At 44.5% G+C, this 72089-nt stretch overlaps 1 protein-coding gene across 1 annotated transcript; it reads left to right on the top strand.

Annotated features, from left to right (window-relative positions):
• Window positions 1-39845: 39845 nt before the first annotated feature.
• On the top strand, window positions 39846-66567 carry TNFSF15 (TNF superfamily member 15). Its single transcript, XM_044992147.1, has 4 exons — window positions 39846-40103; window positions 52853-52904; window positions 56668-56709; window positions 62335-66567. Exons 1-4 carry the CDS (start codon window positions 39906-39908, stop codon window positions 62760-62762), a joined length of 720 nt encoding a protein of 239 aa, XP_044848082.1. The 5' UTR covers window positions 39846-39905; the 3' UTR covers window positions 62763-66567.
• Window positions 66568-72089: the final 5522 nt, after the last annotated feature.

Raw genomic sequence — 72089 nt, 5'->3', positions numbered from 1 at the left:
AAGTTGATGCGATGAACAGGTCTATAAATAATTGCCGGACATATCTGAAATATGGCATCAAACATCGATCCAAAGCTCTGAAAAAGAAGCGCCAGCTCCCCACAGTTTGTGATCGCTGAATTTCAACTGGCCATTGGGATTTCATTTGGATCTTCAGATTCTGATGTAGTAGGAAAGGAGTGTGAATGTGGAGTAGGGTTTATATTGTTATGAATAACAATATTTATAACAATATTTAGAATATTATATAGCAACTCTGTGTCCGGTATCTGCCTGCTCCCCCATCCCATAGGGAGGCCTCTATCAGAGCCTAACATTTGGTGGAGAATGCGGGCAGTTACCAGCTACAGTGGAGAATTGCGAGGGATTTGTGAGATGAAAAGTATACATGGGGAGGTACTGCATGGAGTTTTGGGAATGTGCTACGTTAAGTATGAGTGAGTGAGACTGTGCAGGGAGATACCGCACGGGGTTATTGAGATAATATTTTAAAAGTGTAACGGGGTAGAGGAGGCACCCCAATGGACTAAAGTTAAAGCCCCTTCTATGTTAGAGAAGGAGATGATTGTATTGGGGACCTGCCTTGGATGGAAGATGCAGTAGAACCTGATGTGATAATTGACACATTAGAAAACACGTTTGAGAAGCATGGACAGCTATACAAGGCTAATGTCAGCGAGAAGCAGGCAGCTGTGATATGGCAGGCTACATAAAAGGTAATTGAATACCGGGGCGGGGCGGGCATGTGCAGGGCTACAGACCCTGCAAGAAAGTTTTAAAATCTGCCAGGAAAGTTTAGTGAAGAAAGTAAGGCAAGTACAAGTCATGCAGACTCAGTTGGAACAGCTGGAAAAACAAAACAGAGAACTGGAAAAGAGAATGATGGAATGGGGACACAGGCTAGGCCCTGCAGCATCAGAGCTGGGAATGGAATACTGGGGAACAGACTCTGCCTGCATGCAGAGCTATGGATGTGTTTGCTTGGAATTAACCCCAATAAACATTGCATGGCCTGCACTTCAGACTTCTGGTCTTCTGCTTTCTGTCTGTGTGACTTGAACCAGGGGAGAGGGTGAAGGAAAGGGGGCACTTAAGTCCAGTTGTAAGAAGTTTAGAGTAAAGGCAGCATTATAGGAGACTGCCAGTAATTTTTTTAAAGTTTGGTGCTACTGCAGTAAAGGCAACGGGAGGATTGTAAATTAAAGTTAGGGGTGGTTAAAGATAACTTGGCACAGCAGGGTTTGGAGTCAGAAGCAAAGTTAATAGACCACCATAAGAGACAGAAGCTGCGACTTGGTTGGAGTCAAGAAAAGAAAAAAATGGTTTTGAAGTGAAAAAGGGAGAGTGAATGGGTTAACCCAGGAAGTTGCTCAGAAATAATTAACTGCAACAGAGAATAGTACTTTTGCAATTCACCTGAGGTGCAAACAAAAGCGCAAAAAAAAAAAAAGCCACAGGGTAAGGAAGCTGTATTGCACCTTAAAGAATTGTATGCTGAAGTACGTGATTTAAAATAGGTGAAGAGTTATGAGTAGCTTTTGCAAAAATTAATCCTACAGAGTTTGTAAGGAAGTAAACACTTAGGAGTTGTGAAAGTGTTAAAAAGTAACAGCTGTGGTGTTATAAAAATGGAATTCTTGGTTTAATAATAAAATCCAGTTATGTAAATATAAATATATGTGCAATGCCGTACAGTTACACTGAGTGGAACCATGGTAGTTAAACAAATTATACAAGGGGGTCAGGTAGATTGGCTACTGATACCACGATGTGTTATCCCCAGAAGTCTTTACAACTATTCTGAGGGGAAATGGGCCCTTTCTCCCCCAATAATAGTATGTAATAAAAATCACTAGATATGTGTATGGATATATGTGTATCAAAATGGGAATGTAAAAAAAATAATTAGAGCAGTGCAAGGGATATTAGGCAAAAAAAAAAAAGAATGTGTGCAAAAATATTTTTGTGTAATTATGTAAGGTTTTAAGGACCTAAACCAACACTCGTGGTCTGTAAAATCCTGTTTGTAGGTTTAAGATAAATTAGGTTTGGTTTGGTTTGGTTTTAAATAAAAAATTAATGCCACTAAAATGCCATTTGAATCTCACATCCAAAGTTGCAACATTGACAGACCCTTTTCCCAGACATGGGCAGCTCGTATGATGTGGCTTTGGTATTTAGCATTTAACCCTTTGGGTACTTGCATGTGTTTATAAAGTTTAATATTTTTTTTTAAATGAGGACCAAAGAATGTGACCATGGCAGGGGCAGTCACAACAGGGAACATGGAGAGAGGTTCTAGATCCTAGTGATTAACCTTGTAACAATGTAGAATGTGTGTAATTTTGTGGGGGGAGGGGGAATTTTAAGCATGCTAAAAATGGCAATTGAAAATAAATCTCATGTTCAAAGATCTTGTGAATAAACTTAAAGCTTAGCACTGCAGACAAGCCATTACAAACCTCGTCTGCTGCATAAAAAGGGAAACTGAGGTACTCCACCTCATGAATTTCATAAATGAACAGTGGGATAATTCACCCTTTTCTTTAAGTGTAGAAGCCACTGAAATCTTGCCTGTCTATAGAACAAATCACAGGAAAGTATAGAGGTAATTCCTCTGTTTTTCTTGCAATCAGCAAGGACATTTGTAAAAGAGAGATATTTTTAAGCAATTATCTGTCCCCACGAGGGGTGGGAGGGGCTAGGAAAAGTTTATTTTGTTTTTCAGACACTCTACAGGTAAGCTGGTGCCAGCAGAATAATATAGAACACCATGGGTCTACTGTCGTGACGAAAATTATGTTGTCTGTTTTGTGTTGTTTGTCTTGTCATTACCATTATTTTGATGGATATTGTACACGAGGGTTAACATATATAGCAGCAAAAGTCAATGCATGGGATGATCTGCCTAGAGAGCATGGTCTACTCAAGGTGGGAGCTTAAGCAATATACCAAATTCCAGAACACCATCTAGTCCCAGACTGCTGCTATTGGGAAGAGAGAATGAAGGATGGGAATAGGTTCATTGTACGCAGTGAACAAAAAGACAGGAGCGGTAACAACATGGGTACCCGGAAAAAAAATGCAAAGGGAAGAAATTAATGTCTGCCACTCCATGGCACATCAAGGAATAGAGAATATGCTTTTTAAGGTCAACCAAATTGGAGTTTGGCCAAGAATAATGGGAAGATGTGAGTGCCCAACATTCAGAGCGTACGCCTTATGCCTTGCCTCTATTACTAGCATGGCAACAACAATGGGTAGATGGAGGTAAGACGGGTATAGGAGAATTTATTGTGGGTGGCCTTGGTGTTGAGGTTGGGGTGTTGAAGTTGATATTGAGACGTTGGGAGGGAAAATGTCTCGGGTGAGGTTTTGGGAGCCATGCAGACACATGTAATACAACATTTTGGCACAGTATTCAAGCAAGGAATAAGGACTGTAATGTTCCAGGTTAAAACAAATACAAGCTTTGGAAACATCCTTAAATGCAAGTTTGTGGAGTGTGTCAGAAATGAATAACAAGACTGTGTTATAAATGATGCAAGTTTATGGGATACAGTATATAGAAAGGATAATCAATATACTGAGTAATGGGTAATAGCCCTTTTAATGGGTCAAAGACTCCCATATATGGAAAGAACGAATTATAGGATGGATGAAATACCTTGGGTTTAACTGGAATCAATCCACGCCCAAAGGGGATTGGAAGGGCAGGATGCTATCACATAACACTGGAAAAAAGAAAAGAGCAGCAATGGCCTGGGTGCTGCTGAAGATTATTAACGGAGAATTATGGCAAATAGAAATAAGTGGAACACATTTGATCTGGGAAGAGAGGAACTGATAAAACATTGTGAGGAATGGGGGCAAAAGAAATGGGTGTGCCCACAGCTAACTTGGTCTTTAGAGGGATGTCATCTAAACCATTCAAGTGGACAATGCATAACACAGTATTTTGCCCCTAATGGCACAAGAGTGTTTGATTTAGGCAATAGGTGCATTTGTGTCGTGACCCTTGAAAAATATATATTTTGGGGATTGGTCCTGCTTTGAGCAGGGGATTGGACTAGATGACCTCCTGAGGTCCCTTCCACCCTGATATTCTATGATTCTATAACAGAAAAGGTCCAATTGGGTCATGCAAAAGTAATGTAACAGAGGTTATTATTGAAGGAATTGTTTATCTGGCACGCCGAGGAACAGCTGATCGCGGTGGGCAGGAGGTACTGGGAGGGAGGGGGTGGAGTTGATTGACAGGGCCTCTGGTGGATGGGAGGCACTAGGTGGGAGGCGGGAGCTGGCTGCCGGTGAACGCTAAGCACCCACAAAAGAGTCAGTGCCTATGGTAGAGAGTTTTTGTCCCCTTGATGAACCTATCTGTTATCACAGTGTAGCGATAAGGCAATTGATTCTTGTTTGCACATGCATACTTTAACTCAGTTCAACAAGGGCCTGATTTAAGCCCTTCCAAGTGAAAGGGAGACTGGCCTTTGACTTCAGCTAAGACATCTTATTGACCCAAGACAAGCTTTACAAGTGGTGTCCTAGTTTTCCATTAGTCAGGCATCTCAGCTACCCCTGAAAGACATGTTTAAACTTGCCCATAATAAGGACTTACAAGATGCTTGTGATTTTTTTCCCCTTCCTGTGCACCTGACACCATTATCCATCCCTGATTACTCAGACATGCTTCTCCCTTTCTTTCCTGTCCAGATAACCAACAGGAAGTTTATTTTAAACATTCCTCGGTTCTCTTGTTAACTTCAAACCTGACATAGTTTGTAACACCCACCTCATTCCTGGCTAGTTCTATCACTTTGGAGGTATACACCAGTTTTTCCATGTAAACACAGTGGGCTAATCTCACTTCTCTTCCCAGGCATTTTATAGTTGGCTTAGCACGAAAGCCTGTGTGGGAGTGTGTGTGTGGAGTGGGGAGGCGGGGGAAGTCGTAAGGGAGAGGCTATGGAACTTCCATTTCCTTGTAACAGGACATGAGACAAGCTCTGGAAATTCAATCTTTGTAAAGTCCATATAAATCTGTGTCTCTTTTTCCCCCTGCAATATTGTACTCATAACCCACACAATAAAATAGAGCTTGTCAACATTTCTGAATGAGCATTTTTATCAGCAAGAATTGGAACTTTTTGAAAGAATATCATGAATATCATGATATTATTTTTGTTGTTGTTGTTGTTGTTGTTTTTTGCAAAATCAAACAATTGTCTTGTTTCTTTTGCTTTTTAGATTTTTAGCTGATTATTATTTTCTTTCCTTGTCCCCTTCTGTATTAGTGGCAATGTGGAGGGAAGAGGAGAGAAAGTTGGGGGGGAGGGAGGGTGAAAACTGAAAATAAGTTTCAAAAAGAAATTTTAAGAGTTTATTTTTGTTTTGTTTTCCTTTTCTTCACCTCCCCAACCCTCCCACCTTTTCAAGTTTGTTTTTAAAAATGTAGGGGAAAAATTAAAAATTGTTCCTTTTCGAAACCTACAGATCAGTGCAATGAAAATAACTGCATTCCCCACCACCACTCAACCAGCAATACTACAATAGCCAAACAAGGAACTTGCGTTCATCAGAAATCAGTGGCTGACCGACGCTGTGGTGTATTGTACTAGCCAGCTTTATCCCACCACTCTCAGGCATGCTGCCAACTGGAAAGGTACTTCACTAGTCTAGCAAGTGGTCTCCACTAAAAGGTTAATATTTGCCAACAGTATATGTGATGCTATGGTTTCTGCTTACCATGGGAACAAACTGATCTCAGTTATTAGCTGGTGGTTCTTGACAAATATTTTTTTTAACTGGTGACCACTGTATATATCTTTAAGGTGAGCTCTGTTACTGATATCAAGTAAAACAGGGAATTCCCACACCTGATTGGAAAACGGGGATAGAGTGCAAAAATATTTCTGAAACGTTTCCATTTTTATAGAAATTATTAGTCTAGAGCAGGCCAGAAAAGCTCAGCGATTGGTACACCTGTCCCAGCGTGACTGAGAGCCAGATTCGGTTCAATAATCATCATCATTTACATTCACAGAATGCCTTCCAATTCACAGCTCTGGGGAGAAGAATGACAAGTTATGCAAACACCGCATTGGACAAAATATCCCTTTCATCGTTGTGCAAAGATACTAAAGCAAATCCTATTGGAGGGGAGCTATGCGACGTTTAACACCACATACACACACAGCATAAGCTGTATGGAACTCAATTTATCCACCTGGTTCCCGCAGCTCCCATTGGCCAGGAACGGCAAACGGAGGCCACTGTGAGATGCAGGGGGCCGTGCCTGCGGACAGTCAATGAAAACAAAATGTCTCGCGGCCCGCCAGCGGGTTACCCTGATGGGACACATGCTGAAGGTTGCTGACTCCTGGTCTACACTATAAGGTTATGCCAGCATAGCTATGTCCAGAAGTACTCTCTTTCTCTCTCCATTTATATATATATATATATATATATATATATATATATATATATATATATGTGTGAATATTTTGTGCTATATAGGTGAATATATTGGGCCTAATTCTCCTTTCAGTTACCTTCGTATAAATTTGGAGTCACTGATTCAGTGAAATTGCTCCTAAGTTTACACTGGTGTATATGAGATTTTGAATTCATAAATTACCTTGGGAAAAGCAAAGCAGCAGCCTAAACAAAGCTAGCATGCAAAGACTGAGACGATGATTTCACAAAGGAACGCTAACTGCACGCCAATCACAGCAGTTCTTGCATAGAAAGGCTTGAACTTTTGTTTCTAATTTTAAGATGTTCCCTTTTCCATGAGTACAAACTTCAGCTATTACGTCGGAGAACATTGCAGCAGCAGTCTCTGTGCCAGCAGAATTGGGGCATATGGAACATATGTGTAGATCTGCTTGTGCAATACAATTTGTATTCCAAAAAACCCCACCCTCATTTACCCCTTGGAAAGTGTGATTGTTAAAGACACCCTCCAAGTTCCTGCTTTCTCTTTGCTAGACCTGATCAAAACTAACAATGTCCATTCTTCGAGAAAAATGTCAACATTCTGAGGTTTCTTTTCATCCTGAATTGGAACGGAAAGTCATGGTTAAAAAAATTGCTGCAAAACAAAAATCCTGAAAAAAAATTGTTTTGGAAGTGTCCAATCTTATCAAATTGTGTACACACTCACACAATGTACTACACTTAGGAAGAGAAAAGAAATGCATAACTACAAAATGAAATATAACTGGATAAGTGGTAGTACCTCTGAAAAAATCTGGGGCGGGGGGGTATAGTGTCTGACAAGTTGAACACGAGTCAATGTGACGCAATTGCAAAACCCACTAATATTCTGGCATGTAGTAACAGGAGTGTCATACAGACACAGGAGCTAATGGTTCTGCTCTTCTTGGTACTGGTGAGGACTCAGCTGGAATATTGTGCCCAATTCTGGGTACCACACTTTAGGAAAGAGGTGGACAAATTGGAGATAGTCTAGCGGAGAGCAACTAAAGAGTCTAGCAGAGTCCTGACTTATGAGGAAAGGCTAAAAAACTGGGCATGTTTAGTCATGATAGAAGACCTGATAGTCTTCAAAATACATGAGGGACTGTTCTAAAGAGGATGGAGAACAAGTGTTCTCCATGTCCACCGAAGGCAGGACAAGAAGTAATGAGTTTAATCTGCAGCAAGGGAGATTTAGATTAGATATTAAGAAAACCTTTCTAACTTTATGGGTAGGTAAGCTCTGGAACAGGCTTCCAAGGGAGGTTGTGGAATCCCCATCATGGGCGGTTTTAAAGAACAGGGTGGATCAACACCTGTCAGGGATGGTCTAGGTTTACTTGGTCCTGCTTCAGCACAAGGAGCTGGACTTGACTTCAAGGTCTCTTCCAGCCTTACATTTCTATCATTATATTAAAATAATACAAGTGGAAACAATACATATAAAACAAAATTTCACCTTTATTAAAATGAAATTGATATTTGTTGAAAATTTAGACCCCCAAAAAAAATCACAGTCCTATAAAACATTTCAGTTTAGCTGAATCAACATTTTATGGGGGAAAACTGCAACAAATAGAGTTAGTTGAAATTGTTCAACCAATGGAACAATCAGATCACGCGAACTCTGGTATGTCAAACTATGGGGCTGGAGTGCTGGTCGATTATGGACAGCAGACAAAGGGACATACTTAGCATGCACAACTTGTATGCAATCTGTTATCAGTAGTGCAGGTAGAACAAGCTGGAGGGAGTTAGAAAGATACAACATGAAATATTTAGGACCCGATTCTCATGTTTGTAATTCCACTGCAGTCACTCCTGGTTTACACCATTCTAAGAAGGAAATTAGACACTGGGTCACATTCCTTTCTCAGTTACACTGTTCAACCATTTTTTGTTTTAAATAAAGAAACTAGCTGAGACGTGGGGTGGGGTTGACTCTCTTTCTGGCTAAACTCAGATTCTAAGGCCAGATGGAACCATTGTGATCATCTAATCTGACTTCCTGCCAATCAAAAGCCATGGATCTAACTGCCCCATATGAGATGAGCAATAAAGTATCTTTTAAAAATATTAGCTCTTACTTAGCACTTCTTGGCCATAGACCTCAAAGCACTTTTATAAGCCAACTGGGCATCGTTACTAGCCTCATTTTACAGATAGGGAAATTGAGGGATAAGACGGTGATATAACTTGCTCCAGGTCACCCAGCAGCCGAACTGGGAATAGAACCAAGTTTTCCTGACCCTCACAGAGGCAGGGGCGGCTCTAGCCATTTTGCCACCCCAAGCATGGCGGCACGCCGGTGGGGGTGCTTTGCCGGTCGCCGGTCCCGCGGCTCCGGTGGAGCATCTGCAGGCACGCCTGCGGGAGGTCCACTGGAGCCGCGGGACCAGTGGATCCTCTGCAGGTACGTCTGCGGGAGGTCCACCGGAGCCGCCTGCCGCCCTCCCGGCGACCGGCAGAGCACCCCCCGCCCCAAGCATGCGCTTGGCGTGCTGGGGCCTGGAGCCGCCCCTGCACAGAGGTGCTACAGCGACTTGATCTCACGGCCTCCTGTACAGTTTTTTAAGGAGACATGTGCTATAACCCCATGTAATTTTTTCTGTGGTCAATTACCCTCACTGTTAAAAGTTCCTGCCTGATTTCTAGTCTGAATTTGTCTAGCTTCGACTTTCCCCCATTGGCTCTTGTTATGCTTTTGTCTGCTGGCTTTGCCAGTTCTTAGTAAAACAAGTTGAAAACACTTAAGCAGCATAGAGTGATGACCGAATGCAATGTGGGAGAGATTCTTGGAGCAGATTAAGGTCCCAGACTTCTTGGCTGGGCTGAGCTTTCTGAAAAATGAGCCAGAGAACATTAAGGGCTAATCAAAACATTTGCATCTGTTTTTTTAAACTACAGAAAGTGGACTTTCAAGGAAATGAGAAATTTTGCCTCCCTCCCAACAAAACAAAATAATGCAGGTAAAGAGAGATAAGGTGTGTGAGGTAAATATCTTTTATTGGACTACTTATGTTGATGAAAGACACAAGTTTTTCTACACAGAGCTCTTCTTTAGGTCTGGGAAAGGTCATAGACATAGGTGCCGACTCTGCGGGTGCTCTGGGGAGGAGGGGAATAAGGGAAGAAGTGGAATGGGGGCAGGGCCTGGGGCAGAGCAGGGGTCAAGCACCCCTTGGTACATTAGATTCGGTGCCTCTGGTCACAGTTAAATACAAAGTGGAACCGATTGTGTAGCGTTAGTAATTAATACATTCTAAGAGACCATTCAAGTTGGTGGCCTGTTAATACCTTTTCAGTCATAGGACAAAAAGAGGGGGAGAGTGCGGTTAATAGGTTACAGCACCGGCGACCGGCAGAGCGCCCCCCGCGGCGTGCCGCCCTGCTTGGGGCGGCGCAAATCCTAGAGCCACCCCTGGTTACAGCGTGTTGTAATAAGCCTTTATTAAGACCATGTTTTTTAGTGTAAAAATTAAAAATGACAAAAGTGAATTTGCTTGTGTAAAAAATTTTCACGGAAAAAAAATTCCTAACCAGTTCTAATTTATTTTAAAAAAAAATTATGATAGAGCTATGCCAATTCACAGCAGCTGAAGAAAACAAAATCACCCACAGTGTTCTGTGGTCCCATTTAGACTCCCATTTACAAAATAAAGATCACTCCTAAGAATTTACAGATCAGACGAGAACAGTTTCTTCTGGCAGCTGTTTAAAACAAAGCCCGCATCACTAAACGTAATTAGAGTCCTATTCGCGTAATAAACTTAGAAACAGCTCAGGAATGGGCAAAATACCATGACCTAGAACCTTGGGACAAAGCTAATAAATGTAAATCAGAAAAGGCATCGCTATAGCTGGCTGCTAAAGCTGCAAAGTTTGCTTTAATTTGCACTTTTATTGTTAGTTTGGATTTGGCTCAGGCTGCCAGTGATTACTGCAGTTTATGGTGATGTGGGCAATTGCGAAGCCAAGACTTTGATTAACTCCAGTGGTGAGGATTCCACCACTCCCCAAAGAAAATGACCCCATAGTTTAATTTGCCTTCAATTATCAGGAAGTTTCTCCTTGGTATGCTGACCTCAATTCATGGCATCCTTCTAGGATAGCCATTCTTCCCTCTGCTTAATACTGACACCCTTAATTCTTCTTTGGATTTCAATAGCACCAGCTAAGACTGAAGTCCCTTTCTGCTCGGCTCTGCATAAATATAGTAAGCCAATCCCTGACCTAATAGTCTTGCAATCTAAACAGCAAGAGAGGTAAAGGATGTATTGTTAGCTGCAATTTAGATGATAGGAAACTGAGGCACAGAGAAATTGTGGGACAGATTTGTAAAGGTATTTAGGCACCTAAAGATACACCCAGTAACGTTGAAAATCCCACTAAGGCCCTGAGGCTTATTCTCACATCAGTACCTTTATCCTAGTATAAGTACATCCACGCCCACGGGCTGTGCCACTAACGATATCGGTTTGTAAAAAGAAATATTTATGTAGGTGTACAAACACTGTGTAAACCAACCCTTAGAAACTTAACACTGATTAAGCTAAATGACTGATGTTGTAGATGGAAAGACTCAGTTAGCATCTAGTAAGAACCTGATATAGCAACTGCCTACCTGCTGCACCTTTGTTATTAATAACAAACACCACCACCACCACCTTGTATGCACTTGTCAAAGCACTTTACAAAAGAGGTCTGTCATTATCCCCATGTTACAGATGGAGAAACCGAGGCACAAAGAGGGAAAGTGACTTGCCCCCCAGGTTACCCTGCAGGCCAATGGTAGAGCTTATAATGGAATCTATATTTACCCAGTCTCAGGCCAGTGTGCTCTATCCACTGGGCACCACCGCCTCTTCTTCAAGACTATCCTTCCAAGAGTTGTAACCAGTTATCAAAAAAGGCCTTAATTGTCTTTTAGCCAAGGAGCAAATTTCATTCATTCTCTCCAAGCCTTCATTGCTTTGTGTTGCATATTTCTGGATCTTTTCCCAAATTTCTCTTTCTTGGAGGTGTCCAAAAGAAACTACTGCACTGGATTGTGCTGTTTTATTTTGTACAGCAACTTTCACATTGAGTGGATGGTAAAATACTTTGAGATCACTAACAGAGCATTGACCAGCCCTGAACCATAGCCAGATGAGTAGAAGCACTGAAGCCCTTTGGGGAAAGGAGGAGACCATCCTGCTGATCTGGGTCGGTTGATGGATGGAAAAGAGCAAACTACGTTTTAAGGCTGCCAGCATGCTCCAGTCGTTAGGAGTTGAGGGAACTGTGCTCGATTCCTGGCTCTGCTACGTGACCTTTCCCTGCCTATGTTTTTTCCAGCTGTAAAATGGGGATAATGATATGTATTTCTCTTTGTGAAGCACTGTGTATGGAAACTGTTGCATAAGTCGTGTTATTTACCAGGAACCCACAGCCTCTTTATCCTATTTGTCTCTTTTCCCCATGATTAATTATCAGTTATCCCGCTTTAATCAATTGCATACAGAAACTACCTGGTTGCTCTGTGCCTGCACGATCAAACATGTGCTCCTCCTTGTATGTTACTATGCCTGAATGCACCTCTGTATTCTCATCCTATGCACTCTCGTTATAATCTTTGTACAAAATATGCCGCAAGGTATCATTTGAAAACTAAATAACTCTCTGGTCAATAATATCATGGTGAAATGTAGGTAGCGACATTGTGTGTAAAGTTATGGACTCCCCCTGTTAAAAGCACATGTTCAAACTCATGTGGAACTGGTCAAGCAAGCATGTGTGTTTACCTCCGTTTGCATATAAACTCAGACAGCAAGAGAACAAAGAAAGAAACATCTGCATTTCAGCCTGCACAGGTGAAAAGAAATAGCATAACACCTCGTCCTCATCAAACTCCATGTCTTCTTGCTCTCCGCTGGAAAGAACTTTACCTAAGGGTCACTCTCTGGAAAATGCATTTCAAAGGATAACTGAACTATAAATGGTGACAGGTTTCAGAGTGGTAGCCGTGTTAGTCTATCCTCATTGTTTTTGCTGAACTATAAATGCAAGGGACAAAACCACCCCAAGTTCTCTCTCCCTATGCATCGGAGAGAGTCCAGCGGAGGGCAACTAAAATGATCAGGGGGCTGGGGCACATGACTTATGAGGAGAGGCTGAGGGAACTGGGCTTACTTAGTCTGCAGAAGAGAAGAGTGAGGGAGGATTTGATAGCAGCCTTTAACTACCTGAAGGGGGGTTCCAGAGAGCTCGGCTGTTCTCAGTGGGGGGAGATGACAGAACAAGGAGCAATGGTCTCAAGTTGCAATGCGGGAGGTCTAGGTTGGATATTAGGAAACACTATGTCACTAGGAGAGTGGTGAAGCACTGGAATGGGTTACCTAGGGAGGTGATGGAATCTCCTTCCTTAGAGGTTTTTACGGCCCGGCTTGACAAAGCCCTGGCTGGGATGATTTAGTTGGGGTTGGTCCTGCTTTGAGCAGGGGGTTGGACTAGATGACCTCCTGAGGTCTCTTCCAACCCTAACCTTCTATGATTCTCTCTCTTTTCCAACTAAGACAACAAAAGAAACAGCCTATGGACTTTGGGGCAGATCCTGACCTGAAACTTGGTCAGCAACAATACTTGGAACCTGTGGCAAGAACTTCACCTTCAACCAAGTCCAGTCTGTTACGTTTAGTATTAGGAAGCATTTTGTCTTTATTTTTCTTGTAACCATTTTTTATTTTAATACTTGTATTCACTTAATCTATTTAACTACAAAGAAATACTTTTTTGAAAATTAATCCAGTGTTTTGAACTTTATGGGTAACTACTTAAGATGGCAAGTTACTGTCTATTGTTGCCTTACAGGGACACCAGGCCTAAAAGTATCTGAACTGTCCAGGAGAGATGTGTTTTTGGGGGGGGCAGGGGGGAGGAATTCAGGACTGGGAGTGTATTGTTGCCACCCTGTACGTAATAACCAAGGCTGGTGGGAGCCAGAACGTGGCTGGGGTATTCTGACAGGCTGCTGGGCTGAGAGTTGCTGACCCAGAACCGTGGCCATCCAGAGATGCTCAAGGAGTGACCTGCATGCTGGCAGGATGTTTGTAAGCAGCTCAAGTGGGAGATACAGCAGCAAGGCATTGTAAGGCATCTAAGACTACAGGGAAGGATTCCCCTCCCCCCACACCCCCCAAATGTCAGTTACACAGAAAAGAGGGAGAGCCAAGCAAGGATGGAACATAGTAGTGGGTGAGGCTGAATGAATCAGGGACTGAAAGGGATGATCTAGCAGGGACAAAAAGTAGAATAGATAAAGGAGAGAAGAACTAAGCAGAGATAGTGGCAGGAACAGGAGAAATACACAGAGAGAGGACAGAAAGACTTCGTTTCTGCGCTGACTTGTACCCTCGCGTCTTATTCTCTTGCCACAGGATTCCCATTCCAATGAAAGATAATGGGAGTTACTTGTATTTTACAGTGGACAATAAGACCCTACTTCCTCTATTGTCAACTGTGAGGAGAGAATCAGGCCCTTGGAAACAGACTGAGGGAAAACAGTGTTGAGGACAAGCAATGAAAACCCATAGGGCCCATTGCTGCCATCCTTGCACGTCCGTATTCCCTATTGATTGCAATGGGAGTTTGGAACGTGGAAGGAGGCGACAAATACTAAAGATAGTTAAAAAGGATTAGAATGATTCAGAGCACATTTGGGATGGGCATGGAGAGAAGGGAAGAGAACAGAGCAAGAGGCAGGTGTTTTTTTAATAAATCCGTAAGCTTAGGGGTGCTACTCTATGACCGGAGAATTCCTAATATAGTACCTACTTTTAAGAAAGGGGGGAAAGTGATCTCGGAAATTACAGGCCCGTTAGTTTGACCTCAAGATCCTGGAACAAAGTTTTGAAAGAGAAAGTATTTAAGGATATAAAGATCAAGAGAAACTGGGGTAAAACACACGGTTTTACAAATGGTAGATCATGCTGGACCAAGCTAATCTCTTTGAGAAGATAATTGTCTTTTCTTTTTTTTTTAGAAAAATGCAATAGATCAGATCTGCCTGGATTTCAGTAAGGTATTTGATACAGTTCCACATGAGAAATTAGTTAAATTGGAGAAGATGGGAATTAATATGAGATCTGAAAGGTGGATAAGTAAATTGGTTGAAGGGGAACTACAATAGGCCATAATGAAAGGTGAACTGTCAGGCTGGAAGGAAGTTACAAATGGAGTTCCTCAAGGCAAGTCTTGTTTGACATTTTCATTCATGACTTTGGCACAATAAGTGGGAATGTGCTAATAAAATTTGCAGATGACACACAGTTGGAAAGTATTGCCAAAATGGAGGAGGACTGGAATATTATATAAGAAAATCTGGAAGACCTTGAAAACTGGAGTAATAGAAATAGAAATTTAATAGTCCTAAGAGAGAGAGATCTTAGAGTATTTGTGGATAGTTCTCTGAAAAACCCCACTCAATGTGCAGTGGCAGTCAAAAAAGTGAACAGAATGTTGGGAATCATTAAGAAAGGGATAGATAAGATTAAAAAAAGCATTATGCCTCTATATAAAATCCATGATATTTCCACATCTTGAACACTGCACGCAGATGTGGTCACTCCACCTCAAAAAAAGATATATTGGAATTGGAAAAGGTTCTGAAAAGGGCAAGAAAAAGGATTAGGGTTATGGAACAGCTTCCATATGAGGAGAGATTAATAAGATTGGGACTTTTCAGCTTGGAAAAGAGATGACTAAGGGGGAGGGATATGACAGAAGTCTACAAAATAATGACTGGTGTGGAGAAAGTACATAAAGAAGTGTTATTTATTAAAGTATATAAGGAAGTGTTACTCATAACACAAGAAGTAGTTGTCACCAAATAAAATCATGAGATAGTAGGTTTAAAACAAACAAATGGAAGTATTTCTTCACACAACGCATAGTCACCCTGTGGAATTCTTTGCCAGAGGATGTTGTGAAGGTCAAAACTATGACAGAGATAAAAAAAGAACTAGATAATTTCATGGAGGACAGGTCCATGAATGGCTAGTAGCCAGGATGAGCAGGGATGGTGTCCCTAGCCTCTGTTTGCCAGAAGCTGGGAATGGGGGACAGGGGATGAATCACTTGATTACCTGTTCTGTTCCTTCCTTTTGGTGCACTGGCATTGGCCACTGTTGGAAGACAGGTTACAGGGCTAGATGGACCTTTGATCTGACCCAGTATGGCCGTTCTTATGTTCTTAAGAGCAATGTCAAGGATTTTTGTTATAAGCTGGGGATGTATCAGTTGCAAGCAGCAGAGGAGGAGAGAGACCTGAGTGTATTGGCTGATCACAGGATGACTATGAACCACCAATGTGATGCAGCCATGTAAGAGACTAATGTGATTCTAGGATGCAGCAGGCAAGGTATTTCCAGTAGACACAGAGAAGTGTCATTGCCATTATACAAGGTACCTGGTGATATCTCATCTGGAATATTGTGTGAAATTCTGGTCTCCCATGTTTAAGAAGGATGAATTCAAACTGGAACAGGTTCAGAGACGGGCTACTAGGATGATCTGAGGAATGGAAAACCTGTCTTATGGAAGAAAACTCAAAGAGCTTGGCTTGTTTAGCCTAACCAAAGTCTGAGGGAAAGATATGATTGTTTTCTATAAATAGAGCACAGAGATAAATACCAGGAAGGAAGAAGATAGATTTAAGTTAAGTGCCAATCTTGAAACAAGAACAAATGGATATAAACTGGCCATCGATAAGTTTGGACTTGAAATCAGAGAAAGGTTTCTAACCATCAGAGGAATGAGGTTCCAGAACAGCTTTCCAAGGGGAATAGTGGGGACAAAAACGTAACTGGCTTCAAGACTGAGCTTGATAAGTTTATGGAGGGGATGGTATGATGAGATCGCCTACAATGGCATGTGGCCCATCTGTGATTGCTAATACCAAAAATCCCCAATGCTGGAGATGGGGTGGACTCCGAGTTACTACAGAGAATTTTTCCCCAGGTGTCTGGCTGGTAGGTCTTGCTGACATGCTCAGGGTCTAACTGATTGCCATATTTGGGGTCACTAAGAAATATTTTCCCAGGTCAGATTGGCAGAGACCCTGAGTGGGGCGGGGTTCGCCTTCCTCTTCAGCATGGGTCATTTGCTGGTTTAAACTAAAGTAAATGGTGGATTCCTTGTAACATGAAGTCTTTAAATCATTAGAGGATTTCAGTAACCCAGCCAGAGGTTCTAGGTCTATTCCAGGAGTAGGTGGGTGAGGTTCTGTGACCTGCAGTGTGCAGGGGTCAGACTATTTGATGATGATGGTCGCTTCTGACCTGAGTCTATGAGGTGTGTCACGGGCAAAGTCTAGAGAAAGAAGAATGTAGCAGAGAAACAAGAGGCTTTTAAAAAAGATGGCAAAGGCTGAATGTGAAGTGCAATGGAACAGGTCCGTAGCTTGGGCAAAGGGTCATGAACAACTTCAGGAGATTGTGATCAACCTTTCTTCATGGGTAGCTGGCAAGGAAGCTCAAAACGTATTTCTGTTGTATGGAATCATTGGAATAGAATAGAGGAAGTGCAAACATTGCTGCTTTTACATTTAGCACTGAGCAAGAAGGAAACAACAATTTTCTTTCTAGCAAAGTTTCTGCTTCCTTCACAACAAGACAGAGTCCCAGGATAGCCCTCTTGTTTCATTGCAGCTAAATTAAATTCCATCCACTCCTCTTCTCAGTTGACAGTACAGGATGGGCAGGGATGCAAAACCATGCTCTGAAGTATCCCTAGCCTCTGTTTGCCAGAAGCTGGGCGTGGGCAACAGGAACTGGATCACTGGATGATTTCCTGTTCTGTTCATTCCCTCTGAAGCACTCCCATTGGCCACTGTTGGAAGACGGGATACTGGGCTAGATGGACCTTTGGTCTGACTCAGTATAGCCGTTCTTATGTTCTTAATTAGGTATAGTCAACAAATAGACAGGAAGTTTATACTAGTTAATCTGTTACCAAAAGGTGAGGAGTGTGGAGGAAACATTGGGCCCATCTGAACAAGCTCTGCCAGTCTGAACCCGGCCACTATTAGACAGCGCAGACCTGCCGCTGGAAGAAAACAGCCTAACCTCACTGTGGCCAATAGGGCTGCATGGATTTACACTCACTGAGGAGCTGGCAACATGAGGTCAGGCTCAGCAGACCCAACTCTGTGGGTTGTGATGGGATGACAAATGCATCAAACCGTCATTTATCATGACCCAGACAAGGAACCACCGCACTTCCACTCCAGGGTGATATTTAGCCCCCAGAAGCACATCTGTAGAGTGTGGCAAGGAGAGAGTTGCCAGTTCCCCAAATAGACCAGTTCCCTTGTTGACCCTCACTCCATCCCCAGAACATGGGTTCTGTGGGGAGGGTGTTGCAATGTGATTTGTTTTACATCCCAATGATGTTGCCAGACACCAAGTTACGTTGCAGAATGGAGGTGGGATTTAAAAAAAAAATTATGCTTGAAGTGGAAGCTATTTGGAATTACTCACCCCACTATCAGTTGCATACCAAGGGGGTTTAGTTTTGAACTATTGCCATAAATAAAAGATATCAAACCTTGGCTATACAAGCAGCATGCTGGTTTGAAGAGGACTAGAACACAGGACAAGATGTTTTAAACTGGCTAGTAATTTTGGGTGTCCAACCTGAGACACCTAAAAGGGTGTGAGTTTCAGAGGGTGGATCCTCAGTACTTGCTAAATATCAGGTCCCTTTCAAGGTGACTTAGGTTGGTCCCCCTAAAACTGAGTCACATGACCATTTGTCACTTTTGAAAATCATGGCTCAATGTTCTGGACCTGGGGATGGCTGGTTTATTTGAAGTGAGTAAATTAGCCAGCACATTTAGCCATTTGACCATTATGTGAACTGCTGGAGAAGGAATCTTGGTCTTTGCAGAGACATTAGTTATTCCTAAATCTTTACCGCATAGCTCACTCAAACTGAGTTCAGCCTATGCCTTACTTGGCAATCAGGAAACTCACTGGAGGGGCAAAGGGCAGGGGGATCAATGTGAGGTCCATGACACTTATCCCATTTGGGTAAGGGTGCCTTCTGCTCCTTAAAATGCTTCCCTTTGTCAGAAAAATGGCTGGGTGCTTAGCATTTTTCTAAGGCTATCATTTAAAGCAACAAACTCCCTGTAGGGATGGGTGAAATGGTTCAGGTAATCCCTATGTCCCAAGATGCTGTCAGGCCCGGTGAGTTCCTATTTACAAAGCACGTTGAGATCCTCCAATGGAAGGAACCATATAAGCCCCAAAGGTGACAGCTTCATGGAATTTACCATGTTCTGTAATGATAGTATAAAGGTGTTACTCTCCGTGAGTAGCGCTTTCCAGCTCTGAATGCCTCCTCGGTCCCACATGTGAATCTGCTCTGAGAACAAGTTCAGAGCGTTAAATTCAGACGTTAAAACCAGATCATTTTAAATGAGTGAAGAAAGCTTACTCATTCTACAAATGACCAGTACCCGCACTGAAGCACTTGTTTCACTTCTGCATTTGGAACCACGACAACCTAGTTTGTGCGCCATGGCAATAATTTCTTCTCCGCTTTATTTTTAATTCTTCCCCCACCCTCACACATACCCCCCCACACACACCTCCAGTCATGGTATGAGTTGTCCTTTTCTTGGTCAGCCATCTGTATTATTTGTTAGTAAACTATGGTGGGTCATGGGACCTCAGGGCCTGAAATGCACAACCTCCCAAGCCTTGTTGGATTTGCATGCCCTGTGATCTGGACTGAAACTTTCATATGCCATTTCAACAAAGCTACTTATGTGTTGCAATTTCTAGAGTCAACAACTTCAATAGAATACATTTCCACATCTCTTTAGAGCTCCAGATGAGTGCAAAGCTCCCTGTCTACACCAACCACGAGTTGCAATTTAGCATCATCTGCCACCTGACACACACCCACTCGTAGTGTCTGAATGCCTACAGGTACCCGATCCTGGGAGACAGTTACAATCCACTGCAGGCAACAAGACCCGAAGGTCTTCACTTCACCCTGAAGCCAATTCCTTGAAAGCAAAAAGAGAGAGCTGGAAAGATGCAAAAACAAAACAAAGTCATTGTGCTTTTGGGGTGCATAGACAGAGACAGCAGGTCACAAAGCAATGAGGAGACACTCCTCTATCCTAGAGCTACACTGAGACTTGCATCTGAAGAAGTGGGTATTCACCCACGAAAGCTCATGCTGCAAAACATCTGTTAGTCTATAAGGTGCCACAGGATTCTTTGCTGCTTTTACTGAGACTTTGTCATCACTGACCAAAAGAGGTGCATTTTGCTGGAAGGATAACTAACGTTTATTAGCTGTCTGGCTCTAAAAACAGTGGGGACAAGGCACTTTAGTTTTACTGTGATGTAAATAAAATGAGGTCAAACTCAGCTGTGGGGGAGTGGGGGTAGAAGAGTGTATTTTCCCAAGGCATGCCCCCATGTGGCTGGGTGTGACATAGCCGCTCTGTTTTCCCTGGCACCCCCTGTTGATGGTCACTCCAGTCCTGTGGTGGTCCACCTCTTCTTGTGCCTTAGCCCTCTGGCCAGGACATAATTTGGTTCCACACCCCTCTGGGGTATTCCAGGCCCAAGTCCACATAAAATAATAGCCAGAGTTCAGTCCCTTCAGCATAGGTGCTGGAACTAGGGGTGCTGCCGCACCCCCTGGCTTGAAGTGGTTTCCATTACATACAGGGTTTACAGCTTGGTTCAATGGCTCTCAGCACCCCTACTATACAAATTGTTCCAGTGCCCGTCCTTCAACCCCTCTTCCTGGCAGTCACTAAGACCTATGGGTCCCCACCGAAGATCTTCAACACAGACCAGTGGTTCTCAACCTTTCCAGATGACTGTACCCCTTTCAGGAGTCTGATTTGTCTTGCGTACCCCAAGTTTCACCTCACTTAAAAACTACTTGCTTACAAAATCAGACAAAGATACAAAAGTGTCACAGCTGACAGTTACTGAAAAATTGCTGATGTTCTCATTTTTACCATATCATTGTAAATTAAAGTGGTTGGAATATAAATATTGTACTTACATTTCAGTGTGATACTTGAGCCTGTTTTTCACTCCTGTGCCTTATCTGAAGCCCGAGTCCCAGATGGCCGGGCTGAAGCATGTAACTTAGTTGTGCAAAGTCCCCTGTGGCATAGGATCCCAGGCAATTGCCCTGCTTGCCACTCTTAATGCCATCCCTGTACTTGTAACCTCCCTAAACCCATCCTGCAACCCCCTCACCCAGGCTGAGAAAGACTGATGTAGATGACTTGAGTACCTCTAGAAGACCTCTGTATACCCCCAGGGTGAGAACCACTGACATAGACCACGCAAAGATATCCCTCTCGTGTATTTATAGTCCCACTCAATTCCCAGCCTCTCTGGGGCTCACCACCAGGAGAACCCCTCAGCTCCTGCCATCTTGGTACTTCCTCAGTCTCCATTGCACACCAGACTCTCTTTCCTGCCTGCTGTAGTGAAACTCACCATCTCCTGTAGTCTTCACCGTTTAACTCTCCATACACAGGGTTTTCCCTGCCTCTAGCAGCCTTCACTGATTCCCACAGCTTCCCATGCCGTTCCTCCCAGGTCCCCCACCCTCCTTCTTCAGGGCTTCTTGCTGGGGCTCAGCCTAATGTCAGCAAGTGTCTTTCTTGCTTTTATTTCAGGCTTCTGCCTGGCTCAGTCCCTGCTAATTAGCTGCAAAGTTCAGGCTTCTTTCTGCCTTTAGTCCAGGAGAAGAAACTCCCAGCTACCTCTCATCTGGGTCTCCTCCATGGCCTCCCCTTACTTCCCTGTGTTCCTTCCCTCAGAAGGCTGCTCCTCTCCAGTTGGGTTTGATCATCAATTATGCCTAATCCCCTCCAGGTGCCACCTAGTGGCCTAATTGGGCTCAGGCTCCGCTTACCCCATGGTTAGCCAGTGTGGCATTTAAACAGGCTATCACAAGGGGGGATAAGGCTGACCTCGCCACTGCACAGTAAATGCTGTGGGTGTCTTATCACCACCTAGGATTTTAGAAGATAGCTATCGCACGTGTTTCTCTCACCATCAAAGGAACATTTTTGCATCAGCGAAGACACAGCGATAGAATACACTGTCCAGGGGGACAGAAACCTAAGGGAATTAAGATAAACTTTATTGAATTACATTGAATTGAATTAGGATTAACATCTTTGGCGTACTTTGTCTTAAAAATGCAGTTGTGTATGTGTTGTTGTGGCATCATATGTACTTTCTCTTGTAGGGCGAGGGGATGCTAATTTACTTCCTCCATCATCAGTCTTTGAAACCACCTCCGGGGGAGATGTGTGTCACGGAGTGTGGGGGAGTCAGGGCCCTGCACCCCTTTTCCTGGGATTCTCCGTGACTCTCAGCCAGCCAGTAAAACGGAAGGTTTATTGGACAATAGGAACACAGTCTAAAACAGAGCTTGTAGGTATAACCAGGACCCCTCAGTCAAGACCTTCTAGGGGGCAGGGAGCTTAGACCCCAGCCTTGGGGTTCCCTGTGTTCCACCACCCAGCATCAAACTGAAACCAAAAACTCCTCCAGCAGCTCTCTCTCCCCTCCCCCAGCTCCTCTTCTCCTTTGTCCAGTCTCAGGGCCAGAAGGTGTCACTTCTCCCAACCCCTCTCCTGACTCAGGTTACAGCTCAGGGATCTTCCTTCAAGGGAAGTCCCCCATCCCCAATGTAACTCCCCCGCAACATTCCCAGGTCAAATCCGCCCCGCTCCCTGTTGCGTTGTCACAATATGCATATACTAATTCAACCTGGATTCTCCAGAGATCAAAAGCCAAAGACTTTTGGATAAAAAGCCTGAGTTTTAAACTGACTTAGGGCCCTCTTCCTGAGCCAGCAAATGGACGGGACTTCTGGTCCAGGGAGGCTCCCAATCCTTAGGGGGATTGGAAGGATTTCGCTTACTGAGGCCTTACAAGACTCGATGCTTGTTCTGAACTGAAGCTCTGATGAACGTGTAACCTACAGTTACCATATTTCGAGTTCCCAAAGAGAGGACACTGCCTGGGCAGGGAGAGCTGAAGGGGGAAACAGGCAGCTGCTGCTCTCCGGCCACTCAGCTCTGAAGGCAGCATTGCAGAAGGGTGCCGATACCACACCATGTCACCCTTACTTCTGCCTTGTTACTGGTGGCGGCGCTGCCTTCAGAGCTGGGCTCCCACCCAACAGCTGCCACTCTCCAGTGTCCAGCTCTGTAAGCAGCACTGCCAACAGCAGCGCAGAAGTAAGAGTGGAAATACCATCCTTCCTGGACATTTGTTCAAAATCCACCCAGACAGAGATTGAAGGACCAAAAAAGAGGTCATCTCTGGGAAAACCCAGATGTAGGAAACCCTAGTATAACAAAGAAATTCCGATGATTGGGTGATGCCTGGAAAGCTTAATAGTATGTATATAGGTTCTTTTATTATTTTAATATGTTTTCTTTGGAATGGTTTAAGCCTTGAGAAAGAATAAAGTAGGCGCGCTTAGAAAGAGGCGTGTGGTAACTTGTATCTGTAACAGCCACTCTGTTATCAGTCTCTGAAAAGAAAGCAGACGTCTGTTTAGGCAGACGGTCTTGCTAGGAAATACACAGTGAAGGCAGAGCACTGTGTAGCCTGGGAGTACCCCAGTCAGAAGGGAGAGAGACCAGGGCCGGTGCAACCTCTTAGGTGACCTAGGCGGTTGCCTAGGGTGCTAGGATTTGGGGGGCGGCATTTTCTTCGGCAGCGACCACGGCGGCCGGATCTTCGGCCGCCACCGGCATTTAGGCGGAGGGAGCTGGAGAAGGGGGGCGCGGGGAGGGCTGCCTGCAGCAAGTAAGTGGGGGGGGAAGGCACACAGGGGAACTCCCCACCCCAGCTCACCCCTGCTCCGCCTCCTCCCTGAGCACACCATCGCTGCTTCACTTCTCCCACCTCCCAGGTTTGTGGCGCCAATCAGCTTAGGCGCCGCAGGCCTGGGAGGCGGGAGAAGCGAAGCCGCGACGGCGTGCTCAAGGAGGAGGCGGAGCAGGGGTGAGCTGGGGAGGGGAGCTGCCACGGGGGGGTGCCTCAGGGAGGAGGGGGGGTGGAGCTGCCGCAGGGGAGGTGCCTCAGGGCGGAGGGGGGGTGGGGAGCTGCCGCAGGGCTCGGGGAGGGGGTAGAGCAGAGGTGAGCTGGGATGGGGAGCTGCCGCATGGCTCCCTGGGGAGGGGGAGCTGCCGCGAGGGGGGCCTCAGGGCGGGGGGGGGCAGGGAGTTGCCGCAGGGCTCGGGGAGGGGGGAGGGCGCAAGGTGGAAGTTTCGCCTAGGGCGCGAAACATCCTTGCACCGGCCCTGAGAGAGACAAGGGTCTCCACCCACAAAGGCAACAGTGGGGGAGCTGGAAGCCAAGAGTGGGTGGCCTTGATGGACCTGTGAGGGGAAATACAGAGGCAGTTGCCCTCAACTGAGACATCCAGAACCTCAATGTAAGGGGTTGGAAAATAAACATCTGCTAAATAAAGAACCACTCCCCAGAATCCATGCCCATTTCTAACCCTCCAAAAACTTATCTCAGATTTTTTTAATGTGTGATTTGCAGCATGGATCAAAGCTGGAAATGCCAAAATGCTGTCAGAAGGAGTTTTCTGCAGTCTGCACCAGTTCATGGCTTACAGCTAACAGAGTTTACAGCTTTTCTGAGAATCTGATTGTTTTGCAGAAACCAGAGTAATATTTTAGGTGTGCCTCCCAGATGTTGAACTTTCTGAGGTTCACTCACCACCATTCTCAGCTGCCTGTGTCCTTATACTTATCCAGCTGTATTTACTCATTTCTTAACCCCTGGCTATCACATGGTACAACGGTAGGTATCGTAGGGGCAAGTGCATTCATTATAACTGCAGCCAACAGTTGCCTAAAGGGTGTGCTGGTGGAAGGAAAACAGAGATTCAAACTGGGAGTTTCCCACCCTAGCAGGTGCATTGCCAGCAACCCACATGCTGACTCTACAGGACTATTATTCAAACATCCCAGTGCCTGAGTGGATTGCAAAGGCTACAACTCGAGCTCAACCCAGTAAAAATGTAGGAGATATTGGTAAGAAGAGGGAAGCATCAGGATTTCGGATCTCTGCCCACTCTGAGAGCATCTGGCCTCTGCTGGTCACAGCAGTGCAGAGTGTCTGTCTTCTTCTGGATTCATCTCTGACCCTCACACAGCAGCTTTTCCCACTCTTTGCCACATAGGAGATTGCTCCCCATTCTTTCAGAAGCAGGATTAGCCACGATGGCCCCTGCCTTTGTCACCTCCAAGCCGGCCTGTACACTCTAATTGGGTTTGTCTATGAAGGCCATGAGGAATCTCCCATTGATCTAACATACATCAACCCAGTTATTGGGCAGCCTAGACTGACATACATTGCTGCCTCATTCACTGCCTGGCTTCCCATCTAATTCCAGGCCATGTTCAAGGTCTTGGTACAAATCTTTAAAGCCCTCAATGTTCTTGAGTCATGCCAGAAAACACAACTGGTACCTCTAGTCCAATATCTTACCATTTGCTGCCTCTATAATAATAGGAGATAAACCAATCGCCCAGAACTGGAAGAGACCTTGAAAGGTCATTGAGTCCAGCCTGCTGCCTTCACTAGCAGGACCAAGTACTGATTTTTGCCCCAGATTCCTAAGTGGCCCCCTCAAGGATTGAATTTACAACTCTGCAGTTAGCAAGGCCAATACACAAACCACTGAGCTATCTCTCCCACCCCTATTCAGTGATCTATGATGGAAACTTAAGAGGAGAACATTAAATTCTCAGCCAACATCCACTTATGCAATATTAAGTAATAGGGTGATACTTCCTCCTGATCTCAGCTAATGATTTCCTTGTGCCCTGAATCATGAGGATTAAGAGTCCTTCCTAATTTCATCCTGTTTAGTGTAACTGCAGATACTCTTCCCATTCCTATGTCTCTTTGGGATTACTCACTGAACTACGTGATCTCCTCTGCTCCCCTCCCAAGTCCCTTCTCTCATGTCTCAACCACCTCCTTTCTGTTGCAAGATGCTTGATGCAAGAACTTTCTCCTCTGCAAGTGGGTTGTTCAGGACTTGAGAGGCACCTGAACATAAACCAGGAATCCAGATGTGATCAGACTGTGGAAAAAGTTTGAATCTGGTAGCCGACACTGCAGCTCCACTGTGTCTAGTGCGATTTTCCTATTTCTTCTTGCCCCTCCATCTTTCTTTTTTCAAGCCTAAAATAACGGCAGATCTTTTGCCCCTGGCCTCTATTCCTAATGTCCCTTTGTCACTCCGCATGACTGAACTTTCTGCGTTTGGGGAGGACGTACTTGATATGACATACTGGGCATTTTGAGGCCACTGCAAAACTGCACTGCCCAAAGGGAGCTGGGGAGGGCTGGTCTCCCAAGAAGCTCCATGCAGTGAGCAGGCTGCAATATCTCTTAAGGATGTTGCATCAGCTCCCCCCTTTTCAGAGGCCTGTTAGCCCCAGGGGCCAGTGCAAAGAGAGGTAGCTTGTCCCTGCCCTTTTCCACCTCTTTTGGGACAAATTGCTCCCCAAAGGGCAGGGGATTTCAACTGCAGCAGATGGCTACTTGCTCCTCCCCACGCAGCTGTGCGTGAAACAGGAACCATCTGGTCCCTTCTGTGATGCCTAAAATCGCTTTCTGGATCCTCTTGTTCTGTTTTGTTTCTTTCTCCCCTGGACTGAAAAAAATAAGCATAACTAATGTCACTTTGTGTATCTTTGGCAGCCTCTTGATGTGCCTGCAATAAACACTAGCTCTGCTCCGTGCAGTAATTAAAAACAAGACACATGGGGCAGGCAGGCCAACGCGGACGCAGCGCAGCAGATTGTTTAGCTCTCGGCTCTTCCATGGAGGAACATTTAATACAGACTCTGGGCAGCAGAGGGTGGAAGAAAACGGGATCAAAACTGCACTATGTCCATTCCTGACCCACTCACACAAGATGGGACATAGGGGCCAGGCACCTCATGGGGGTCACAACTGTGCCTCCAGAAAGTAGATCCAGATCCTGGTGTAAATTGCTATAGCTCTGTTGAAGTCAGTGCAGCTCTGCCAATGCACCTAAGCAAAGGATCTGGCCCATAAATCACCTTCTCAAAACTTCATTGGACACAAAGTGATGGCCTGCTTCACAGCCAGGCTGGGCTGGGAAGGGGCTGTTACAGAAGCAATGTCTGGCCAATCCCTCTGACCAGTAGGGCACCATTTTTCTCTGGGTCAAAAGCACAAATTTTCCCCGTGATCCCTGACTTTTCTGAGCTCAGATGAGAATTGTTCTCAACACCGCTGACCAAAGTAGGTTAAAATAGAATGGGTGGAAGACAGTAACTATTGTTTCTTTGCTTTCTTATCATAATGTAGTAGATTTTCATTTGGTGCTTTTAAAAAAAAAAAAGTATATTTAGAATCCAATCTCTAGGTGTTGATACTTTGCAGATACATGGTGTGAGGCCTGCACAGCTTCGATGTCCTTGTCCCTTTCAGAAGACCAGCTCATAAATACCTCCCCCCGCCAATAAAGGAAAGGACTTCGGGATCCTGTCAGGTCGTTTACATCCCAATTTTAGGGTTTCCTGGGGGCGGGGAGGCGAGGGAGAGAAAGCTTCACAAATGTTAATATGACTAGAAATGTTGTCATTGTTTAGACCCAGGTCCTCAGCCCTTGCTCTGTCCCTAATGTGCTGCTTCCCTAATGCCCTGGGCACAGACGCCTGACCTAAAACGGTAACTGGAGATTCCCTTTGCACAGGGGAATCCCCTGATGACATAGAGCCATTATTGCCCTTTGTGTCTCCTCTCAAGCCCGGGTGCGTGTCCCGTGTCGCAGCCTGCATAGGCCGTAGAGAGAGTAGCACAGGTTGAAGGAGGGAAGAGATTGAAGGAGGTAGCAGGAAGCCAGTCTGTGTGCACATGGCTGCAATACTAGCATATCTGTAAATAATTCTACTCATGAAGAGCCAGTTTGGTTTTAAAATCATAGCACCCCTTCCCCAAAGCCCCTGTCCTGCCCCCGCCCTGCCTCTTCCCACCCCCGCTCCACCCCTTCCCCTGAGCTACGTCCTGGGGGACTGCAGCAGGGGTCGGGCACACCCTGCACTCACCAGGCAGCGGGAAATGGAGCGACCCGGCCCCAGCCTGGTCTGCTCTGCCCGCTCCCAGCCGCGCCGCTGGTGAGTGCTGGGGGGTGGTTCTGCCCTGCCCCCCAAGTCCCAAGGCTGGGAGTCAGGGGAGCGGGCTGGGGCCGGGTCACTCCAGGTCCCGCCGCCCCGTGAGTGCGGGCTTGGGCCTGCCCTGCAATCACTGGGCAGCAGGAAGTGGAGCGTCCTGGCCCCAACCCACTCCGCTCCAGTCTATGGGTAGCAGGGGCAGAGTTGTGGGAAACAGAAGCACTTTGTGTCCCAACGCCACAGCTTACCCCAGGAAGGAAAATGGAGCAGCACATGCAGTAATTGAGGACGTCCAATGAAGAAGAGGAGATTGGCAGGGTGACTTTAGCAGACCCAACAACTGTCAATATACACACGCTGCAGAAGAAGGCTGCCAGTCATTCAAAGGCCGCATTTACAGGTATGCTATTAGATCAATAACCGGTTTGATTCCCAGTGGACTGTGGAGCCCATGCAATGTAACCCCTGTAACAATGATAAGCAGCAAAATTAGAGTGGAGAAATATGAAGACGGAATTGGCAGAGCCTCAAAGATTACATTACATTCATCATGACTCCTCTCGAAGCTGACATAGAGAAGATCTGTAGCCTAGTAGTGGCGAGAAAATTGAAGATCTGCGCTGACCCAAAATCACTGAACAGCTCATTGAAAAAAAGTCATTAGCCACTACCAACAACTGAGGGCACACTAAGCAATATATTTGAAAGTGTTCGCTGTTTGGGGTGCCCATAATGGGTTCTAGCCTATTGAGCTAGATGAATCATTCAGCCACAAGAAAAAAATTGAAGGAAAGATGTAACTACCTACATGGAACTTGGAGCACAGGTTGCAGGAAGGAAGCGTTTGGAGCAGGCACAGGAAACCAGGGTGTATGCCTGTGACTGGATTTCTAGCTGTACCTGCAACATCTCTGCAAAGAGGTCTCTTAATAAAGAGTTAGAGTAATTTCACAGGCATGGAGTTCTTATGTGCTATTATCTAGCAAATGGTACATGAAACATCAGAGGTGGAAAGGTGTGAGCTGGAGGTGGGACTGGAGCATGTTCTTGGTTTCCCCAACACCACTACCCAGTATACTGGGGAGTAGGGAGTTGGTGCGCCAAAGGTGGGATTTGCTTTCTGGAGACCCTGGAGCACTAGAACAGTTCCCAGGGGCTTGATTTACTGCCAGAATAAATCAGAGGCTGCTCTAATTTATGCTGGAACGTAAACCAACCCTGGTTGCCCTCAAGGTTGGAGAACTGCTGAATGTCACGTTTGTCCCCATCCCCTTCAGCATACACTCCAAGGATAGCTTGGCTGGACCGGAAGATCTTTGCCTTCTTTTACATTTAATTGAAAATGGTCTTGCTGGGGTTTCAGTATTCCCCGGCAGTGTTTGCACTCTCTGACTGCAAACTGGAAACCGAAGAGAAAGGAAAATGAAACTGTTGGGTCTGCTTCCTTTCTCCAAGAGAAGTGAAATGCCAAACAGAACAAAGGATGAAAACTCAGTCCATTTTAGTCTCTAAACTGTTTCAGTCAGATTAATCTTGGGGATTCCTAGTGACACAGAAAAGGAAACTAATCCTGTCGTTTTCACAACCCACTGTAGAACCTCAGCAACTGCTCATTCAAATAAATGCCCTGTGCAATCAAACAGAAGCACTAATCTTTTGCTTAATTTCTTTTTCTTTCTTCCACCCCTGTTCTTTTGTTCCTTTTTCATTTTTTGTCATATGACTCTCACATAGGAAGGAATCTGATCTAGTGGTTAGAACATGAGACTGAAAGTCTAGAGAACTGTATTCTTTCGACGACTCTGAAACCAACTTGATGCGTGACCTAAGGCAAGTCACCTTGAGGCTAAATCCTGCAAATGTAACTCACTGATGAGCTAGTGTTACAAGTCATTCTCTGCACAATCCACAAAGAAGATGAGTCTGTTATAGTCCCACCTACAGAGGACTGATTCTCTAGCTCAAATTGTAGCAGTTCCTGCTTTTAGTTCTCGAGGTTCCCCATTCAATCCCTGGTGGGTCGACCAAAGTGGCAGCCATCAAACAAACATTTATTCATTTGAGTTGTTTGTACTTAAGCAAATATTCCCATTTATTCCACTTGAACTACTCGTGAGGATAAGTACATATCTACGGGTTTGAAGGCGTGGATCTTCAAGGACCTTTTGCACTCTACTTTTGAAAGATGGTGATAATACTCTCCTACCTCACAGGGATATTAGGATGCTTATTCCATTCATATTTGTAAAACACTTTTAGAAGCTCAGATGGAGTCATTCATTGCACAGGTATGCAAAGTACTATTCTTGTTATTATTGCACTTAGAAATATGTTAATTTCCCTCTTTGTTATATTATGGTAGCATCTAGAAGCCCCCATCTGAGATCAGGGTGCCATTATGCTGGATGCTTTAGGTCATTTATACTGACTCCCTAGATCAGTGGTTTTCAAACTGAGGTACACGTAATCCTAGGGGTATGTGAGCTCTTGTCAGGAAGTACATGAGAAAAATCCTGTAATGGCAGACAGTGCATTTTATTTAGTAAGACTTGCAATCTAATCAATGTTTAATCTCCTTTCAATTAAAACCACAGCCGTCTTTGTGTACATTTCATTTCTGCTGTGCAAGGTTACCGCTATAAACACATATAAATGCTACAAGTGTCAGACCAATTAGGGCTCATTAGCGAGGTTAACGCTAATGAGGTCTAATTCGCCTCATTCTTACAAGCCGCTATTGACATCTGGTGTCAGAGTTAAGAGTTTTTAGGCTTCAATTCAGTGGGAAAATATGGCTTGCTGGCTCAAGGCTTGGACATTAGCAAAGAGTGGAACAAATAGAGATCAACAGGAGCTCAGTGCAACCACATTTTCAGCTCATTTAACTACTGCAGGTCGCTGTAGGGGTGCGAACGCAGAGGAGGCCATGCCTGATTTACAAGCTCAATCTGGGAAGATGCAACAGAACAGGACAAAGAATGGGGGGTCAAAGAAAAGCAAGTCTGATTAAAGTTACATTGAACTTGGATTTATATGGAATGGGGATACTGGATATCAAAGACTGATCAAACACCAGTCTTAATCCATCCCATCTTTGCTGGCATCTAGACACTGAATGTAACCCCCAAGGAGATGACCTAGATTCCTGGGGCTCTGTCTGCTGGCAGCTCAGGGAGAGGCACTGTCCCTGGCTCGGAGCGGGAGCCAAGGCAGACTCAGAGTCTGCCCGGCAACCAACAGGGAGTGAGATGCCCCTCCCAGGGAGCTCAGGAAAGGGGAGAAGCCATTTTTTGAGTCATTCTGGAGCCAGCGAGGGCAAGGACAGGACTGGCTGTGTGGAGAGCTGGGGAGTCCCAGGCCTGCAGGCAGGGTTCCCCCTGAGAACTGGCCTCTAGAGACCTGAAAGCAAGATCCCTCAGCTGGGCTTTTCCTGCTCCACTGATGGTTCCCAGTTTATAGAGTTTTGCTGGGAAACTTCTCCAGCCAGGCTGAGTTCAGCCTCCAGCTCCCTAGGTGAGACCAGTCACCACCTGGCTGCTAGTCCAGGGCTGCTGCCTGCTGAGTGTGTGTCTGGACGCTGGGCTAGGGACGACAGTTTGGATGTTAGTGTAGTTGTGTAATCTGCACCTTGAGCCCTGCACCCCTTTGTGGGGAGGGGAAATCCTGGGACCGAATCAGCCTGACTCCTGCCTGAAGAGGATCCCGGCCAGCAGAGATCAGCCCCTCTGCAGTGACTGAGGAGTCCGGAGTCATCTCTGAACCTGAGGATCATTCATGGAGTTTGTGAGGGCACCATCTTTTAGTCAGTCAGGGAACTTGTTTTGGGGACCCCCTACTCCCTGAACTGTGTCCTCAAGCCAGGGAGTGAGAGTTTGGGGATTTTATAACCTGCTGCATATTAAATCTGTGAAGGGTCTTACCACCTTCTCCCACTTGTGAGTCCTTTGGATTGTACTGAACCCAGTCAGCCACATGGCTAAACCACTGCAGAGAAGAATTTTGTGGTCATAGGTCATCAAGGGCCCCAACAAAGTACGCGTACCAACGGGACACTGATCTTACATTTACTACCTCAAGTCACGTGACTGGGGAAAGTCACAGGTATTAGCAGCATGGGCACCGGTGACCCTAAAAATAGTGTTTTACTCAGTTATGTCTCCTGTTTAATACAATATAGTCAACACAATAATTATAGTATATGTGTTTGTGTTATTTCTTGGAAGTCTCCAACTGTCTGGCAAGTAAGTGGGGATTAGTCTGTGGTTAGAGTTTTCCTTCTAAGCTGCCCTGGTGACCCTGCCAGGAAGGAACGAGGAGGGTGGAGGCACCACCAAATAAATTCATAGGAAAAAATAAAGAAGATACACCCTGCTGAGTGGGTGACGGGATCCAGAAGAACCCAGACCTGTCCATCAAAACCTGTAAGCAGACTGGCATTAAAGAAGGTAACTCGGTGGAGAGGGGGTGCTACATAACCAAAATCAATTTAAAGACAAACCAGCTCAGTTTTTCAATTGCTCCGCGGACAGGTAGGAAAAACTTCATACCACACTCTTCTCTGATAGCACTGTGTCACAGTGCATTGCTGATATGGCTGAAAATGTTCTCTTTCACATTAGAAACGGTGATTATTATTCTCTGCAACTAGACAAGTCCGCAGACTTAGCGAGCCTAGCTAATCTTTTGGTTTATGTTAGTTATATGTATGAAAGCCCCTCAACAGAAGAAGAGATTTTTTTACTGCTTGATAACTTCATGAGCAAGAATGGAATTGACTAGTCGCACTGTGTAGGGATTTGCACTGATGGGGCAAACTCAGTGATGGGAAAGCACAGTGGAGTGTAGTTTGTATCAAGGCTGTTGCAAGAGAAGCGACATCGGTGTACGGCAGACTCCACAAAGAGGTCCTTGCTTCCCAAAAGATGCCTGAATACTTAACGTCAGTGTTATCTAATGCAGTCAAAATGGTTAACTTTGTTAAGGCTCAGCTCCTAAATTTGAGAATTTTTGCTACCGTGTGATGAAATGGGAAGTGACCATTTGATGCTACTAATGCACACTGAGGTTCGCTGACTGTTGTGTGCCAAAGTGCTGACACGACTCTTTGAGCTGATGAGCTTTAAGGGTTTTTTTAACCAACCACTGCCCTTTGCACTGTCCTCTTGCTTGGAAGATGCTGCCTGGCTTCCGTGATTAGTCTACTTAGCAGACATTTTTTCTTGCCTCAACAAGCTCAAGTTAGGCCTTCAGGGCTTAAACGTCACTATTTTCAAAACACAAGACAGAACTGAATCCATGATTAAGAAACTACTATTTTGAGCTAGCTGCTTGAAGAGAAATGTGATTGACTGCTTTCTAATACTGTTTCACGACAATGGCAATATGCAGTTATTTGAGTGTGAAAGCTGCCATTATGGAGCACTTACAACAATTTAGCCAGCAACTTAGAAAATATTTCCCCAACATAGACAATGCAAATGCCTGCATACACAATACAATCTCTCCCAATCCCTCATCTGTCAGTGCACATGCAGGAGAAATGTTTAGATCTCTCTTCTGACAGTGGGCTTAAATAAGAGTTTACACTCAAACCTTCTTTCGGCACAAAGGATGGAAGATTACCTGGACCTGTCACAATAGGCTGTCAAGTTCCTGATGCCCTTCTCCACAATGTACCATTTTGAGATTGGATCCTCTGATCTCACGGTGATCAAGACCAATTACCGTCAGAGATTAAATGCCAAAAGTGATTTATGAGGGAAGCTCTCACTCCAATTCTCTCTGCCGTCAGTGATTTGAGTGATAAAAATCAGAGAGACACCCATCATACTGATAGGTAAGTGTTTTATTATTTTTAATTAACATCAATAAGTACTGTACGTTAGTCAGCAAGAATTTTAAAATGCCAACCCTATATATTTTTATTACCCAAGTCAGCTATAGGAATGCGTAGATAGTGAACTTTTCTTTGCCTGCTTTCCTGTATTGTTTTATTATCAACAAAAATACATGACTGGCATTTTTAAATGCTTAGTCACAAACAGGCTATCACAGGTTATGTCAATTCTGAGTGACTGAGACCAGCACAGAGGCTTCTTTCATTTTAATTAATTACAATAAAATGACAAAAACAACAAGGAGTCTGGTGGCACCTTAAAGACTAACATTTATTTGAGCATAAGCTTTTGTGAGTAAAAAACCTCACGTCTTCAGATGCATGGAGTGAAAGTTACAGATGCAGGCATTCTATAATGACACATGAAGAGAAGGGAGTACCTGACAAGTGGAGAACCAGTGCTGATAGGGCCACTTCGATCAGGGTGAATGTCATCCACTCCCAATAATAGATGAGGAAGTGTCAGTGGCATTGGACACCTAATTGGCATAGTGCACTGTGGCCTAGAACCCCTGAGCTCAAGCGATCTACCAACCTCAGCCTCCCAAACAGCTGGGATTATAGGTTCAAACCACCACACCGGACTAGAAACTTGTTTGAGGGACTATTTTTGTCCAAAGCAAAAGTATATATAATAAAATTGTTCATTACAATAAAATATTTAATATTAATAATAATAATATCCAGAACAACATACTTCAGGCCTTGTACATTGTGTTATTCCTTACAGACCTTCCCCCCCCCTCCAGTTTTCATAGGTATATTATGACCCTATCTCAGATGGGGGTACACAGTAGACTACATTATTTGGAAAGGGGTACCCAGCCTAAAAACTTCAAAAACCACTCCCCTCCCACCTTTTTTCTAATCCTGTTTTCTTCTTTTACTTTTCTTCTGTAACATCTCATTCAACCCACCTATCGAGGTTTCTTTTCCTCTTTCTTCAATTCCCAAGGCCCTGACCGTGCAGTGAGAGGGAAGCAGACAGACTCTGTGGATTTCTCAGTGCAGAATTAGGACCTAAATGATGTATTCCGTACAAAGTAGGATTTTTAGTTTTCACCCGTATAAAGGGCAGCACAGGATTACCTGTAAGAGGGTGAATTATAATCCTTACTTCCCCAAATAGCTACTGAGTAGAGCTGGGTGCAATTTTATTGCTAGAATTTTTTTCATTGAAAAATGAGCTCTGATTACAATTTTTTCAAGGGCAAATTTGAACTGTTTTGTTTTTTCAATGAAATGTTGATGCAAAAATGTTCAGCAAAGTATTTGAACACTTCCACTTTCCCTGAACAATCCCACTTTCCCTCACTTTTTAAACCTCCCCCCCCCCCAATTTTTTTTTCTACTGGGAAAAAGGAGAATAAAAAAGTCAAAGAAAATGTTGTTTATTTCCCCTCCTACTTTCTTTCACTTTTTAACTTTTTTTTTTCCCAGTGGAGAGAGTGGGGGGGTAACAAACAGGAAAAAAAACTGTATTAAAAAAAAAACAGGAAAAGGTGAATTTTTTCCTACCAAAACGAGAGGAATAATCTTGAAAAAAAATGGTCTCCAATATATTTTTTTGAGAAAAAAAGATAAATTGTGAAAAAGTGAAAATGCAGTGGAAAATATTTTGGTATACATACATATTATAGGCATCAATTTGGCTAACATGAACTAGAAAATTGGTCCATATAACCATTCAGGTTTTCAGAATCAAATCACACAACTGCAGTAGAAAATAACACATTCAGTTATTGCCGTGGGAAGATGACTTTGTTTAGATTTTTGACTAAGAGCCCCACAGAATAGGGCTTCACTTGTGACAGTTGGTGATCAACTCGTGTGTTGCTAACACAATAGAGGAAAAATAATCCAAAGGCAGATCACAAGATAATTTGGTCAGGTACTTACATGCCAGTTCACCAATGTCCCCTACACTGCAGATCTGTAATAGTCAACCCTTGTTACCTATTTCCCAGTGAACTATATTAGTTTCAGGATCTGACTAACTTTCCTACATTTATGACAGACTGAGTGCACCTCAAATACTATATGAAACCATTAATTACACACAAATACAGTTCTACAAGATCAGGGTTGGAAGGGACCTCTGGAGATCATCTAGTCCAACCCGCTGCTCAAAGCAGGACCTAATCCCCAGACAGATTTTTAACCTCAGATCCCTAAATGTCCCCCTCAAGGATTGAACTCACAATCTTGGGTTTAACAGGCCAATGCTCAAACCACTGAGCTATTCCTCTTAGTTAACAAAAGTAACTTGTTCAGTTTTAAAGTTACTTTACAACAATCTCGACTGGAACTTGTTACAAAACAAAGCCACACATGAAGTTTGTGACAATCTCCACAGTAGACACACAAGCCCTTACATTTCCTTGCTAATTAGGTACTCAGTTTCAGGAAGTAAACCCATATCAGCGAATTGATATCACCTGAGAGGAAGTCTGTGTGTTGCTTATCATGAGATCTTGTTCATCCAGCAGCTTTCAGCTCAGTTATCATTCAGAGCAGGAGTTGACACTGCAAAAACTGGTGGAGTGAAGGAAGACACAACTATAGTCTTTTCCCAGTGTGCTACTAGGTAACCCAAATTGCTGGAAAATAAAAAGACATTTGAAGGTTCCTATCCAAGATAAATATTGTAGGAGTCACCAGGAGGACTCAAAAGTGGCTGGCCGAGGACCTCAGTCTTCTCTCTTCCAGGTGTCTTCAGCTTTGAAAAAGCAATGTGCTGAAGGAGATGGACCATTTTATCCGATTTCTGCTGGGTGATCCAACTTGGCTCCTCTTCTTGAAGGTGCTGGCTTGGACAAATCAGATGGTGACCTATACTTCTGAAGATTCAAAAGGAGAGTTGTCCTCTCTCACCATCCCATCAGGGAATGAGACATCAATTTTTGAGTTATTGTAAGTTATGCTTGCTCAGTTTTCAGTTTCTCTATCAACTAGCTGCTGAAATGTCCAGTTTAAAGTCAATATAATTCATACAAAGTTCCTCCATATTCTTCACTGTTTTTTTTAATTTGTTTTGACAGTTCATTATACAATGCAAAGTCCCTTCAAGAACTGTTGTGCTCCAACAAGCCAGAACAGCTGGAGCGGTTCTCCTTGTTTTAATTGCAATGGTGGGGACCTTGGTAGGGATGGCTTGTCAATTTTGGTTGGACGTATTCCTGGAAGTTTCATCACATGACATAATCTTTAATTAAAGATTAATCTTTAATTCCTGAAGACTCCAGGATCATCCTGGAGGGTTGCCAACCCTGGCTTGGCTGACTTTGTGCATTATTAGCCAAACAAGTACATTTCTAATTATTCTACTCTGTGGTCAATTGTCCATATAAACACACTATTTGGTTTCAATTCCTTTTATTTAGTACCTCATTCAGCACAGGTGTATTCCACTAACTTGATAGCATAAGCATGCTTAACTGCAAACATTAGCTTTACTTCTTCACTTAAACTAAAAGAAATCAGTATGACTGCAACTGCTTTCTTTCCTAACAGGACTGCTCATAAGGAAAACCCGCTCATGGAAGTTTATATATTTTGCCCCAAACTGTACCACTTACAATTGACTTCCCTTTCATATGCATTTCAATTATAATATTGGATTCCATCATGTTCCCTATTTTACTACTGTATCTGGAACATCATATAACATAAATTAATATCAAACATTGATCAGGACTTTTAATTCATTTACTTTTTGACAGCCAGTGATAAAGGGGAAGTCGCTTTCATTACACCAGCAGTACGCTCTTTCAAAAGGCTGAAGCGACTCTGAACTTCCTTTTGCAGAAATCTAGCCATTAGACCTTGGGTTTTTATTATTTTAGTCCTCCGTTCTACCTTTTCTACAAGGCTGGGTAATTCTTAAATAGTAATAACTGATCATTTTGGAGCCCCAGTTACTACAGAATATAGCACTACAGTTGAGAATTTCAATGCACTAAACTCACACAGAGCTTCTGATTTGTCACTGGTTTCTGCCTCCTTGCAAGGGCTTCATCTAGAGGGGGTGAGCATGGAGTTCAGTGGGAACTACGGGTATACAGCTCTTATCAGGTCTTTGCTGCAGCTGCTAATCTGCAATCTTCCTTCTCCTCTCCTCTGACTGACTGTCTCTAAATCATGCATGGACGCATGCAGCGGGGCGGGAGGGTAGCAGCAGCAGCAGCCGCCCCGCTCTGTATTTGCATACGGGAATCAGGCACAGCAGCAATCCCATCAGTTAAGGATGTGCTGACAAGTCATGCCAATGTAAGGAGGAAGGATGGGCACACATGATCTATTGTCCCAAAGGAAGATACAGCATGTGCAATTCCTTTGATATTCCAAAAAATCTGGAAAGGGTTTGTGGCTTCCTGGTGGGACGGTTTAAATCACACCGTATGGCCTGATATTATTTTATTGGGGTTATTAGCTGGGATCCTGATCTACTCCCACTGAAGTCAATCACTAAACTCCTGTTGGCCCAGAACTGGGCCCCTAGCACTTTTTTCAGCTGACATCACCATATCAGCCCACCAAGAAACTAAGATGACCCTAAAGCATGCAGTGTGTAGCAGAGACACTACCCTTCTCCCTTCCCTTCCTAACCAGTGACAACAGGCGCCCAGGAATTTGCACTGAAAAGAACCCCTCAAACACAGAAACTGGCCCAACATTTTTCCAACCTGCAAAGAAGTTTGGTTTCACCTCAGAAACAGGCAGGAATCCAAATCAGCTCTTGTTTTGGGCCGGATCCTGGGAGTGGTTGCCTGAGCATCTCCAAATGGGCACAACTCACCCTGCCCACTCCCACCAAAGTTAGGAATCACTTGGCATTTCTCAGGATCAAGCCCTTGCTCAGAGTCACTTTACCTGTCCCTAAACAATCACAGGACACTTGCCCCCCTCCTTCCTAGAATTGCATGATGTGACTATCCTCAATTAAATTAGTGGCAGGTTTCAGAGTAGCCACCATGGTAGTCTGTATCCGCAAAAAGAACAGGAGGACTTGTGGCACCTTAGAGACTTACAATGTTTCATCAGATGCATAGAATGGAACATACAGGAAGAAGATATATATATACATACAGAGAACATGAAAAGGTGGAAGTAGCCATACCAGCTCTAAGAGGCTAATTAATTAAGATGAGCAATTATCAGCAGGAGAAAAAAAATTTTTTGTAGTGATAATCAAGATGGCCCATTCCAGACAGTTGACAAGAAGGTGCGAGGATACTTAACATGGGGAAATAGATTCAATTTGTGTAATGACCCAGCCACTCCCTCTGCCATGTACATTGGCCAAACCGGACAGTCTCTACGCAAAAGAATAAATGGACACAGGACATCAGGAATAACATTCAAAAACCAGTAGGAGAACACTTCAACCTCTCTGGTCACTCAGTAACAGACTTAAAGGTGGCAATTTTGCAACAGAAAAGCTTCAAAAACAGACTCCAACAAGTAACTGCTGAACTAGAATTAATGTGCAAACTAGATACCATTAACTTGGGCTTGAATAGAGACTGGGAGTGGCTGGGTCATTACACCAATTGAATCTATTTCCCCACGTTAAGTATTCTCACACCTTCTTGTCAACTGTCTGGAATGGGCCATCTTGATTATCACCACAGAAGGTTTTTTTTTTCCTCCTGCTGATAATAGCTCATCTTAATTACCCTCTTAGAGTTGGTATGGCAACTTCCACCTTTTCATGTTCTCTGTATGTATATATATCTCCTTACTATATGTTCCATTCTATGCACCTGATGAAGTGGGCTGTAGCCCACGAAAGCTTATGCTCAAATAAATTTGTTAGTCTCTAAGGTGCCACAAGTCCTCCTGTTCTTTTTAATTAAAGTAGTGTACTCTGTAATGTTTGAGTACAGTGTATTATTTCTGTGCTGATCTCTCTCCTCTCTCACTTTCACTCCCATTGGTTTCATGTTCCCTTTTGCTGGGTGGAAAAGCTTTTAATCTGATCCATCTTAATTTATCCTGGTTCCACCCCCTGGGACTTTCCTAACTTCCTTCTGTAAAGGGAGGAAAAAACTGACACAAGCATAGTACGTGCACCTCTCCAAGCTTAGCAAAAGTGGTGCTGTCTGTCTCCCTGAACTGGGTTTCTATGTAGGCGGTGCATTCCTTGGGAGGGAGGGTGCATGTGTGTGTAGGGGGGGAGAGCCATCCCACACTCAAGTGAGCTCTTATTTAATGGGGGTCTCCATGCAGGACAGCAAGCAGAAGAGATTTTCCTCCTCCCAGATTCTATTCAGAGGGAGAGGGTACAAGCCAGTCACAGGCATGCAATACATTGCTGAAATATCCCTGGAGGAAGCAGTTCATATGACCAATCAAGAATCCGGAATGGGTGTCAGGGAGGATCTGAAGAAAATACGCTGTGCTGTGGTTTTTTGCTTGCTGTCTGTTCTAGTCCTGGCATTGCCCACAGCCTATCTGCTGGTTGGAAATCTCAGAGCCCATAAATCTGGCCCAGCTCAGGTAAGAAAGTGCCATATCTCAGTGATCTTAAGGAAAGGTTAAGAAAAAGAGAAGAGAGTTTCTTTAAATATTTGGGTTTGGAGAAAGAGTTTGTGGCTTCTTGCTTTATGGATTTGTGATTTTAAGGAAGAATGTTAAACAAACTTTCTATTTCTTGCTTGCTTGCTTTTTCTTTCTTTCATGCACACAGTGAGGGAGGAGGAGGAAATGTTTTTTAATAGGCAGATCTTTCTCCATTTCTCTTCCTTGAGTAGAATAGGGTCAGAGGAGCAGGAACAATATTAAATCCTACCTGGCAGACTGAAGCAAACTCTATGGTCCAGCTCCTCAGCTAGTGTAAATTGCTGGTCGTGCCATTGAATTCAGCTGGGGATCTGGCTGACCATCTCTGTTCCCCCTTTTTCTGGTTCAAGCTGAGAGCTCTCTCGTCTCATTACAGGCTGAAAGGACCCTATTTTACCAGCCACCTGCTAAATGTCATTTGTATGTCCATCTCTCTAGGGGTGTGTGTGTGTATATATATATATATCAGATGGGAGAGAACTACCCATTTCAGCTCCAGAGTCGCATGTGAATTCAGATTTCCCTGAGATTTGGGATGCTTACATATGAGGGTCCAGGCTGGGCTCATTATTGAGAATGACCCTAATCCCAACATTCAAATCCTCATCTAAATGCTGATCAAAAGTTTGCCCGTGTTCAGAGGCATTAGATTCAGGGGACAGTTTCAGGTCCATCTCTAATAAACAACTGGACATCTATCTCCACATGCATACCTCTGTAGGTATTTGTCTTTAAACCCTATGCTGCTGGCATCCACAGCAGCTTTTTAAGCAGGTGCATATTCCCACTGATGTCAATGGGATTACGCACCTGCTTAAAGGTGGGCAGATGTCTGATTGTTTGCAGGAGCGAGACCCTTAGTGAATTTCAGCTTTATGCTTGAAATTCACTCTTTGCTAATTTGTATGAACAAAGTTTTAATTGAATGAATACTATGAACAATAATGATCAAGAGGTACTAATATGCAGAATACGAGCCTTATTTATATTCTGGCAAACTTTTTGCCTCTAGGTTTTACACTCTTTGACATGCAGTTGTGTAGATATATGTACAAACACACACACAGTGTGAAATCAGAGCTAGGGGCTTACTTCTAATACATACATTTCTTGGTCAAAGACTTTATAATCTCTCCAGGGTGTCAAATACAATATTAGTTCTAGACCCTCTTTACTTACTGTGTTTGCTGGTTGCTTAGAGGAATGCTTAAGGCAGATTTCCTATTTATATCCACATCTGTACTGTGTGTGTGAGTACATGTTTGTATACGGAGAAGCAGTTTTATACTGCTTAAAAACACGCAACTCTTAAATCAGAAGTTCTCTTCCCGGCTTTCACTTTGACTCACTATGTGGCCTCGTGACTTTGGTGAGTCACTGAACCTCTCAATGCCTCTCACTGTGCTGTAGTGGTTTCTATAGTGCCCATTACTGTAATAATTACTTAGCACAACATTACTTGGTATGGCACCTTACACTGAATTCTGAATGGGTGGACTTCTGTATCCGGGCGGAGTTTACTGCTGACTTTGGTTCCTATGCTGTCAGCCTATCAGTGCAGGGACTGTGTCCTTCTATATATTTGTACAGCACCTAGCACAATGGGTGTCCAAATCCTGGTCGGGGCCTCTACATGCTATCACAACTGAAATGATAAAATAATAATCTGTCAATGAGATTAATACTTACCTGGCTCACAGGTGTGTTGTAAAGGTTAATGAAGTAATGCTGGTGAATGCCTCTGGGATCTTCAGATAGAAGGTGCTTTGTAAGCATTAAGGATAGCTTCATTCTGGACAATTTTATATATTATATTTATACATGTACATGAAAGGAAATTAATGCATGTCTCTTGATATTACTCTGAAAACTGGTTATGATTGAATGAGATATAGTGGCTGAAAATCCCAGTAGGCAAAAGTAAAATCATCATAGCTGGAAACTTGCCATCTGTCTCTGCCAAGTGGAGTGGGCGGAACATACTTATCCTGCTAAATTATTTACTACACTCAATAAGCCTTTCACTTGCTCCACTGAGAACTGAGTCAGTCAGCAGTTACTAGCAGCTGTGAAATAGTTATGGGTGTGTTTGACTTTCCTTGAGAACTTTCTTCTCATGCCTCCAAAAAACAGTGCTCTGAACTTGGGCTCCTTGTGTGTGCCTCGTCCTGTAGCCATTACTCATAGGAGCAGCTCCTTTCATTCCCATGGGAATGCTATCAGGAATGCAGGCACTCAGACAAAGTCATTTCTTTTCTAAACAATTAAAAAAAACCAGAACAATCCCTTTTGATCTAATTCATTCCCATTGGTCTTTTTAAAAATTCAAACTGTGCTGGTTAAGGGCATCTTTTTGTCAGACCACCCTCCATCATAATTAGCAGGCCCAACTGAGAAGAAAAGGAGTGAAGGCTAAATGGTGGTTGGATCTCTTAGAAGGGAGCAAGAGCCCCTGCCTACCCCCAACCACTTACAGTTCTGCACAGGTTCCTTAGACCTTGGGTCTGGGCACGTAGGAATAAGCTGAAGCTGTGTTCCCACTGATTGCCCTTGAAAGCAGGTGGACAGGTAGGAACCAGCAGTGGCTGCATAATTGCTTGCTGCCCTCAAGCAGATTGGTGATGAGGAGACCAGAGGAGAGGACAATGGGAAGAGCAACAGTGCTGGGTTGCTCGGCTGAGCCGGCCTGAGGGCGGGAGTTCATTTTTTGCCATGTTATAAGCTAGCAGTAACTCTTTTCCCTCAGGAGCAAGAGGGAAGCGCGTGAAGGAGTTGTGCCACAAAGGGGTCTCTCTCCTAGGTCTCCTGCAGGGCTGGTGCAGATTACATGCCACCCCTCGCGCATGCATGTGCCTAAAGTCATACTCCAGCCCGGGACAAGCTTAGACTGTTGCCTGATCTTTAGAGGCAGCCCTTCATGATAGGGACAACATGGGCAAACTGGAAATTCTGCTTTCCTCATCGTATTGCACCTGGTCTGTGTAGAACTATGGGGTTCACGCTCCAGAGCTTCCTGCCTGGACATCTTCCACCACCAAACCCCCACCCCCTTTTCAAGATAACAGATACTTCTTTTGTGCTCTAATTCTGAAACAACTGTACCGCTGTCCCTTAGTGGCGTGGTGGCTTCAACAGCACATTGGTTTCCCTGGCCAAATTCCATTTAATTGAATGTATTTAGAATATAACTTGAGCACATAGTTCCTGCCCTAGAGCCGACTAGTGGAGTGACACAGCAGCTAGGAATGTGCAGGTTGCTGCCTTATCAGTTTTCTCAGTTAATCATCTGTAAATGGGTAGCAAAGCCTTTATTGCTGTTCTTTGCACTTAACTCCCATTTGGGATTTGGACAGGTGGGTCAAAGGCATCCTGAGGCAGGCAGGATCAAGTTTAGAGGGAAATTCACCCAAATGGAGAAGGGACAAGGGTCTGCAGCCCACTTTGAACACAAGTGGCGACTGTGGGAGTGGGCTGCAGCAGCGCAGACGGGCCTCCAAAGCCGCCAGCTGTGGCATGGATCTCTCCATGCCAAGTCGGCACTGGCCAGCAAGGAGGCCAGTGATGAGGGTCAAAAGAGGAGCCGAAAGGAACCAGATTTATGCAAAGCCAATGGCCTCAACATACCGTGCAGGTGGCCAAGGGAGGCTGAATCAGCGACCCCAGTACATAGGCTGGAGGAATGGCTGTGGGTGGGCTGAGGAGAAGCCTCCCATCCTGGCCCCCCCCAGGTGTGTGGTTTTCATCTCCCAAACTTTGCCTGCATTATCACCACTGCCCAACTGGATAGTAATGACTCCAGCTTTACATAGGTATCATGCATTTCCCTTGGGGCCCGATCCAACTCCCATGAAAGTCAGTGGGTCTTTTGATTGGCTTACATGGGAGTCGGATCAGGCCCTTACAGCACAAGTCAAGCTTAAGGTATATTCCATGCCTCGAAATGACAAAATAAATTTGGTGCATATATTGTATCAGGCAGAGGAAGGGGATGAGGCATTTCTAGAACAAATAAAAGAAATATCCAAAACATGAGCTCTGGAAGCAATGGGGGACTTTAACAACCCGACAACTGTTGGAAAAGTAATACGGGAAAACACAAACTCTCCAGTAAGTTCTAGGCATGTATTGCAGACAATTTTTGTTCCGGACAGTGGAGGAAGTCACCAAGGGGTGTTTTAGACTTGATTCTGACTAACAGGGAGAAATTGGCAGCGAATCTGAAGGTGGAAGGCAATTTGAATGAAAGTGCCAGATTTCATTATTCTGAGGAAAGGAAGGAGTGAGAGCAGCAGAATTAGGATAATGGACTTCAGAAAAAAACAGACTTTAACAAACTCAGAGAACTGGTAGGGAAGGTCCCATGGGAAGACAATCTAGCAGAAAAAGAAGTTTAGGAGAGTTGTCAGTTTTTTAAGGAGACAATATTAAGGGCACAATTGCAAACTATTCCAACGTAAAGGAAAGATAGAACCATACTGGCCCCTTCCTATTCTTCCTATCGGGAGCTCTTTAATGATCCCAAAATCAAAAATGAATCCTACAAAAAGTGGAAATATGGACAATTGCTAAGAAGGCTTACGAAAGAATAGCCCGAGCATATAGGAACTAACTCAGAAAGGCTAAGGCACAAGATGAGTTACACGTAGCAAAGGACATAAAAGGCAGTAAGAGGAGGTTCTTTGAATACAAAAGAAGCAAGAGATACACATGTAGCTCCTTTATTTAGAGGAGAAAGAGTGCTAATAACGGATGACATTGAGAAAGCTGAAAAAGTGTTTAATGCCCATTTTGCTTCAGTTTTCACTGAAAAAAGTTTAATACTGACCAGATACTCAACAGAATTAATATGACCAACAAGAGGGAAGGCATGCAAATCAAAACAGGGAAACAACAGATTAAGAAAATGTAGATAAGTTAAATTAGATGAAATCCATCCAAGGATACTTAAGGAACTAGCTGAAGCAATTTCAGAACCATTAGCAATTACCTTCAAGAACTCCTGGAAAATGGGTGAGGTACTAGAAGAGTGAAGAAGGGCAAATATAATAACTATCTTTAAAAGGGGAACCAAGAGGACCTTGGGAATTATAGGCCAGTCAGCCTGACTGGTCAATATCTGAAGAGATACTGGAACAAATTATTAAACAATGTTTGTATGCACTCGGAGAATAAGGAATAGACAGCATGGATTTGACAAAAACAAATCATGCCAAAGCAACCTAAGTTCCATCTTTTTCAGGATTACTGGCCTAGTGGTTACAAGGGAAGCAGTAGATATGTATCTTGATGTTAGTAAGGCTTTTGAGACAACCCTGCATGATATTCTCATAAGCACACTATGGAAAAGTGGTCTAGATGAAATTACTATAAGGTGGCTGCACGACTGGTTGAAAGACAGGACTCAAAGAATAATTATCAATGGTTCGCTGTCCAAATGGGAGGGTGTACCTAGTGGAGATCCCACAGGAATCAGTCCTGGGTCTGGTACTATTCAATATTAACATTAATGAGTTGGAAATGGAGTGCAGAGCACACTCATAAAATTTGCAGATGACACCAAGCTGGGAGGAGTTGAAAGCACTTTGGAGGACAGGATTAGAATTCGAAACAATCTTGACAAATTGGATAATCAGTAAGAAATCAACCAGATGAAATTCAATAAAGACAAGGGCAAAGTACTGCCATTAGGAAGGAAAAGTCAAATGCATAACTATAAAATGGAGAATACCTGGCTAACATGTAGTATTGCTGAAAAGGAACTGTGGGTTACCGTGGATCACAAATTGAATCTAAGTCAACAATGTGATGCAGTTGCAAAAAAAAGGATAATATCATTGTGGGGTTTATTAACAGGAATGTTGTATGTAAGACACAGGAGGTAATTGTCCTGCACTACTCTGCACTGCTGAGGCCTCAGCTGGAGTACTTTGTCCAATTCTGCACGCCACGCTTTAGGAAAGATGTGGACAAACTGCAGAGTCCAGAGGACAGCGACAGAAATGATGAAAGGTTTAGAAAACCTGACCTATGAGGAAAGGGTAAAACACACATATTTAGTCTTGAGACGAGAAGGCTGGGGTGGGGGACACCTGATAACAGTCTTCAGATATGTTAAGGGCTGTTATAATGAAGATGGTGATCAATTGTTCTCCATGACAAGAAGTAATGGGCTTAATCTTCAGCAAGGGAGATTAAGGTTAGATATTAGGAAAAACGTTCGACATAAGGGTAGTTAAACTCTGGAACAGGCTTCCAAGGGAGCTTGTGGAATCCCCATCATTAGAGGTTTTTAAGGGGTGGCCTAGGTATACTTGGTCTTGCCTCAAGACCAGGGGCTGGACTTGATGGCTTCTTGAGGTCCTTTCCAGCTGTGCATGTCTATGATTACCCATGCATGCCCACTAACACACACAGAATCTGTCCCCAACAAGTCTTGTTCTCTTCTTGTGTAAAGAGCAAGAGAGATGGATGTGATCTGAACACAGCTGCTTATTAATCTTTATGACCCATTCCTAACTATTTTGCTGTATTCAGGTTTGTAATATGGACACCCCTTTTCAAAAGAGCACAATAAAATGAGATGTGTGGGAGGGGGATCTTCAGCTGTTTTCTTTTGATTTAAATGTTAAATGTTTATAAATGGGACTTTTGGAATTGAAAGCCTGTGGCAGCTTTTTGCATACCGCAGTCTTCACAGGAACTAACGCTGCCATTTCATAGAATCATAGGACTGGAAGGGACCTCAAGAGATCATCTGATCCAGTCCCCTGCACTCATGGCGGGGCGAAGTATTATCTAGACCATCCCTGACAGGTGTTTCTCTAATCTGCTCTTAAAAATCTCCAGTGATGGAGATTCCACAAGCTCCCTAGGCAATTTATTCCAGTGCTTAACCACTCTAACAGGAAGTTTTTCTTAATGTTCAACTTAAACCTCCCTTGCTGCAATTTAAGCCCATTGCTTCTTGTCCAATCCTCACAGGTCAAAGAATTTTTTCCCCTCCTCCTTGTAACCAACTTTTATGTACTTGAAAACTTATGTCCCCTCTCAGTTCTCTTCTCCAGACTAAACAAACCCAATTTTTTCCAATCTTCCCTCATAGCTCATGTTTTCTAGACATTTAATCATTTTTGTTGCTCTTCTCTGGACTTTCTCCAATTTGTCCACATCTTTCCTGAAATGTGGAGCCCAGAACTGGACACAATACTTTAGTTGAGGCCTAATCAGCTCCTAATCAGGAGATCCTTGTCTTCCAATCAGCTCTGGGGTGGGATTTTTCAGAAGCACACAAGGCTGGTTTAACTGTGTTCCCATTGCAATCAGTGGGTGTTTTTTCCAGAGACTTCAGTGGCAGCATGGTTAGGGTGATGCTGAGGACTTCTGAAAAATACCAACCTAATGGAGAATAAGAAACCTCTCCAGTATAATTTTTAAAAGGACTAATTTTTAAAAGTATTTCATTATGGGGTCTATAAATGATACCTCCTTATTGTATAACAACACAGCTTGTATTTAAATAGCATCTTTCAGCCTAACTGATCTTTACGATGAAGTATATACATGAACTATTCAAAATAACTAGCGCTTTTCATCATATGATTTCAAAGCAAGTCAATATCATTATCCCCATTTCACAGTTAGGGAAACCAAGGCAGAAATAAGGGAAGTGATGCACCCCAGGTCACCCAGCAGGCCACTGCCACAGCCAGGAATAGAACCTAAATTTCCTGAGTCCCAAACAAGTGTTCTATCCACTAGGCACTGCTGCTTCTCTTCTCCATGTTATTCACATTGAGCTCCCTCCCCTCAGAAAACTAAAACTTTTGGCCTAAAATAGAAATTGTTTTGATTTTCAGCCAAACATATTTCAGTTATTAGCCATTCCCCCTCCCCAGTTTTTGTCCCAAAACCACGCTACATTTTTGACAAAAAAAAGTCAAAACTTCTCATGGAAGCAATCAGCTCTCATTAAATCTCAAGGGTTCCGATTATGTAAGGTTCTTGAGCAAACTACATAAGCAGGGATCTAACTTTGAGCACGTAGTCCCACTGAAGTCAATCAATAGAGATGTTCACACGCTTAAAGTTAGGTGTGTGCTGAAGTATCTTGCTGAATCGGGGCCGGACACGGCTTTGTTATGGCACATGTCACTACCTTGACATTTAAGTGATTACAACTGTTGCATGGGGGAGGAGCGCTCCCAAGGGAATTCCCGCACTGTGGCCTTGTAAAGTCCCTCCAGGGAAATGACTCATTCAGCTGACCATGATGCTGCACATTGCATCATAAATTACAATTGTATTCAAACATCCCAGCAATCTTGTGAGCTCTTGTAGACCGTGCAATATTCAGTACAGAGCAGCTGCCCCATCTCAAACAGTTCAAGGTCAACCTGAGTAGGAATGTTCTTCCTGATTCCTTCCTATCTTGCAGATTGTGCCCTGCAGCTTTCACAAGGGTCTCTTAGATCATGCTCTTCTGCTGGGGGGCATGGCGGGAAGGCAGGGGCAGAGGCGGGGTAGCTGGGGAAGGGATGGAGTTTTCTGTTGCAATTTTTTTCTTTTCTAAGTAATTTAGCTATTGGGAAATTACCATGTTATAAGTGGTTTAGATGTCTCCTAGACCACACACGCCCCTCAGCTTTGGGCTTTAAACTCTCAAGCCTCAATGCAGAACGCACCAGATTCAACTCAGTTCAGGGCAACTTGTGCCTGTATTTCCCCTCAGTGGTGCAGCAAGGGCACCCACTCTCAGGCTTCCAGATCTCCAGCTGTTACCTTTTTTGGGGGGGGGAGAAACCCCTGTGACTCACCCCTGTGGTGCCTCCTGCTGGTCGCTCCAGGAATTAGCTCAATTTCCAGCCTAGAGCACCCCCTGCAGGCCGGTGATCCACTACCACTTGACCCCCATGTCCCTCCCTGGACTCTGGTGCCCTGTTAGCTAGGGTGCTGCCCCCTGGCAGTAACCCCTTTCTCTCAGGATCTCCCCTCCCCAGGAGGCCCCACCCACTAGCTCCACCTCACTTCAGGATAAGGCTACTGCCAGTCATCATCTAGCCCTGTGCCCTGGGGCAGACTGCAGTATCAGCCACTCATCACTGGCAAGGTTGGGTTTGGACCTGCTGCCTTTGCCTACCCTGGGCTGCCCTCTGCAACCCCCAGTACCTGTTGGCCCTATGTTAGGCCGCAACCTGGGGCTTTCCAGGCTGGAGCTCCCCAGCTCCTCTGCCTTTCCCCAGCCCTGCTCCACTCAGGTACCCTGTCTCTAGCTCCCTGCAGCCAGGCCCTTCTCCCTCTATAGGCAGAGGGAGACTGACTGGGCTCCTGGCTCACTGCCTCTTACAGGAGCCAGCTGGGCCTGATTGGGACTTGGTCACAGCTGAGCCTAACTTCCCTAATCAGCCCAGGCTTCTTGCCCCAGCCACAGCCCTCTCCTGGGCTGTTTTCCACCCAAAGCGCAGGAGCAGGTAACCACCCCGCTACAGTGAGGTATTTCCAGGCTGCACAGTTGCCTGCCTTCACTTTGTTATTCTCAGCAGACACCGGCTGCCCCAGCACGTGCTGGCTTTCTGTTCAGGGACTGATAACAGAGCGATTGTCCGCAGTTATAAGCTGCCGTGCAGTTCTAATACGAGCCTATTTTATTCTTAAGGTAAAAGCACTACAGAGAAAACCTTTACCAAAAAAAACAAAACCACACCAAGCTAATAAGCTTAGCAGACATCACCCTGACTTGAATATGATCTCTGGCTGAAGCAATCCTTCAGCACCACACCCAAGGGATTTCCTTTGCGGTCTCAAATTCATCACAGCCTCAGCTCAGAACTAGCCCACTCATAACATGTTCAGTTCCAGTGACCAGATGTCCTGATTTTATAGGGACAGTCCCGATTTTGGGGGCTTTTTCTTATATAGGCACCTATTACCCCCCACCCCCATCCCAATTTTTTACATTTGCTGTCTGGTCACCCCATGTTTAGTCCACCCTGTATACGGTTTAGGCGTCTTTGATCTGGAGTTTCCTAGAGCAGGCAATAAATATACAGTAGCTTCTCCTCAGGAAGGTACAGCTTCAAAAGGGTGGATTAGAGGTGGGTCATTTGCATTTCCTTTGCCCCCAGGGACCTCCTAGGAAATCCATTTCACAGGTATTGTTTCAAAAAGCCCTTTGAAGTTCCTAATACCTTCCAGACATTGCATTAGTGAGTCGATCTCCTAGAGAAGGTACAAACATACCATTCCAGGATAACACAGACACAATTGCATTTTTAAAACAATGGACCCCAAAGCTGTTAAAACTAATTCAGCCAGGTTTAACTTAATTCAGTAAAGTTAATTCAGGATATTGTCCGTCTGTCACAAAGCTAACTCAGCCATTCATTCACCTTTTGCTCATGGAGTCACAGAAGCGTAGGACTGGAAGGGACCTCGAGAGGTCATCTAGTTCAGTCTGCTGCACTCCTGACAGGACCAAGTATTATCTAGACCCTAGATAACTTCCCCCAGAAGTAGCAGATGTGGTGTGTGTGTGTGAAATAATCCAAGCTGGATAATATATGTAGATACTCATTAAATATTATCACTGTTTTCTAGTAGTAATTGTTATTGGCCACTAGTAGGGTGGTGAAGCACTGGAATGGGTTACCTAGGGAGGTAGTGGAATCTCCATCCTTAGAGGTTTTTAAGGTCAGGCTTGACAAAGCCCTGGCTGGGATGATTTAGTTGGGTTTGGTCCTGCTTTGAGCAGGGGGTTGGACTAGATGACCTCCTGAGGTCCCTTCCAACCCTGAGATTCTATGATTCTATGAGCAGAGCTCCATTGAAACCCATTTACAATGGGATCTACTCTGATTGACACTGAGTGAGAGTCTGGTCCCCAAAGTGCATAAACACACAACATAAGCAGGCTTCCAGCAGACTCTGCACTGCAGGAGCTCTCTCCAGGCCCAGGAATTGGGCCTGGGGAGAAATAATATTAGGAGAGTTTTTAATGTAGACAGGGCTGGCTCCAGCTTTTTTGCCACCCCGATCGGTGGCACTTCTGCAGCAGCTCAATCGCGCCGCTTCATTCTTCAGTGGCGGGTCCTTTGCTCCCTCTCTTCCTCTTCGGCGGCACTTCAGCAGCAGCTCAAAGAGGAAGAGAGGGACTGAGGGACCCACCGCTGAAGACCCGGACGTGCCGCCCCTTTCCGTTGGCCGCCTCAAGCCCCTGCTTCCTTCGCTGGTGCCTGGAGCTGGCCCTGAATGTAGAGTAGAGGCAGTGTGTTGATGCAGTTTAGCAGCTGAAAACAAGAAGAGTCAGCATCATGTGAGCTGCTTCTCCGTAGACCATCAGCAAATGCTCCGCTGTTTGAGAACCACTGTAAGTATTGTAGGCCTCTAGGCACTGCTATTAAGGCGCTGGTCGGGGGCGGGGTTTGCACATGCACAAACTATAGACCAGCTCCTCAGTCAGCCTGGCTCCACTGGCATCAAAATTATGCTGATTTATATCACCTGAAAATCTAGCTGAAAAGAACCAAAGTCTTGCAAGAATGCATGCACTCTTGTGGGTTTGAATCGGAAAAGCGAACACCATTGGCGGGCATCTATCTGACTGGCAAGTGGTAACCACCCTTCCTGTTGCTTTGCATAAATGCCTTTTGTATTTGGCACTGACCGAGTCAATATTATGTTGCAATATTTACTGTGTGAGCCTGAACGCAGTCACAGGGACTCTGGCTCTGAGATAAAGATTGTGATTTAGCAAGTGATTAAAAAAACAAAACTGATCTTTCCTCTGTCAAGTGTTTGTTTACTTGCAAGGTTAGTTCTCTGCCACTGAGAGTTCCTGGTTCCTTTTCATTACTGATCTGTCTTTCACACAAACTCTTTCTCCAGTGCCCTAGAGAATGAAACGATAGAGTTACAGATTCACATAATAAAGAGCAGAGGAAGAGAGAAATTGCAAGGTACAGAAGTAAGGGAGAAATTGTGGGGCAGATCCTCAGCTGCTGTACATCAATGTACCCCCGTTCAGAGGCGGCATGATACACGCTGAGGATCAGGCCCACTATGTTTTCAGATCAGAAAGAGTCAGGGTCAGATCTTGGCTTCCAGCTCTAACCTCTGTGCATTGTTTCACCTCTGCACGACTGGCTCCCCTCCCTGAGGTGTAGGAGATGTTCAGTGGTAGGCTGGGGATGGGAGAGAGTGGGGCTGGATGGAGTTGTGCTCCACACTCCCTGGGTGGCAGAACTTAGAGTAGCGCTTAGGCCTTTCTGAGTTATTCCATGGGCCATTTCAGGCTCTGGTTGAGCCAGGAAGTAGGAAGATGCCTTGGAGGCATCATTCTCCCATCCCAGTTCCCGCGCTTAGCACAGATCGGCCAGACCTTGGAATCTGGCCTGTGTGTATCAGGCAGAGGGATATTGGAAGGCAGTTTCAAACTAACAGGAGCTGTGGAGGAGAAGGCTCTTGCACCAAAAACCAAAGCTACTTAGGGGCTTGTACTTCAGGCTCAGTTCAGATGTAAAGTGAGCCTGAGATTGCTCAGATTGCTGCTTCTTCTGTCTTCTGAGGCAATTGTCAAAGGCTTTAATAGACTCTTTTGATGCAAATATTACATACATAGGAGGGCCTCTGTTCTCCATAATTTGTCTTGTCTCAATCAACTGAACACTAACTGCTTGTGAATCTATTTGCAGGTTGCAGATGAAAGCATGTCTAGATTCCTAAAGCAAGAGTCATCACCTATCTGTAAGTTTTCCAGTCCCTTCCTTCTTCTATAAAAGCTTCTGTTCACTCACGTGCCCACTGGGGTTGGTACCTGCTATTGCAAATTCCTCACTGCAGCTAAATGTAGGAGCAATACTGAAAGGCAGTGTTATTGTAACTGGGTCAGCTCCAGGGTATTAGAAACAGGGTGGGTGAGGAAATATCTCAAAAGAGTTTCTCTCTCACCAAGGAAGTTGGTCCAATGAAAGATATTACCTCACCCTCCTTCTCTTTCCACTATACGGAAATGCACTTTCCCAGAGCTATTAAGTAGAGACACCTGCCTTCTCTACTAAGAGCTAAGAATTTCATGTGTAATTGTAACACCCACAAACCCCAGGCAGGCAGGATCAAACCTGGGACCTCTGGTGTTTAGTGCATGAGCCTCTACTGCATGAGCTAAAAGCCATCTGCTTCTTAGCTAAGGCTGTAGAGCAGACTCATTAGCTCTCGCTCTCTCTAGATGGGACACTAGGTGGGACAGAACACCACACCCAGAAGGTGTGTGGGTTAAACGCCTCGCCTCCCTGCCGGAAATTGGGAACAATACAAGTACAGTAGAGAGGGGCGTGGGAGGGTGTGTAGAGAGATATGACCCATAAACACAAACATCCGAGGACAAAGGCTCCTGGGGACAGATTCTGAGAAACCTGGGACAAAGAGCACAGGAGAGGTTGGGCAAAGGTGACTTTCTGCCATCTTTCTGCAGACCTGATTGGCCGCCTAGGAGCCACACTGCAGCCCAGAATCACTTGTAGTAGGAAGAGCTATGTTTGTTTCCACTATTTCTGCTTGCTGTCATTTGACTCGCTGGAGCGGGGGCCAGAGAACTATTCCTTTTGGAACAGAGGGTCTGGGAAATCCAGTGGATCAGGGGCTGGGCACTCCACTGTGGTGTTCGGCGACTGCAGGTTGACTGTTGTTAACCTGTAAAGAGCATGCACCTTCCTGACCCAGCTACGCTCCCAGCATGTCCCCTAGAGTTGGGCTTTGGGGACAGTGTGCAAGGTCACTAATATCAGGCCTGTGCTACTTCTCCCCAGAGGGACTTCTTCCCCAGCAGCTCCTTCATGGGCCCTGTATGCTGCCAAAACAGCGTATAGGAGCCAGAGTGGGGGCCAGACCAGGTTCCTTTAGAGGAAAAGGAATTGGTTAGTGTGGTGCAAAAGGGTGTAACTAGAAGCCAAAGGAGATTAAAGTCCGAGAAAGTAACTTCATGTTGAATGTCAGTGAGATCTGTTCTGCTATAGATCAGTCTCACCCGCAAAGGGGTAGAAGCCCTTATCACTTGTATTATCTTAAAATTAGATTTCCCAAAGGAACGGTCTGGAGGAAGATGGGCTAGGAGACCTCGCAAGGATGTGGCAGCTATTTGCCCTGCTAAAGGAGCTTCATACTGCTCTACAGTGCAACCCAGTCCTAAAGCCATCCCATCTGGCGAGTGGAGAACGGCACAAGGGAATCTCCTAGTAGCTTCTATGCCAACTCCATCCCAGTTCCCAGTATAGGGGACATATTTGGGGGACAACTCTCTCCCCCCAGTGATGCCCAGATGCTGGGATGGGCAATAGGCAACCAGGTACAAACAGCCCTGTGGCTACTCTAGTCCAGCGGTTCTCAAAGTCGGGCCACCACTTGTTCAGGGAAAGCCCCTGGCGGGCCGGGCCGGTTTGTTTACCTGCCACGTCCGCAGGTTCAGACGATCACGGCTCCCAGTGGCCGCGGTTCGCCGCTCCAGGCCAATGGGGGCTGCGGGAAGCGGTGTGGGCTGAGGGATGGGCTGGCCGCCAGGTAAACAAACCGGCCTGGCCCGCCAGGGGCTTTCCCTGAACAAGCAGCGGCCCGACTTTGAGAACCACTGATCTAGTCTACAGCAGGGAATAGTCCAGTATCCACAAAGAACCAGAATTGGGGGCTGCAGGGCGTACATGTGGCTTAAAGCCACCTTTGCAAACCCCCTCCTGAGCACAGCTCAGATGCATCCCAGGTTCTGGGATGTCTTTTCCATCTTTATCATCTGCAATGCTATGGGCTAAATCTCCTTGCGGCACACGCTCCTGCAATCCCATCAAAGTCCCTGGAAGTTTGAGCAAGGTTAAAGCTGAAGGGTTGGGCTGTGGGTGAAGGTTTGAGTCAATAGAAAACATAAACGAAGGGAAAGGTTCGGAGTAGATAACAATCTATATCTGAATCCACTTCCGTGTACGGTGTTGTCTGTGGATATGTATTAGCAGGAGTGCTGTAAGCCAAACACGAGAAGTAATTCTTCCGCTCTACTCCGCACTGATTAGGCCTCAACTGGAGTATTGTGTCCAGTTCTGGGTGCCACATTTCAGGAAGGATGTGGAGAAATTGGAGAAAGTCCAGAGAAAAGCAACAAAAAATGATTAAAGGTCTAGAAAATCTGAGGGAAGATTGAAAAAATTGGGTTTGTTTAGTCTGGAGAAGAGATGACTGAGAGGGGACAGGACAACAGTTTTCAAGTACATCAAAGGTTGTTACAAGGAGGAGGAAGAAAAATTGTTCTTCTTAACCTCTGAGGCTAGAACAAGAAGCACTGGGCTTAAATTGCAGGAAGGGAGGTTGAGGTTGGATACTAGGAAAAACTTCCTAACTGTCAGGCTGGTTAAGCACTGGAATAAATTGCCTAGGGAGTTTGTGGAATCTCCATCATTGGAGATTTTTAAAAGCAGGTTGGACAAACGCCTGTCAGGGATGGTCTAGACAATATTTAGCCCTGCCTTGAGTGCAGAGGACTGGACGAGATGACCTCTTGAGGTCCCTTCCAGTTCTATGATATTAGTGCTGCCAAGGATTCTGTGCAGGGAAAATGTAGCTGCACGTGAAAGCCAACCCCAGCTCACTCTTGCTCTGTGGGCCAGACTCACAGTGTTGGTTAGCTGCCTGCTCTCTGGCCTCAAGTGATTGCTTCCTACACTGGCTGCCCCAAGGATATAACACACAGGGGCCCTGTGGTCCCTTTCATGCCAGTGCAGCTGGTGCAAAGAGGCCAAAGTCCACCATTCCCCCACCCACTCCTTTCAACACAGAAGGTCTAGGGATGCCTCCTCAGCAATGGTCACACAGTGCAGGGAGTGTCAGGGAGGATCATGGGCAAGCGCTGGGCTGGAGGAGAGAGGTGTGGATGGGAGGCCAGGTGGGGAAGGAAGGAAGGAAGGAGGAGAGGGTGTGGCTGTGGCAGAGCCTAGGCAGGCTTGAGGAAGCGGTGGAGGCCTGGGGGACAGAAAGATGGCATAAGAGGGGGAGTGGCTGGGTTGATGCTGCAGACCCTGAATAAGGGATGTGCAGACTACCTCCTCTTAGCGTTGGCATAGAGATAAACCTGCCCTGTGGCTTTTTTAGGCCAATCTGACTCTATTAGTATTGAAATGGCAGAACGACAAAGGATGCCCTGGTGCATGCTGAAATCTAATTCAAAGAAGAGGTTTTTGCTTTGCTTTTCGGAGGGGCGGGGGGCGGGGGCAGTGTTTGTTTTAAAAGGATTTGCCAAGTTCTCACAAGCCTTGCAGTGCAGTTGGCAAGTCCTGGTGCTTGCTCAGTGATCGCATCAGCTCTGTCCAAAATTCCATTCCTGTCTACCACCAAAAAAAAAAAAAAACAGCCTAGACAAATAACTCGTAAAACAGACCCAGGCGGAAATGAAGAGGGACTGCACAGATTCTCTCTGTGAAGAATCAGTGAGATTCAGATGTTTGTAAATGTTCTTTTTTTGTTTAAATTACAGCTTTAGTATCCAGTGCAGAAAAGCCAAGAGCACACCTGACAGGTAATGTAACTGTTCAAAAATGATATGCCTCCCTGGGTTGTTATCACTAACATTTGCACTGCACAAAAGCTCAGCTCCGAAACGCACATGCCTTTTGGAAACTGACTGACAGACGTTGCAAGGCAGGAAATGTAGGGGAAAAAAAGTCATCTCCCGTTGATACTCTCTGGGCCAGATCTCAAGCGGGTGTCACTTGGCTTAGCTTTACTGAGCTATGCTGATTTATACCAGGCGAGGATCTGGCCCTGTGTTCATACAGAGTGTCTGCAAAGCTGGGCACTTTATGAAAGATTCTCTTTATGGTTTTAAAAGGCTGCTTACACTCGGGCTGGTGGCCATTAGCAACTGCTAGAATTATCTTGGTGCTTAAATCAATGGCTGGTATTTTACTCTTCTGCTGTATTTAACAGGAATATTTAAACATAAGGGGCCTAGTTGTAGTCTCATCGTGACGTGAATCAGGAGTAACTCCACCGCTGTCAGTCAATGGAGCTAGAGCAGTTTAAGGGACAGGAGAACCAGACCTTTAACATTCCATAAGCATCACAGAGTTGATTGTCTTCACTTACGCCTTCTCCACGCCAGTATAACTCCATTGACTTCAGTGGCATCACCCCTGATTTACGTGTGCAAGAGGAGAATTAGGCTCAGTTGTGACTCTCACGAGTCTGAGCAGTGCTGAGGAAGGGGAGGTGCCGGGAGGTATTATGCCTTTCTCAAGGGCAGGAGTGGGGGGTGTCACAAGCAATAGGAAAGGCTGAGGGAGCAGGCTGAAGGGTGCTCTTTGCTACACCCTGCTTAACAGCGGTGGCCAGCATTCCCCCCAGCCATGCCCTCACGGAGCTTGTCAGGTACTACTCTGCAATAAAAAGCCATGGCACCGACTCTCAGAGCCCGGGCCAATGGACTCGGGCACACAGGGGTTGGGGCTATGGGTCTAAACACTGCAGTGGGCTCAGGCTCTGAGAACCAACTCCCCCCGCCCCATTGTGGAGTCTCAGATCCCAACCTCCAGCCCAGGCCTGCACATTGACACTGCAATTTTTAGCCCTGCAGCCCAAGCCCTCCAAGCTCAAGGCAGCTGACACAGGTCACCCGTGGCCATGTAGAGGGTCTTTTATTGCAGTGTCAAGGTACCAGACCAGGGGATGATGCTTGGTTCCTCTGTAGATGGGCTGAGGGGCAAGGGACTCTCGGGATGCCCTAGACCCCTTTGTAGTACACCCTTTTGAGGGAGGGGCATAACTGAGCCCTAAGCTATTTCTACAGCCCCCAGGTGAGCGAACCCGGGGGTAAGGACATAATGGGGAAAGTCAGTGGCAGAATGGCTGCCAGATGGCTGGCACAGCTGTGATGGTTTGAGAACCTTGTGGGCGGCTTCCAAGATCCACACCCTTTCCCTCGGCCATGGTCTGACACACTCCCCCCCTCTCCCCCAAGTGAACTCTGGCCATGATTCCAAAAAGCACTCAAAGCACACGAGTCACTTTAAGCATGCGGGTAACCCCATTGAAGTCAATGTCCAAAGTTGTGCATGTGCTTAAGCACTCCACTGAATCAGGGCCTAGGTTCCTATAGCTCTCAGTAGCAGGATTTTGTTCTCTGGGTTTGTCCTTAAGTTCCTGGCTAATGCTAGATTGTGTCTTTTGAGCCTTTTTACTAATAAGGGAAACCTTTCCAAATGTTTCAACACAACAGTGCAGATTTGCAGGAGAACAAGGTCCCATTCATTGATGAAACAGTCATTTGTGGTGCACAGCCAGTGTGACATAGTAGCAAGAGACAGTCCCTCCTGCATGGCTGCTGGCTCAGAAGATAAGACAGGAGCTCTGTACTCCTGATGAATTAACTTCAAAAGCTTGTGATGTTCTCTTTGCTTCAGGGAAGCACCCAACAGTTGAATCAAGTTTCTTTCAACCCCTTGAGTTTACAAAATCTAGCTGGAAATCACCAAGATTTCCAGTCCTCCTTGATCTGCTGTTTAGGCACATTCACTAGCTTGTACCTCCAAATGGAGAGGAGCAAGGAAAGGAAAATGACAAATGTGTTTTCAAGAAGTTTTCCTGTCTGTTTTGAAGCTCTGGAAAGGTTTGATTTGAGCCATGAGGCAGAGGGTCTGTTCTTATTTTCCCTGTCCCTAGCCTCTACCCTTGTCACTGAAAATACATTCATAGAATATCAGGGTTAGAAGGGACCTCAGGAGGTCATCTAGTCCAACCCTCTGTTCAAAGCAGGACCATTCCCCAAATGGCCCCCTCAAGGATTAAATTCACAACCCTGGGTTTAGCAGGCCAATGCTCAAACCACGGAGCTAACCTCCCCTCATTCTGAGTACTTGGGGGGTGAGGGGGAATGATAGTCACTACTAAATCATTAACAAACAGCTATCACAGTGTGGTGGTATCTGAACATTTCCCTAAGTCAGTTTAGGAAACAACTGTCCTGTTACTGGTTGGGAACAGCTGGCCTTTTAAGGGTGACCCCTGAACTTCCAGAGCCTGATTTAGGCCACTTTGGTAAAAGACATTACAGTCAAACTCACTTGATGAGTGTCAAAGGGCTGGTCTGCATTGAAAACTTACCTGGCATATCTGTGTCCTTCAGGAATGTGAAAAATCCACACCCCTAGGAGATGTAGTTATGCCAACCTAACCCTTGGTGTAGATAGCACTAGGTGAATGGAAGAATTCTTCTGCTGACCTAGCTACCAGCTCTTGGGGTGGTGGCTTAACTACAGTGATGGTCTAGTGAATAGAATCAGAATCATAGATTAGGGCTGGAAGAGACCTCAGGAGGTCATCTAGTCAAAGCAGGGCCAACCCCAACTAAATCATCCCAGCCAGGGCTTTGTCAAGCCAGGCCTTAAAAACCAATGAGGGTGGCGATTCCACCACCTCCCTAGGTAAAATACATATTTACACTCAAAATACTACAGCTGAGCTGCTGTGGCATTTTAAGTGTAAACACAGCCTCAGATAAATAAGAAAGAGGGCCTACCAGAGTCAGATCTGACGCCAGTAAATCCAGTTTAATCTTACAGATTCTGGGCCAGATTCTGAGGCTGCTTGGAGCTGCTGCAGTAGCACAGAGGAGCTTTAAATTTGTCCTAAACACCAGACACAACTGATGTGGCACACTCCAGTGTAGGGGCCATGCTAGGGTTGGTAGGGAGCTGCATACATAGAGACCCCTGCACTCCAGCATCTCCAGCTGCTGAATTAGCCCTCGGGGATGGTGGGGTGGGAGGGGCTATTGGAAGCTGCTGCAAATTAGAGCAGGCCGAAGGCTGCTCTAATTTATACCAGGGTTTGAACACCCCCTGGAAGCCCTGGGGAAGTGTGAGGTAGCAGCCAGCCATTTGCTTCCCCTAACCTCCGTTTCTATACCAAACAGAGAGAGAGCACTCTTCCTTCCACTCCAGATGCTATTGCAGTCCTTGTCTTCCCCCACACATCTGTGTGCTTTACCTTTTTCTGGAGAAAAGTTAGAATGAACCAGAGCTCAAAATCCATTATTGCAGAGGCTACTTCCCGCCATCAGAGCGTTATATTGCTCAGTGAATACCCAAGGCATTACGGCTCATGCTCCTCTTATGGATTATATATTAACAGAGGAGAAAAACAGTGCTAGCCAGTAGTTGTTGCAACGTTCCGGAAATGAGGTTTCAGACCAGATTGGGTAGGTTTACACAGCCTGGGGCAGTGAGTCTCCCAACCCAGGGCTGGACTAGCAGGGCTCATGCTAGTGCTCTAAAAAGAAACGTGTAGACAGTGCTTTGAAATTGTGACTTCGGCTGGAGTTCGGGCTCCAAAGCCCACATCCCTGCCCAGGCTTCAGAGCCCAAGCCGTGACTGCAAAGGGCTGTCTTACACATATAGATTTAGAGTGCTATCGCATGCCCCATTAGTCCATCTGCCGATGTGGGCTGGGAGGCTTCTGCAGGCTGGGTAGACCTACCTGAGCCCCCCGTACTTCCAGTGAAGTTAACAGGAGCCGAGGCATTTCTCAGCCCCGAAACTGAACGATATGGAAAGAGAACAAACATGCAGTATTAACCCACGCTCACGCAAAAGAAAAGGTCTCATCTCCTGGAAATCAGTTGCCTCTGACTTGCTTGTTTGTTTATCAGTAGCCTTGTATGTTTCTTTTTATTGCCCAGCGAAGTCAGATGTTTCTTTTCTCAGCTGCATCTTTACCGCAACAATTTTTTGTGACAAACACAGTTACTAGGAAAGCTGATGGCCGTTCCCTAGCAGAAATCACTCCTATAAATAAAATATATGGCTCTTGTTTTCCTAGCTACTTGCCTGAGCTGTATTACAAATCGGGGAAGAGAGATGATTAAAACAGGAAGGGTAAAAGTCCCACTATGCCTCATGTCCTCCCACCAAACCCTGCAAAAACCAGAATACAGGAATTGCCAGACTGAATCAGACCTGGGGTCCATCTGCTCCAATGTGCTGTCTCTGACAGCAGCTGGCCCCAGCTGCTTCCGAGGAAGGTACAAGATACCCCACAGTGGGCAGATGTGAGATAAGCTGCCCCCAATGGAAACCTCATAGTAACCCTTCATAGCTAGAGATAGGTTTAAGCCACAAAAATAGTTTGGGACACACAAGGAGGGTAATCTAGATTCCACATAACTTTGGGACACTGTTTGCAGGTGGAGTTGCAACCTATTTGGATTAGATTAACACCAAGGTGCTGATCATTTGTGGTCAGAAAAGATTCCATGTCACTTTTTCTCAAGAGCTGTCCTAGCTAAATATAAGGTAAAGTAATTATAGACTGAAGGGTCCCTTGGATATGGGGTGTCTCCTTGATCACTGTCCTGCACCATTATGTACAATTGCTGTAATCATTCACACAGGTGCCCCAGAGCCAGCTGCATTTTAGGATGATGTGTTGATATAAACCTGAAACTGGTGTGAAATGGTGCATTGGTCCTGGGGGAGGGGGCACAAATCCTTCTCCACACACTGGAGTGAATTTCCCCCTTTGATGTGACCAGACTGCACCCTGAGGAAGGATTCTCTTGTGGGTAAGTGCTGGCCTAGAAGTCAGGAGATCTGAGCTTTATTCTCAGTTTGCCAAAGACTTGCTGTGCGGCATCAAGCACGGTTTTCAAAAGTGACTAACGATGCCAAGTGGCTTAGTTCCTGGATGCTCAAACTGAGACACCTTAAAGGGGCCCCGGCGTCCATTCTCTGAAAATTAGGTCCCTTTACAGCGTCTCAAGGTGGGCACCCAAAATGGCTAGTTGTGTGTGAAAATCTGGCCATAATTGCCCCGTGCCTCAGTTTTCCATATGTAAAATGGGAGTAATAATATTCCTTTCCTCTGACCCTTTGTTTGCCTTGTCTAGCTGGCCTGTAAGCTCTTTGGGGCAGATACTGTCCTTACAATGTGTCTGTAGAGTGCTTATCCCAGCGGGGCTCTGATTTCATGTGGGGCCTCTGGGTGCTACAGGGAATACACATCAGAGTGAGCCCTTACTAAAGAGAATGTGCTGGCCAGATTGTTTTCTTTCGAAGGACTCCATCACCTGAGTCCTGTTCACTGCCACACGTCCTGCTTGAACAGGTGAACTAACTGATGTCTTTCCTTTCTCCTTTACCTCCCCAGTTAAGAAACAAGATCTTTCTCCCCCCCCGGGAAACCAGTTTCCAGTTCTCCAGTGGGAACATGAGCGAGGCTTAGCCTTCACCAAGAACAACATGAACTACACCAACAAGTCACTGATGATTCCAAAGGCCGGGGATTACTACGTCTACTCCCAGGTCACTTTCCGAGGACCCACTCCAAATCACAGTAAACCAGTTTCCATAACGCAGACCATCACCAAAGTCACGGACAGCTACCCTGAGCCTACCCAACTACTGACTGCCACCAAGACTCTGTGTGAGATGGGAAACAACTGGTTCCAGCCTATTTACTTAGGGGCAGTGCTTTTCATGGAGGAGGGGGACAGGCTGATGGTCAACGTTAGTGAAATCCAATGGGTGGATTACACTAAAGAAGACAAAACATTCTTTGGTGCTTTTTTACTGTAGGCTTCTGACAGCAGCCAATAAGGGCTGCTCCTAATTAGGGTCCTGAATCAAATGTATCACTAAAGTCACACAGGAGTTTTGCTAATGATTTTAGTGAGTGCAGTATCAGAGTGTCCTAGTGCCAAGCATCTGTGCTCTCAAAAGTAGTTTCCTTACCTGTATTCTCCTTCACCTGTGTGGCTGTGGTGCCCATCATTATCCTTGGGAGAAGGAAAGTTGAATTAAACGACACATCACCAAATAGATCACACCACACCAAACCTCAGAAAAACATAGGGAGGAAGAGGAGAGAAAAATACATTTCCATGCTAAAGCTAAGAGCCTCTTGGATACCTACAATTGGGGCATAGCTAGTTTATAGGTGACGGGGAACAATAAGCTCAAACAAATCAACTAAGCCTATATTCCACCTCCAATAAACAACCCCCCTTTTTGCCTTAAACATTCACTTTAAACTGTCCCAAAGTTTCCAACGTAATTTTGTTTGACCTTTCTTCAGATCGCCCCTTTCAACAGGCAATTACTTCTTGGCACTCTCTTAAAAATAGATTTGCTCAGTACTTTGTACTAATATAGAAATGTAAATCTACAAGGCACTATGTAAATCATTAACTGTTTCATTAATCCCTAACAACTGCCCTGGGAAGTAGATTAAAATGATTTCTTGCAGTTTGCAAAACAAACCAACAAACAAAAACGTTACTGATATTTTTTTCTCCCAAGAAATTTTGCAGGAAATTGTGGGCTATGTTGTTCTGGATCCATTTGCTGCCCAGAAATGGCTCTTTTTATAGCATTTCTAATGGGTTGTCCATTTTTACACTGGAGCACGCAAAATGTTAATGTTTCAGTGTAAAAATTCATCTCACTATTAAAAAAGTCCTAATATTAGAACAGGGTGAAAAACTGGGTCAGGAGGAGAAATCTTGGGGAGATGAGCTTTTTGTTGAAATTTTGAGCAAAAATTTCAGAAAATTTTCAAATTTTGAAAACTTTTAACCTGCTGTACAGCAGGTAAGTGTAGTCACTCAGATAAGGGACCATTTTGAAAATGTGTTATGTTCCCTCAAAAGTGATGTTTTGGTTTGGTTTTGTAGCTTTTTGAGGAAAAGAAACCACAAAATTTCAGAAATTTCCATAAATTGAAAACAAAATGCCTCCCCCCCTTCCAAGATGGCCAATGCTCACTCCTGCAGTGATTTCTGAAAGGAAAGGCTGCTGTAAGTTTTTCTAGGCACTAGGCTGGCTAGCACCTAGCGGTTCCTCTACCCAGAGAGCAGGACCGATGTCAAGGCGACAGTGGGAGTAGGAGGTGTAGCCAGGAGCAGAACTCGGGAACTTTCCATTCCTAGTCTCTTGCTCAGTTTTCTAGGTCATACTGTCTCTCAGGGAAATTCCCTGGCTTTCCCGCCACTCCCGTGGTAAACAATTCACTGATGACTATTCAAGTCATGTTCTAAGAGACTCAAGCTTTATATTCTTAAGTGCCCCGAGGCCCTAAGCTCAGTCATGTAAAGAACCCAAAGAATTAATTTTGCAGCTAGACACACTCTCTCTCTCTCTCACTGGAACTTCCTCCACTTTCAACACGTCTTTCCATGTGATCAGTGAAAGTGAGACTGTGTTATATACGTACTCAGAGTGCTTTGCTGGATTCCATATTGCTAAATGTACCTGAGATATAGTTTCCTTCCAATGCAAGTGCGTGCCTCTCATAAACCAATAATGGGAATCACACACATTGGAGAACTCTAGAGATCCTGACAAGGTTTAGTTGATGAGTTCAAATTTAAGGTCCTTATATAAACACACACACACAATATATATATAATGCAGCTAGACTGGCAAGGAAACCAGTCCATTCTCTCCATTGCATTCCTCCTCCTGGCAGGAGATAGCTTATTGTTGCATTGACGTATCTGACAAAATTAACAGAATATAGGCTCTACGAGAGCACGGTCGTAGGGGAGGAAGAGAAAAGAGCCACAGCAAGTTGAGACAAGCGCGTGTCGGGGAGATGGAGAGAGAGACACATGGAAGGAGACAAAATGATGCAACAGTTTCACGGTTCCTGAGCATTGCCTCCATGTCTCTGTACAAGCACATTAGTGCTGGAAAACTGGCTTTGCTTCAGGTTAGTTGCAAAGGTTCTCGGTCTTTTTCTCACTGCAAACCCCTTTGTAAGAGAAGAACCCGCCCATGGCCCGCTTCTCCATCCTTCCCATCCCCCTATCACCTGGCTCTCTTGATATCTATCTTAGAAGGCATCTATCACCATGATACTGATGCATCCAGAAACAATTAAGAAGCACTGACCATGCCCCATGAGAGCTTGGATATTGGCATGCTCCCAGCTTCCAAGTTTTTTTAAAAAACTGGCCTTTTCTCTTTTTGCCTCCTGCTTTTCTCCTCCTAGTTGCCTCATTGGGAGTTAAGCCCAGGGAAGGTACCACTATTAAGCTAAGATGCTCTCATCACAGTGCACCTGTCCAGGACAGGTAATTTTCAGCCGCCTGATATTAGCACTTCTGTGAAGTGTGTCCATGAAGGCAAAATTCAAGCAGTTAAAGAAATCCACAGAGCTCTTTGTTTCTAGAATGGGGTGCTGTGGCATTATTCTTTCATCATGATGCAATCCCAATAGATTTCTACACCTGATTGAAATATATATAAAAATCAAGTAATCAATTCTTAATGCCTGGTGCACTAAATCATGGTAAAATGAGTTTAAGGGAAAGGAGTGAAACGTACAGTACAGGGTGTATAAGAAAAGACGATTGGAGATATTTATATATAGATAAATAGATATAAATATATTCTGTTCATGTTCTAGGAAGTCCTAGAACAATAATAAGTCTTTCCTCACATGAGCCGCATACAATTTCTTTCCAGTGTATATTTATCATACATTTCACAGCCCAAAATATTACCGGCCGCAGTCCCAGATTAGCTGTCAGTACTCCTCACCCTGTTTTCCACAAAACAAACCCATATTTATTTTCCAGGAGTCTGTATTTATAGTCCACTTAGTGTAGGCTTTCATATGCAACTCTTCTTCGTGCTACCACGTTTATGTACGTAAGTGATTTTTCTTGCGTCACTTGTTTTAAAGTGGCGGTGGCATATTAACCCTGCACATAATCTCCAGTGGAAACTTTCTCTGTTATTTGTGCTTCTGTAATAATGATGGTGACCAGTATGTATAAAAAGAAACTGATTCTGATCTCACTTCCACTGGTGTATATCAGGAGTATCTCCACTGAGAGGATAAGCAGACCCAGGCAGTTAAGAATGGTTGCAAAAAGCATGTAAATAGTACAATGGGAAACAAATGTTTTAAAAGTTGATTGAAACTTTGAGACACTGTCAAGTAGCTTGAGCTGAAACTTTGGATTTTGTAAAAGTTTTTTTTTGTTTGTTTTACAAAACTGAATATGAACAATAATGTTCTTCTAAAAGATTTTCTGATTCGATTCAATGGAAATATTTGTTTCTAATTTAAATCATCCCCTCACAGATTTGGAAACCCACAGACATCAGAATTTTTCTAATGCACGAGCAACAGAGAATGAAACTGACTATCCCCCCCAGTCCTGCACACACTTAGGTGTGCATAACTATAACTACATGAGTCTTTCCATTAAAGTTAATGGGCTCCTCACATGCCTAAGGCTAGGCATGTGCCTAAGGGCAGGTCTACACTAAGGGCGGGGGGTCGAACTAGGGTACGCAAGTTCAGCTACATGAATAGCGTAGCTGAACTCGAAGTACCCTAGTTCGAACTACTTACCCGTCCAGACGCCGCGGGATCGAAGTCCGTGGCTCCAAGGTCGACTCCGCCACCGCCGTTTGCAGTGGTGGAGTACCGGAGTCAACCGCGGCGCTTCCGAACGGATCAGACGCGATAGTTCGAACTCCGAGAAGTCGAACTCACCGCGTCGACCCGGACGGTAAGTGTAGACTAGCCCTAAGTGTTTGATGGACTGGGGCCAACAGGCAGAAAATGAAATTGAACAGCCCAGTGAGCGAAATGCATAAAGGAAACAACCGCCACAAAGAGTGAAAAAAAGAAATGATGGTTTTTTTAAACGATTTAGACCATGATCCCCTAAGGCAATTCTCTTGGGAAGACCCCTGACTGCAAAAGGAGTCTCCATGGCCATAAGGAAGTGCCTGCAGAGATCAGATGAAAGGATCAAGGCATTAAATCACAACTATGTGTTATTAGAAACATAGATTATGACAATTTTTGAAAGAAATCTGATTTTTCACCTTGACAGTGTCTCTCTCCAACCCACAATGTGCTTTGCTTAATTAACATCCTGGCTGGCCCATCATTTTCCAAAGAGAACTAAGGAGAAATGTCATTCTTTAAAAGAATCAGATTGAATGTCACAAATATTTGCCCGATGTGGGTGTTAGAGACTGGTATAGCATTTTGCTATAGTAATATATTTTCATATAAATAACTGTATTATCTTATAGTACAAGCTGTTTCCTTCAAGGTAGAGTAGACTTGGCTTACTGTTTCCAAAGTTTTATAATAAAAATATAAATGAACTATATGCAACTGTTATTCTGAGTTGATTTCTGTGTGAAAATGCAGCTACCGTTGGCTACTCAGATATTTGAATGGTTCGATTTTGCTGGCTCATATGAAAGAAACCATGTAAATCTTGTATAAGAAAAAGCAACATTTTGTAACATACAAAGATTTTGGTGAATATCATTTTAAAGTGCATTGAAATAAGAAACCATGCCCCCAAGACAAAAATGCCCAAACAAGAGTGAACTCAGTACAAGAGAGACCAGAAAATGTAAAGCTATAGGTCTCCCAGTTGGGGAATCTATAATTTGTTACCTGACAAAAACTGGACGACTAAAATTCACATGCTTCTGTCTGCCTTTCGAAATGTAAGAAACTTTGCAAAGTCAGATTTTTCTGGGTTTCTTATCTACTTTCAGTCAGGGGAAACAGTTGTTTCCTGTTTTGTTTTGTTTTTAAACACTAAAAGAAGAAGCAGTTGTGGAAACCTGTGGCAAACCAGTGCTCATCAGATGACACACTGAAATTTTACTCCAATGTACAGCGTCTATTCACTTAGATTCGGCAGACACTTTCAGGCTGTTAAGATATATTTATTCGTTGATCGGTTGCCTGCCTGAAAGCAAATGTTTGCTTTAATCCCAGCTGGCTTTAATGCATGTAAACATGCATTGGCTGCTTAAAGCTTTCATGTGCAAGCTTCAGCCAAAAGAGAGGGTCAGATGTTCTGATGGAAGCAGCAGAGAAGAGCTCTTCTGGGGGATTTTAGCCAAGTTTTTATCCTGAGCAATGAATTAGACTCTTTGAATATAATGGTAACATTCTCTCATTTTTGGTTTTCTTCTCTCACTCTGGCCAATTTTATTCATCATTCCTCTGACAATATGGAAGCGTTCTCTGTCCACCAGCAGAGACAAGAACTCTTTCTCCCACTGGACATGACATTTTTGATTTCCAGGCTTTCTAAAATCTTCTTGCCTTTGAAACCAGAACGTCTTTTTAAGATGGGTTCAGAAATGGTTGGTGGGGTCTTCTGCTCATCCATAGCTCTGGTTTCACTAAAAGTTGTGCTTGAGAAGGCTTTTCAAAGGGAAAAACATTTTTTATATTGTGCTTCATCCTCTGTGACATTCTTAAGATGTGTGTTCTATGATTGGCAGCCAAGGGCTGAGTGAGCCATGGAGAATGAATGATCCCTTACTGCCAGATGTGGTCCCTCCATACCAGTGGCAAATTGGGGGAGAGGAGAGGCAAAAACTAGCCCCGCTACCACCATTCTGCAGTAACATCAGTCTCCAGTTTTCTCAGCCCAGTGCCTTTCACCAGCACTAAATTCCCTCCCTCCAAAGGTTTAGATAGAAAACTATTAAACCACGGACTGAGCAGTGTCTATACAGTCCCGGATCTTTCAGCTCAAACCTGCCTTGAAGGGAGAGAAGGTATTTTATTAGAATGATGCTGAGAGATCTAAACATTTTATTAAAGCTAATGTTCAAAAAAAGAGTGTAGTACATAGGTTAGGAAAAGAGTGTCTGAACATCTGAGTATAGTGCTTAGATTATCCAGAAATACAAAGCTAGTGTTTTAAATGTCACGCGCTACATAGAGAACATAATCAGCAATAACCCAAATTTAGATGAATAGATTTAACAATACAGGTTAGAATTCAGACTCCAAATACTCGGGTACATCACTCATGAAAAGTTGTGCAGAGAGGTGGTTGTTGCATCACAAACCTCTGAGATTGGGTGTTAACACACTCCTCAATGGCCATAATTATCAGTATCAGGGGTGCCTGAACAATTTGTATAGTGGGGATGCTGAGAGCCAATGAAGCAAAATGAAAACCCTCTACCAGTTCAAGCCAGGGGATGCTGCCACGCCCCCAGCACCCCTAGTTCCAGCACCTATGATCAGGATAAAATACTTACAAGCCACCCACCTAAGACAAGGGGTTGTGAACCCACCTAGGAGTTTTTGGACTTAGTGGGGGGAGGACTTTTGCAGAGTATTGTTTTGGTTAAGCAGATAGGGTGAGGGAAGGGAGAACACAGGACAGAGAGAGGCAGAGGCAAGAAAACCAATGAGTAACCTTTGAGCATAATGTGATCCTGGAAAAAGCTAGGGAGAACTTTTGGAGTATGTTGGCTAAAGAGATCTGGGGCTGTAAGCTAAGAAACTATTGCTTGTGTGCTTGGTTCCTCCCGTATTTGGAGAAGCAGGCCTTTGTACAGTCCTTGAAAGTCAACAAGACTGTAAAAATACTAGCTACCATCACTTTCTACTTCCAACTAATCATCTGCACCAGGCCCCAAATTTTGGCTAACTGCTCAGGTCAAAAAGAGGCAACAACAAGGATCAATGTTATTCCATGGAATTCGCCCTGTAGGGCAGGGAATTCCCCAGGGGAGAGATGGGATTTTAATTCTGCAGGACTGCAGTCAACCACCACAGGATGAGTTGGTCAGCCAAGGTCTACTCAGCCCCTCCTCAGTTGCTGCTCAGGTGGGGAGATCCCTTGGCAATTTTTGAGAAGAGTAGGAGCAGCCCCAGTGTCATCGTCAATATTGCCACTCATTTAAACAGCTTCTTAGCTCACTCTTCCAGTGTCAGGCTGCATTTCTGAGTGCCGTCAATTCCCACCATCTCCAATAGGTGTTGAGGAGTCCCAAGCACCTTGCAGGATTGAGCCCCGGTGGTCAGATATTCATGGTTCAGCAAACACAGGTGGGGGCAGATTTTCCAGAAAGCTCAGCTCCCACTTAGGCACCTAAATAAAAGCCACATTTTCCAAAGTACTCAGCAGGTCCCATAGTGCCACAGATAGGCCAGATTTTCAGAGGAGTTCAGCACCCAGTGTGCACCAAACATGCTGGGGGCTTCAGAAGACCTGGTCTCTACTGTCCAAGACAAATCCATGAATTGCTGCTGAATGCAAGATGGCCACCACAATTAGCTATGCCTCGTCAGTTTCTAACTCATCAGTTTGTAACTCATTGTTGCAAAGGGTTTTAGAATACTGTGAAAGGCATTATGTAACAAGCAAGTTATACACTACTATTTACTATAAATTGAGAAATTGAATTCCTGTTGATTCTTGCAGCATTAAAAAAGTTATTAACAAGTTTATTTGAGCATAAGCTTTCATGGGCTAAAACCCACTTCATCGGATGCAACCGATGAAGTGGGTTTTAGCCCACGAAAGCTTATGCTCAAATAAATTTGTTAGTCTCTAAGGCCTGGTCTACACTAGGGCGGGGTGTCAAACTAAGGTACGCAAATCTCGAACTACCTTAGTTCGAACTACTCACCTGTCCAGACAGCTCCCCCATCGACTCCGCCACCGCCATTCGCGGTGGTGGAGTTCCGGAGTCGACGGGAGCGCATTCAGAGTTCGAACTATTGCGTCTATATTAGACACAATAGTTCAAACTCCGAGAAGTCGAACTCTATGCGTCGACCCGGGGGGTAAGTATAGACCTACCCTAAGGTGCCACAAGTCCTCCTGTTGTTTTTGCATATACAGACTAACGCGGCTGCTACTCTGAAACCTATAAAAGTTATGTTAACATTCCAGGGCCTGTCATTTTAGTGCTCCCCAAATGACATGCTTTCCTTGATCTTAAAAAGTTTTATATTAAAACGTCAGCAAACCTCCTGAAAGTGTACACAGTATATTTATTGATACTATATTTAACTAACTGGTATTATGTCTTAGTCTTTATGCAACTGTTATATCGACACAATGTAAAATTGATCTTCAGATCTATCATATTCAGCAGCTATAATAAAATGTGGCTTTGAAACATGCAGTATGATATAATTTATAGTTGCTTGAATAATTTTTAAAAGCCTGATTTGTTACTTTTTTCCGGAATAAAAGCATGGAATTTGATTCAAAAAGTCATTGTTATTCCAGAATCTTTGGTCACCCAGTTGGGGAGCAAAAAGGATATAAATTAGGTGACCTCTTGCACAACAGGAACGGTGAATCGTCAAAGAGCAGAGTTCATGAGCAACCTACAGTCTGAAAATTATTCATCCAAATAATTCAGTGAAGGTGAAATTCACTACTGCGCAGAGGGACACCAGCAGGGCTTAGGCACCAGTTTAGCTCCATGTAAACCCTCTTGTGAAGTTTTAATTGGTTATTAAATTGTGTGTAGAGTTTGTGCTGTCTCTCAACAGGGTGAATTTTATTACAAATGCTTACTAGTCATAAATATGGTGCAGTCAGATTTTATCCCCAATCTTACTATTGTTCGTGTTTTTTCATAAAACCGTAGATGTTTGAATTAAGAGACTGCATGAAAATCTCCTCTGCCATTTAAAGGGGGTGGGGGGGCTTTTCTACACTGGGATGCTCAAGAAACTTAATCTGAACTAGCTTTTAAAAAGTGGATTAAACAAGCTGCATTAAACCCCTTCCAAATGATTTAAACTAATGAATTAGGACCGATTTAATTCTGAATAAGAGCATCTACATAGGAGATTAACGTAGTTTAACCAATCCAGTTTAACTTCAGGTTAACTTTCTGGAGTGTCCTTGCATAGAGACACCCTAGATTACTAGCCCGCATGACTGCAGAGAACAGCTTGAAAACGTGAAATGGGTGTGACCAAAAGGCTCAAGCTAGATGGCCTTAGAATAAAAAGAACCCTTATTATTATTATTTCATGTTTTTTAAGCTAAGTACATGAAGTTTGGCACCCTGACTCATGAGGTTTGAATGCTTGGGAGCAGAAATACAGTGGCTATGACTAAGGCTACAATTTTGTCA

The sequence above is a fragment of the Mauremys mutica genome, chromosome 18 (genome assembly GCF_020497125.1).
Source record: "Mauremys mutica isolate MM-2020 ecotype Southern chromosome 18, ASM2049712v1, whole genome shotgun sequence".
NCBI lineage: Eukaryota > Metazoa > Chordata > Testudines > Geoemydidae > Mauremys > Mauremys mutica.
Note: the sequence above shows the minus strand (reverse complement) of the source record. Positions and strands in the feature narration are given on the sequence as shown.

Excerpts from the sequence above, each read along its gene's own strand:
- TNFSF15 (XM_044992147.1), top strand. The coding sequence starts at position 39,906 with ATGCAATACATTGCTGAAATATCCCTGGAGGAAGCAGTTCATATGACC. Across the intron at positions 52,905-56,667 it reads GCAAGAGTCATCACCTATCT|CTTTAGTATCCAGTGCAGAA; the intron begins GTAAGTTTTCCA and ends TTTAAATTACAG. Across the intron at positions 56,710-62,334 it reads GCCAAGAGCACACCTGACAG|TTAAGAAACAAGATCTTTCT; the intron begins GTAATGTAACTG and ends TTACCTCCCCAG.